The 71,695-nt window shown below is 42.2% G+C and overlaps 3 protein-coding genes across 4 annotated transcripts in view; 1 reads left to right on the top strand and 2 right to left on the bottom strand.

Moving 5' to 3' along the window:
* The window catches only part of hif1al (hypoxia inducible factor 1 subunit alpha, like), a 17,896-nt gene extending 1,633 nt beyond the window's left edge, over positions 1-16,263 (top strand). Inside the window, exons 2-15 of the mRNA XM_026317510.1 lie at positions 7,430-7,620; positions 7,989-8,146; positions 9,074-9,158; positions 9,322-9,437; positions 10,360-10,544; positions 10,658-10,764; positions 11,128-11,275; positions 11,649-11,935; positions 12,225-12,406; positions 12,499-12,606; positions 13,114-13,271; positions 13,862-13,967; positions 14,227-14,350; positions 14,519-16,263. Of these exons, the coding sequence (XP_026173295.1) occupies positions 7,430-7,620; positions 7,989-8,146; positions 9,074-9,158; positions 9,322-9,437; positions 10,360-10,544; positions 10,658-10,764; positions 11,128-11,275; positions 11,649-11,935; positions 12,225-12,406; positions 12,499-12,606; positions 13,114-13,271; positions 13,862-13,967; positions 14,227-14,350; positions 14,519-14,586 (2,023 nt within the window). The 3' untranslated portion in view covers positions 14,587-16,263. The remainder of the gene's footprint in view (positions 1-7,429; positions 7,621-7,988; positions 8,147-9,073; positions 9,159-9,321; positions 9,438-10,359; positions 10,545-10,657; positions 10,765-11,127; positions 11,276-11,648; positions 11,936-12,224; positions 12,407-12,498; positions 12,607-13,113; positions 13,272-13,861; positions 13,968-14,226; positions 14,351-14,518) is intronic.
* A 2,238-nt stretch (positions 16,264-18,501) lies between these two features.
* LOC113144006 (sushi domain-containing protein 6) lies at positions 18,502-28,242 on the bottom strand. Its single transcript, XM_026329645.1, has 5 exons — positions 28,044-28,242; positions 23,900-24,000; positions 22,135-22,338; positions 20,215-20,359; positions 18,502-20,100 (listed from the first exon to the last, which is right to left on the bottom strand). The coding sequence occupies exons 2-5, from the start codon at positions 23,985-23,987 to the stop codon at positions 19,761-19,763; spliced, it is 777 nt and encodes a 258-aa protein (XP_026185430.1). The 5' UTR covers positions 23,988-24,000; positions 28,044-28,242; the 3' UTR covers positions 18,502-19,760.
* A 2,419-nt stretch (positions 28,243-30,661) lies between these two features.
* On the bottom strand, positions 30,662-63,051 carry pak4 (p21 protein (Cdc42/Rac)-activated kinase 4). Of its 2 annotated transcripts, none has more exons than XM_026320862.1 (11): positions 62,914-63,051; positions 44,722-44,958; positions 44,229-44,428; positions 43,835-44,042; positions 41,270-41,503; positions 40,145-40,603; positions 39,464-39,597; positions 38,856-38,982; positions 36,199-36,324; positions 35,987-36,121; positions 30,662-34,954 (listed from the first exon to the last, which is right to left on the bottom strand). In XM_026320862.1, exons 2-11 carry the CDS (start codon positions 44,920-44,922, stop codon positions 34,799-34,801), a joined length of 1,980 nt encoding a protein of 659 aa, XP_026176647.1. In that variant the 5' UTR covers positions 44,923-44,958; positions 62,914-63,051; the 3' UTR covers positions 30,662-34,798. The 2 variants fall into 2 exon arrangements, with proteins under 2 accessions (XP_026176647.1, XP_026176655.1); XM_026320870.1 differs by lacking the exon at positions 62,914-63,051 and adding an exon at positions 53,011-53,318.
* Between the last annotated feature and the right edge of the window lie 8,644 nt (positions 63,052-71,695).

The raw sequence follows: 71,695 nt of genomic DNA, 5'->3' as shown, positions 1-71,695 counted from the left end.
TCACATGTAATGGGAAGCTGGATATTTGTGGGTTTGCAGTGTTGACTGACGTTTTCTAGACTAAATGATCATTGATATAATATGAGGTTTAATATAATTATAGTCCTAAGTTAAAAGGTCCAACCTTCTGCTCCTGATCTGTTTTTGATGCAAACTTTGTGCGGTTTAAATGAAGCCCTGTCTAAAGACTGAAGCTGACCAGACCCTCAGAAGGTTTTCAGGGAGTTGACTGCTGATCTGTGTCAGTCCGAGTCGGGGTCATATCCAAAGACCTTTTCAGAGCCGGAGAGAAAATGTGAAACATGTGATGGAGCGGTTGTTTGTGTTTTTAGCGTGAGCGGCCCCCCGGCCCCTTAGGAAGCCAACGATTAGGCCAGGAACAAGAAGTAATATTGTCTTGACGTAGTTCAGCCTTAATTTCAGCCTCAGTGTGACCATCGTGTTTTTCTTCTCATGCAAACTGACTGTACATTTGCTTTTATGTGTGTGTCCATGTTGTCTATTAGTGGGAACTGTACAAACATATTTAAAGCCCAGAAACTGCACAAAGTGCCAATTAACTATTGATGATATCCATTAATATGCTCATTATTTACTGGCTGTATATGAAATCCATGGTTATGTATGAGGAGGCTACAGTTCACTATAGTGGGATAATGTGAGCACCGTGATTTACTGCGACTTCAGTTTTTGTTTTGTTTGTTGTCTCCCACAAAGTTAGATTTTATCTCGTTAGTGCCTTCGTTAACGTAGAATCCAGAATGAGCTGGTTATGACTTCCTGGTTCAGCCATCAGTGGAAATGGACGCAGTTTTACACGACATGACGTCACAATACTTGAGTGTGTCTATTGTTCGCCTCTGATTCTTCAGGGGGAAGTGTGTGTCCTTGATGCCGTCAGCGCTTTCTGATAAACAGACACTGTTTTGATCCAGAGGGAAATTAGGTTTTCCAGCAGCTTCTAACAAACAAGTTGTATCAGCATTTATGCAACTTACCTATAAATAATTTAAATATAATATAAAGCCATATGATACACAGTTCGCTGGATAATGTTAAGAAACTGGACATTGAGAGGCTTTTTTTTCCCCTCAAGAACAAATGTGATTAAAAATAAAGAAAACCAGTTCGTTGTAGTATTATTAGTGTGTGTGTGTGTGTGTGTGTGTGTGTGTGTGTGTTAATATGTTAATATGTTAATATGTTAATGTGTGTCAGAGAGAGACGGGGGCGTCTTTGCTTGCCCCTCGCCCTGTTGGGAATGTTTCTGTTTGTAAATTCAGCCCAAAGTAATCTGGCATCCTTGTCATCCAGAGGCCAGTGTGAGCATGAAAGCAGCAGTGGGCAGCCTGCCGTCACAGAAACCTGTTCCTTGTTTTGGTGAACATTGTGTTCCAGCGAGAACAAGGCTGAGCTTGATTTGTGTGTCAGGGTGTAATGCGCATGTCAGCGGGGATGTGAGGCGTCTGGACTGGGGGTGGGGGCTTCTGCTCCTTAACTACGTTTTTTTGTGGTTGTATTTTCTTCTGCTGTCGTCTTCCTCCGCCTCCATCTCTCCTCTCTCTCCCCACTCTGGGGACAGCTGAGGACATTGTGTTCTCAGTGTATTTCACTTTACACACACACACACTGTACACAAAGCTGTGTGTTATTAAGAGGCTGTGGAGGTATGTCTTTGCCTGACTGTGGTTATTTGTGTGTGGGTGTGTTTCCCTCTCAAACACTTTCACAGGACAGTCCTGATAATCAACAACTGCTCATGTTCAACAGTGTAACAACTGCATAAACACACACACACACACACACACACACACACACACTAAGACACACTGACATTGAGCAATAAGGTCTGACTGCCAGCACGCAGCTCTGTTCTCTGAGAACACTGTGTTCCCTGCTGCTGGCAGGCTGCTGGCTGCTGCGTGAGACTGACTGTAGGGCAGCACGGGTTTGACACATGATGGGTAGTATTATCATTATTATTAGCAGCAGCAGCAGCAGTATTATTAACAGTGGTAGTAGTACTATAATAGGAGCAGTAGTATTGTTAGCAGTTGGAGCAGATTTTGCAGGGACAAACTCTGCATTGTCGTTGTTTGTGTCATGGCTCCTACTTGCAGTTTGGTGCATCCTTTAATTCACATTTTACACTTTGTCTAAATGACAAAAACCAGAATATTCAGATGTGACAGTTTTATTCACAGTACTGGGCGAAGCAGCAGGAGTATTTACAGTAGTAGTACTACTAACCACAGCAGCTGTATTGAACAACTCTTGTTTGTAATTCTTGTGAAATTATTCATTAACTCCAAAAACCAGCTCCAGTCCTGAGAAGTACTGGTTACAGGGTCAGGGTTTCTGCTCACTGAGGACACGGCATCAGGAAAAGGAGGAGGTCAGATCACATGACCACGACAACACAAGACGATAGCTGCACCAAAAATAATCAGGGTTAAAATCCCAAACCTCACAGCAGGCTGGGACAACCCCAACCCTATCACACTGACAGGTGGGTGCTGGTGCAGCACTCACCCCCGACTTTTCTTTGGCTCATAAAACAAAAACAAAACTACGTCACGTGTCACTGGTTCCTTGTGTCTCCAGGTTTGCTCCAACATAATGATTTTTTTTAAAGCCTGAAAATACACAAGTGTAAACCTGTTTTTCTCTTTCCTGATCTGGTTGATCTTTTCGTGACCCTTCCATGTGGTGTTTATAACCCCCCCATTGGGAGCCGCAGCCTTCCCATGTTCAGGCCTGAATCATGTGAACAAAGGCTCATGTGAAAACCTTTAATGCGAATCGACAGTTTGAGAATTGAGGTTTTTTGGGTCATGTGGACCAGTCAAACACGTGTGTTTCACTACCATACACCATGGAGCTGCAGATCATCTTAGCTTGATGTTTGATGTGTGCTTGCTTTTCAGGGACACGGGTTTGTGTTGTGTATGCCGGTGTGTGTCTTGGCATGCATATCTGTGTGTACAACTCAGTTTTTGGCCTGTCCGACAAGCTTCAGATGGAAGAACCTGCATCAGACGTTGACGTGTTGGGCCTCATTTGCACATGAGTGCTGATTAAATTGTTTGTTGTGCAGTGATGCCTACCTTTTTATTTACACATGTTGATGGCCGCTGTCTTGGCGGTGCTGCCTGGAAGGCTGTTTTGCTGCAAACAAGATGCCAGAGTTCAGTGTCGGCCACAGGCTGTTGCTCAGTGTGGAGTGTTTGTGCAGGTTGGGTGGGGGTTGGGCGTCCTGCAGCCTGTCAGGGCAGTGTGAGGGTCACACCGTTGAGCTCTTCAGCAGAACAATAGGACACATTCTTTCACTTTGGCGTGTTGGTCCTTTGATCACATAAACAGCTTCAGTCTGCATAAAAGGCTGCTGCTGTGTTCAGACCGCTAACCACCACAGCCATCAGATCCCTGTTTTATAACCAGGGATTCCTCTAGCAAACCGAGCAATGGTAGAAACCAGGTCATGGCAGAGGCAAGCTGGACCTCAGGGTGAAGGGAAGTAATTCCTTCAGCCACACCCCTGAGCCCCCAGCAGCACTGAGCATTTCCAAGACGAAAGAGCCTCCAGGTAGGAATGCATGACTGGGGATGGTGCCCAAGTGTCAGTGCAGTTGATCTCAGCACAGCTGCTGTCATCAACCTGCAGTTTCTCTTTATTTTATCAAGCATGCACGACGATCACCTTGGTACGCTCTGGTGTGTGTGTCAAGTTACACATGGAAAAACTAGTTTGTGTTTGTGCTGAAACCATGTCAGTTACAACTTAAGTCACCTGCCAATCATTTCAGGCGTTTTGCTGTAGGTTATGTACCTTCACTAGTGAATGTGAGAGGTGAGCCCGGCAGAAATAGGCCCCGCCACGTAGACGAGCGGAGAGGAGAGCGGGGGTCGTGTGTGGTTCACGCTCCCTGTGGACACACATCTGCTTCACTCATGCAGAAGCTGCAGGAATATGGACGTATGAGGGGTTGTCACACTGCACAACACAAACATGTTCGGGGCGTTTGTGTGTCCACTCGCTAATAATTGATCTGAGAAATGCAACAGCAGTGGCTGCTAGTCCACTTTTTGCATGTGTCTTTAATGACTTGTGATTTTTGTTTCCTGTTGAACTGGTGAATGTTTCACCGTCACAGTGGTTAAAACATGGCACAAAACAAAATGGTCAACTTTTGTATTTGTAGGGTTTAGTCAGACTAGAAAGGGAGAATAAAATGATCAATATATGATTAAATTAAGCACAACACATGAAATGTTTTAAGCCAAACAAACAAAAACACACATGTTTTTTTTAAAGGTCAAAATCAGCATAACATGCACAATAAATAAATCTGTTTTACTAAGTGAGAAAAGGATGTGGAAAGAGAGACAGAAAACAAGGCTCTGTCTCGAGTGAGCCAGTAAATATCAGTAAATATAAAACCATGGCTCTGTAAATGAATATGTGATGTTCAGCTCAGAAATGAATTTGTTGTGACCACCTCTGAAGAAGAACGGGCCTGTGCTGCTCTGTGCAGCCAACATAAACACCGTGCACACTTGCACCTGCATCTTCTGCACCAGCAGTTGACACGCTCCAGTAATGTTTCATATACGTGTCAGTGTGTGAGCAGGGCTGTGAGGGCAGCGTGGGGCTGAGGCCTTCGCTGCGTTTTCAGACGCGTGCTGATGTAGAGCAGAAGAAGAAGAAGAGGCTATTTCTACATGGACCGAAACACGTCCCGTTTGATTGACAGGTGATCTGCTGATGTTCAGACGCTAAAGTGGAAGAAAATGAAAACACCCTCATGTTTGGAATTTGCCTTTGTCAACTGTGAGTCCGTCCCAGGGTTAGTGGTAAACAGATATAATCCCTGTGTGCTGTGTGTCTGAGGCCTCCTTTGTGCAGTGTGACTCAGATGTTCTGTACGTTGCCAAAACACTCATCAGATCAACTCAGAAAACAAGGTTAATTCTTGTTCCTACAGGTCAGAACAGTCTTGGCTGTAATGAGGTTAGTGTAATTGTCATATACACACACACACACACACACACAGTGATCGTGTATGTGTGTGTTTCAGTGTTAACCTTTTCAATAAAAGCCACAGATGAACTTGATGGAATAGATCAGTTCCCCTCTGTGTTTATTGCATCAATAAAAAAGCTGCTGGGACCTTCTGCTGCCTCGCTGTTCTGAGGGTGAAGTCCAGTCATGGGAGATTTCTGTGTGTTCTCAAAAACGCTCTGAACGTTAACTGCAGGCACAGACGACCCACGTTCATTGCAGGTGGCCTGGATGTGAGCGGGGCCTGTCAGATTGGAGCGTGTGTGGTGAGGGTGTGTCAGTTTGCAGGAACATTACGTGCTGCTGTCAAAACACTACAAGTGGTGAGCACACACTGCTGCGCCGCTCCTGGATGTGTTTCTTGTCAATACACTGATCAACATTTCCCCCTTAACAGGTTCAACAAGTGATAGATGATGTTTCTGTGCGTCCTCAGGGCCCTCGCCTCCTTTCCTCGAAGGCTTTTCTCAGTGATTAACAGACTGTATCAGCTCAGGAAGATGCTCTCAACTTCTGTCTGTTTAAGTCATTTGACTTTTCCTGCTCTAACTTGTGGCCTGTTTCACATCTAATCGTATCAGCTCCGCATCTGCTTTGTTTTGTGCTTTGTGACTGGTTGTGTAAAGACTTCACTGCTCGGGTCAAATCAAGTCAATTCGTGACTCATTAGAAAAGAAACAAACGCCTCAAAAAACAGAAAACCAGGAGAAAGGAAGAAATCCTGTTTCCAGGACAAATAGCAGCAGCAGATTTCTTTTATTATGGAGAAAAACTTCAATGCTCAGATAAAAATGAAAATATTAATACTAAGTTGAAGAATCTCAAACAAAGCAAGAAAGTATTTGCAGTAATGACTGTATCGTCACTGCGCATGTTTACACTTCTGTACGTCCAACAGTTTCATTTCACTTATTCAGATAAAACAATAAATGTGGAACGTCAGTATATCAGGCCGAAGTACATCAAGTTTGGAGGTAAAGTTACTATTTTCACTTGGAGCCCAGCAGTTTTAAACAAATATTACTTGTCCTTGAAGCTTTGTACAGGTGTTTACTACTATTAATCATGATCATAACAATACCATCTTCATCTTCATCTTCTTCAGATTCATGTGTTTTCCCAGACCACCTTATAAAAGCTTAATTATGAGGAAGGAGGTCGGACCTGATTTTAAAACAGGACCTGCAATCGTCATTATGCTGTTCCATTTATTCTGCATTGTGTTATTGCATCATATGCTGTGATTCAGCTGCTGACTCCTGTTAAAGTCACAGCTGTGGTGTTATTTTGGATCTGGCATTTAGCTGGTATGTTGTGTTGTGTAGTTTGATCATTCATCCAGAGTCCAGTTTGATTTCCAAAGGGAATCTTTCATTTCCAGTGTGGTTGCTGCTGCCTCCACGCACTGAGGGCAGCTTTGTCGCTTGAAGGGGCAGGAATCATGTGAGGGGTTGGTTCTGAAGATTTCCATGTGTAATTTGATGTTGTTGTATATCTGCCCGCTGTGCAAACGCTCCGAATGAGAGAAATGAAACCCTGCTTTTGTCTCGTCAGCATGTTTTTCTGGTTGAGGCCAAAGCGGCGTAGGACGGGCTGAGGGGGCAGAAACCAGCAAGGGAGGGGAGGAACTGGGCTCAAATAAGTAACATTCTGTTCTCACTGGTTTCTGCACATTTTTCCCAACTTTTACTATCAGTCCTCTTCCCACTTTGGGGAAAAAAAGTATTCAGGAATGTTTGTACAGCCTGACCTCTCTGGTCATGATCATCTGTGTAGAGAGCTGAGCTGCAGGTCTTTATTTCCCCCTTTTTTAGAAAGGCCACATATGAATTCACAGCGTGGGGGGGCGAGAGGTTTGCTGTGGCTCCTACAGTGGAGCCAAGAAAATCCCAGGGGATGTTTGTCCCAAGACAAACTTCAACGCCTTTGGGCTCTGTTTAAAAACTTTAGATGATAATAAATATAACAATAAAAATAATCAGGTTTTTGTAAAACCCAGTATGAAGTGTCTGGTTCTTATGTATTTAAGGACAAACTGGTGTTGATTTCAGCCTCAAACATCGACCTCCATTAATCAGCAGGTTAATCAGACGTGGTATTTTATGAGCCTGACTTGCTGTTCTGTGTTGTGTCAGACTGAAGTATGAAAACAGTTTGTCCAAACAGAAACTCTGAGGGGAGTGTTGTTTTGTTGATCCAGAACTCCACACGCGCTTTCTCTTTTTCTCAACTTTTGTTTTTTGACCCACTTTCTCACATTCTTTCTGTTTCCTGCTCTCCTCCACATCTCTTTCCTTTTTTTTTTTTCTTATCGCTGTCCAAAATATCCTCTCATCATCGTGCTTCCTCTTGTCTTTTCTCCGGCAGCACCAGTTCGGAGCAGAGGAAGCTGCGTTCCCGCGATGCAGCCAGGTGTAGGCGGAGTCAGGAGACGGAGGTGTTCTACGAGCTCGCCCGCACCCTGCCACTTCCTCGCCGAGTCTCCACCCACCTGGACAAAGCCGCCATCATGAGAATCACCCTCAGCTTCCTGCGGATGCATTACCTCCTGCAACCTGGTGAGAAGCGCACGGGCCTGACAGAACTTGAACGTACCTGTTGGGTTCAGACGCACTTTGTCATGTCAGGATACAAATTTCAGGTTCCATCGAACATTTATATCACGTCTTACTTGAGGTTCTGTGCGTCACTGTCACCAGAAGATGAATCCTCCTCTGGTGCCACATTTAATGAATGTATGAATAAAAACCTACATCTACATTTTAATTACATTAAACCTTGTACTTGTATGTGACTGCTTAAAACTCAAATCACCAAACAAGCCTCATTTTCCATGAACATATAAGACAAAAGCCAAACAGACTGAAATCCATCCAAGTTTTAACAGCTCCTGTTCGGTTCATCATAATAATCATTTTTACAACAGATGAGAATGAAAATGAGAAAGAGGAGGAGGAGGAAGAAGAAGATCCGATGGATGCTTTCTATCCTCAGGCGCTGGCTGGTTTCATCATGGTGGTGACTGAGGAGGGAGACATGATCTACCTGACAGAAAATGTCAGCCGTCACATCGGCATCACTCAGGTACAGCGTGAACACGAGGCGCAAACACACAGCTCCCCTCATTTCAAGCATCTTGCTTCAGTCTGCCATCATGTGTCCAGCTCAGCTGCTGGTCTGTGTGATCAGTCGACATCAACGTTTCTGTTTTCACCTCTGATTCTCCACCTTATCAACCCGTGATGGTTTCCTCTTAGCTCTGTATCAGACCTGAGTGTGAGGACTGATCCTTTTAGCAACAACAGACGTTCACTTTCCCCAGTCATTAATTAAGCATTTTTCAGAATAGCTGAAAATGGGATTATTTTGTGAATGTGCACTGGAGATGTGATGTTTTTCCTTCACAAAGCACCGTTTGGCTTTAGATGTCAGTGCAGTGCTTCCATACGACAGTCTCTGTAATCAGAGTTGGTGATTTTACTGTACGTCTCTGTGTAACTCCAGCAGGACGGAGAAGCCACCTCTTAAATCTATTCTTAGCTCAGGGTGAGATTTGTCACTGAGGCGCGTTGAAGTTGTGATAACTGCATAAAGAGCAGACTGAAATGATTTAACTCAGCAGTGATTAGATTCAGAGTCTGTTCCCTCATCACGGCACCTGATGTGAGGAAGGGAACGGCTAAAACAACTGGCAGGTCCCAGTCTGGCACCCGTGTTTGGTTTGTCCTTTCTGGGCTACTGTAGAAACATGACAGTGCAACATGGCTGCCTATTAATGACAATCTGTTTGCCATTTCTGCTAATAGATCGCTCTAAATATTCCACTTCCAGGTAAACTAAAAAAGTGAAGATACAAAGTTCTTTGTATCAGTGTTTGTGTGTTAACTAAGGCACCAGTGCTGCAGAATATATGTGCAGGAAATATACAAAACATTTGACTGGGAAGAAATAACAGGACTTTATGATACAGCTGATGTTCCAGCCTTAAGCTGTGGGTTTTGTTGTCCACAGCTGGAGCTGCTGGGTCAGAGTATTTATGACTTCGTTCATCCCTGTGATCAGGAGGAACTCAGAGACCTGCTGACTCCGCGCCCAGGTCAGACACACGATACACAGTGGGAATACACAGGAAAACCTGGACATGGGAGAATATTAAACACTGACGCATCATTTTATATGAATAATGAATCTGTGTTTGGAAACCAAAGTCAGACAGAGAGCTTCACTAAACTCAAGCTTTGTCCTGTCCTGCCTTTCAGGCTTGAGTAAGAAATTGCAGGCCGAGCAGCAGAGCGAGAGGAACTTCTTCCTGCGAATGAAGAGCACACTGACCAACAGGGGGCGCACCGTCAACCTCAAGTCTGCCACCTGGAAGGTTCCGTATTGGCAAACACTGCACACACCCTCAAACAGTTATCTCAGTGCTGAAGTCAAATGCAGATAGTCCTGTCTAGCCAAGAACGACATCTAAGGACGCACACAGGGCAAGAGTCCAGAGATACGAGTGGATCAGAGTGTATCTGGCAGGCAGCCCTGTTCTCTTATTACTGCGTGCGCAGTATGCATGGTCCACTCACTGTTGTTTACTATGAGATGCATGTCCACACACACGCACGGCCTGCAGAGCAACAGATGCCCAGTGTGTGTTCATTCATGCCTGACATAATATCAGAGAGATCTGTTTTTCTTTAATTGTAATAAAAACCGTTCTGTGAGGCTGAGTGTGCTGCAGGCAGATACGTCAGCTGAGCCCCAGCGAGGATCACTGGACTCCAGTGGCAAAATTAAACACTTGACCTACTTGGTTACTTGGGTCAACACCCAAAAAACATATGATTTTTTTTTAATAAGCACCAGATCCCCGCCCAGTAAAATCCTATAAGAAGAGAAAATAAATGAGATGGTGACAGGTGTTTTCCACAGCAGCAGAGCTTTGATATTAAGCTGCTGGGCCTCTGCCTTGGGGTCAGCTCTGTAAGAAAACACCAGCAGCTCTTACAGGGAAAGGTTTGCATGCCAAGACATTTTAAGGCTCTGCATTCAACCCCGAGTCAAGTCTTCATATTCAAACTACTCTTTGATCAGATTATTCATGACTTTATTGATTGATTTCTAAATTGTAACAATATTGTATTCTGTAAATACTCAAGTATTGTACTTAATCATGAATTTAAGGTACTTGGACTTTACTGGAGTATTTTCTGTAAGTTTGACTCTAGTAAAAATATTTTGGACCTGGTCCTGAAATGTGTCTGCTGAACTCCTCGGGTTAAATGTGCCTTCCTCTGTTTCTCCAGGTTCTACACTGTACAGGCAACATGCGTCAGCTTGGCAGCGCCTCCACGTCGCCCCCTATGGCCAGAGTGATGACTCTGCTGTGTGAGCCGATCCCTCACCCGTCCAGTGTGGAGTTCCCTCTGGACACCTGCACCTTCCTGACCCGCCACAGTATGGACCTGCGCTTCACACACTGCGAGGGCAGGTAGGAGCAGTCAAGAGAAAACCATGGAACAACAGAGAAGTGATTAGACACAGCCCGAACCATGTTCTCTGTCTTTATTAATCTTTGTTTGTTCTTCTTGCATCTGGTTTCAGAGTGACAGAGCTGGTGGGATACAGACCCGATGATCTGATTGGCCGCTCAGCCTACGAGTTTCATCACGCCCTCGACTCTGATCATGTCAACAAAAGTCTGCACACATGTGAGTAAACACGAGTGTGTGTGTGTGTGTGTGTGTGCGCACACGCACGCACGCAGCAGAAAAATTGGATTTGCCTCCTGCAGCAGTTACTGTGATAACAGTTCAAATCAATACAAACATGGATTAGAAACACAAAAGGCCAAAAAGAGAAAAGAGATTCATCACTAACAGATTCAACCTTATGCCTTAAAGCTTATTTTTCCAGAGCTACGGAGGATATTTTAGTATTTGCACCATATTTGCATGTGTGAGCTTACAGTATAACATCGTATTTTAAAGTTCGTTTCCTGCTGCACACAAAGAGCAGGATGTCTACCTGTGAGCATGTGTCTCTTTGACTCAGCTCTTTTCTGTCTCTTGCAGTGCTGTCTAAAGGTCAGGTGAGCACCAGCCACTATCGTTTCCTGGCAAAGAGTGGCGGCTTTGTCTGGGCAGAGACCCAGGCGACCATCCTCTACAGCAGCAAGACGTCACAGCCCGAAGCCATCGTCTGCCTGAACTTCATACTCAGGTAGTTACAAAAAAATAAATAAATAAATAAACAGTGAGGAGGTTGATGAGGTCATGTCACATTGACCCAGGACAAGTGTTCCTGTTGTGCTGTAACAGCAGTGACGTAGACGAAGAAGAGTCAATAAAAAAACAGAACAAATTACGTTTTTTTTTTTTTTTATTGAGCAAGATACAATCGATCCTCAAAAGTCAGCAGTGCTCATTTTAATATACAAAAACAAGGACAGAACATTGAATGTGTCAACACAAAACTGTGGACAAGTAGTGTAGATTTTATTTTCTGCACAATCTAACTGAGAAGAAATTCCTGTTCACCAAAACTCACCTGCCTTCTCACACTCACACCTTCTCCATCTCGTCTTCCTCTGTAGTACCGTGGAGCAGCCAGATGTTGTGTTCTCAGTCGAGCAGATCCGCTATGACCGGGTGCCTAAAGCTGAATCCCAGTCACCAGTGTTTACACCAGAGGATTGTGGGTCATCTGACATCTGTGAGTCTGAGCCTGAAAATGAGCTTGTCATTGACTCCAGTCAGACTGAGGACACCGATTCGAATCCCAGCAGCATAGCCAGTCTCTTCTTCAAGCTGAAGGAGAAGCCAGAGGAGCTGATCCAGCTGGCTCCTTCGGCCGGGGACACCATCATACCTCTGAAAGGAGGTGAGACGGACGAACGGCATTCAGATTTATTTTAGCTAAAAACAGTCAACTAGCTGCTGATTCTGTAGCTACTTGACTGTGAGGTTTCTGGATTCTCTGTGGTGCTTAGAGCTAACATTAGCATGCTAACACCCTGATGGGATATTTTACCCTAAACTTTAATATTTCACTGATTAGACACTCATCCTGTGGATTTGCAGTCAGAAAGCTGCAGATATGTGGAGGGTTTAAGTTTGGAATTCAGTTCTTCAGCTGAGTTTTCTGACCTCTTTGTGTTTTTGTCTCTCAGGTTTTGTTGATTTGTCATTCGCCAGTCCACCCAGTCCAGACTCGGTGCCAGACCGCCCTCAGGATCTGTGCACACCACAGCTGCGTCAGCTCCTCACACCCATCTTCAGCCCCACGACACCAACATCATCATCGTCAGCAGCACCATCACCAGCCTCCTCACCTGATTCCGAGCCAGTGCTAGTAAATACGAGCCTCAAATGTTTATTTAACATTTTGAAAGTTAGTTTCTCTGTCTGATTCGACCATTTGCTCTCTTCGTGCACGTACTTCAGTGTGCCTCTGAGGAGGACGAAGAGGAGGAGGTGATGGACACTAGTGAGGTGGAGAAGTTCTTTGCTGTCTGGCCAAGGGATGGACAGCAGAAAGGAGGAGCACTGGAGGTAAGAGCGTGACCGGTGTGTTGTTATGTGTGCTGCATGACTTCAGTTTAAAAAGCTGAAAGTCAGATCAGAATATCAGCTGCACAGAAATAACTTGAGAAAAGTTTTTGTACTCACTTCAAGTGAAAACATTAAGAACTGTGAGGATTTGGAACAGAAAGCTGGGAGAAATGTGTTTATCCTGACTGGTTTCTGGTGGAAAACCCGAGTACTTGGTGAGAAAATTGGTCCAAAGCAAAAGCTGAAGAGCACTAAGCAGATGACGTGTGTTTTCAAAGTGCACAAATGGGAAATCCTTATAAATATCCTCAAACCTTAAACTATGACCACTCCATCAGACAGGCGCCAACCAAAGTTTGATCCTCGAAGTGCAAGTTTGGGTCATTACATTAAACTTAAACAAGCTTCCCTTTGTCTGATACGTTTCTCAGTCTATGTACAGATTTGGATGTTTGGACAGCGTTTGTGCAAAGAAACAATGAATGGTACCTGTTTGTCTTTGCTCAGGGCATAGAGGGGATGGATCTGGACATGTTGGCTCCTTACATCTCCATGGATGATGACTTCCAGCTGACCTTCCTCAGCGGTTTGCCGGAAGAAGCAGACAAACATTCATCCTCTGACCCTTTAATCGTACGACCTGCAGCCGCAGCGAGCAGGAAACGGTAAGATAAGCCTGTTGTCTCTGCTGCAGCAACTAGTTATCAGAAAAAGAACAAGATAATAAAGTATTTACTTAAGAATTAACAGATACTTAAAACAAACAAGGCAGTTAGAGCAACACATCAAATGAGCTGTAGAAATCAGCACTAATTGAATCTCAGCGTTGTGCAGCCTTTGTGATATTTTAGACTAAAGTTTGATCAATTATTTGTTGTCACAAAAAGACGATTAGCTTTTAATGAAACATGTATCTAATACCAAAGTGGTCCTTTCTGAAATGTTGGCTGAATATACAGTTATCTGTTAGATAATTGCCCTTACACATCAAAACAGAAACACTTTGAGATAATTGTATGAAACGTTTCAACATTGTTGTTCTTAGAGCTTTACATGACATGTAACCATTGACCAGGGGGTGGTGCCAGAGGAAAGGCTGCTGTTAGAGAAATGTATCGTCCTCCTCTGAGCTGTGGCCAAAACAAGGTCATATCAGGCTCAGGTCTTCACTGGAGGCTGATGGGTGTCAGCCCCACATTAACTAAGATACAAGAGGAAAACAGGTTGAACATCTGTGTGTCCTTCTCTCCTTTAGTGCCTTTACCTCAGAGATGTCGTCCCAGATGACCATTCCAGACAAGAGACAGAAACATCATCCCTCGTCAATAGAAGAAGAACTCCTGCTCAGCCACAAGTTACTGGTGAGTGACAGATCCAGCACCTTTTAAAGGATCATGCAGTTTGTTTGCCTAAACCAAAACCTATTCACAGTCTGTCAGTCTCCAGCCTGGATTAGCCTGTTTCATCTGTTTCATAGACAGAAACAATTAAAAAGTTCACAGGATGATTTCAAACCTGAACATCTTCATTTGGTGAAAACTGATTTAAAAAAAAAAAAAAAAAAACATTATTCGTGTTACTTACAACCACCAGGGTATTTAACCTCCACACTCTGTCCAGGACTGTCTAGAAGAAGCAGACCAATCCGATCTGATCTTGGACCCGGTCCCGGGTAGACGAAGTCAGCTGCTCACAGACAGAGACCCTATTTTAGGAGGCGTACAGGGACTCTGTGATACTGCAGGTAGGATGAACATATTTTATGTTGAGTACACACATTGATTGTTGCTGTCAGTGTCTGGATGAGTAAACAGGATAAGGAAGAATGTCGTCAAAATCCAGACTGTATGTTGACCGAGATCAGAACAGGTAGTTCAGAGCCTGAACAACAGTCTTTCTCTGTCTCTCCCAGCTCTGATGAGGGACATATTCACACCTCGCCCATCCGACCTGTCGCCACCTCTCTCGCCAATGACCTGAAGCTCTTCCTGTCCACCAAGAGTTGGCGTGACTTCTGCATTCGAAGCATGAAAGTCGACGCTTGAACTGTCTGCAAACACAGCAACCTGAGTGCATACATGTAAACGCATCACACCACAAACGTCACCTACACGAATATAGACTCACACGCTCTGTAACCATGCTGTAAGGTTGAACAAGATGTCCTTCCCTGTAGCTGAACCAGGACAGACTCTTAGGATGTGTTCTCTCATCAATCTCACTGTGAGCCGACGACACGTTGGAGATCAGGCGGTTAAAATTCTGGCTGATGGCGCTGAAATCCACTTTCCTTAACCTGCTCAGTCACATGTTTTCCTTCTCTATTTACATTATATCACTGATTTAATGTAAGAAATCATTGTGATGGGTCTGTTGTATTGTAACAGCAGGTGGTGCTAAAAATCTTTCATGCTAAGGATGTGAGACAAATACGGAAACATTTTTGTGCAGCTAAATTAAATTCATCGCATCTCTCAACTTCACCACAATTAATTCATCCGAACGCTTCAACACGCTTAAACATGTAAAGCCTGTGCAGGAACTCCCATAATGCTCGGCTTTGACTTTGAGCCAACAACTATCATGTAAGAACAGTTTTTCCTTTAATCTGTTTTAAACAAATCAATCTCACTGCCGAATTACAATTACACCGACAACTTTGCGAGTATCAGTGGCATCGTTTATTTCAGTGGCATATTTTTGTGTATTTTTATATATTTGTGCTTTTTTTTTTTTTTTTTTTTTTTTTTTTTTTAAACTGGGACTTTTATTGTTGTTACCTCCTGATTCAACAGTGATCTGAAAATTAGTTGACATGTTTTAGTCTTCCTGAGGTGCCAGGCAGGTGGGGTTTACCTGATCTAACACTCCCTAAACTAATGTGAGGTAATCAGCAGCAAAAACAAACATTCAGTCAGTTGACTTTCAGACACCTCGCCATGACTGAAATGTCTGTTTCCTCTGGTGAACCCACTGACGGTGCCAACAGGGTGGACTAAAACAAACTAGAAAACATGATCCATTCAGATCTGATGCAATTCGATTTGTCCTTTTATTATCATTTTAATGTGTAATCTGAAGTAGTTACCCTTAAAGACAAGTAGTAGAGTCAGCTTGATTATATACTTGCTAGAAATGTAATTCAACACTAGTATCCATGTCCGTGTCATGTTTAAGTTTGAATTTTGACTTGTAACAAAAATTATGCCTCGACATATGCAAGTTGACTGTAGAGGATAACAGCATTTTTCATTTGCAGTGTTTGTTGAAATACTGTGATGTTTCTACACTGAGATATGTAGGCTTGTTTTATTTGGCCATGGGTTTGTCTTATTTTCTCTATAATCCCTCAAACCAGCAGATCTGTTTGAAAAGTTCACATTGTCCCAAATCAATGTAAAACTGCACTTTTTGTTTCAGAAATTTAAAAAAAAAAAATGTTACATAGGTCTTCCAAAGCTGTCTGTGCCTTTTATCGTCCAGGAAAAGATGTTTCACTGAAGGGTTTTCTTTGTCCTGTTTGACATATTACCTCCACACAGAATCTGCTCCAAATGTCCCCGTCGATTTAAAATGAGGGAGGAGATTAAATACTGTTTTATTTTTACTGTTTATCCTGTAAGCATTCTTAAGCTGAATAAAGCTGTCAAAGCAAAAGCGAAGCTGCTGTGTGATCTGTGTGCAGAGCTGAGTCATACCTCATTCAGGAAGGAGCGGCCACATCTGTATTTGATCATCAGCAAATATTCATCTTCCCATTGACTTCGAGCCTCAGTCCACGTGAAGCAGGTCTGATCACCTCTGCTGGTCCAACAGGAAAAAACACAAATAAAACACAAAACACAGCATTGGTTTAGTTTCTGGTACTGGAACTTACACTCCACTGCATTTCAGAAGCAGAAAGTACACATTTTACTGCAGTGTATTTATCTGAAATGTGTCGTTGATATATAATAATACACTGTAGTTTAATATTAAACCAGCTGGGGTCAAGGTAGGTGAGTGAGTTAAACTAAACATTTCATTCTGTGCTTTTCTTCTTTCTTTCCCTTTTCCATTGTTGATCTCAGGACCACTCAGGTTTTATTTCTGATCCCTTAGAGGAGCCTGTACCTTAGGTTGGGAACCACAGCATCCCCACCTCAAGCAGCAAGCACAGTATAACACTGTTGGACTATCCCTAATAAAATGTCAAAAAGCACTAAGTACTCTGCTACAAGTAGAAGTCCTGCACTTAAATTCTACTTAAGTAAAAAATGTATTACCAGCAAAATAAAGTCAAAAAGGTCCCTGTCAGTGTTTTATGATGTTTCAGCATGAATGCAGTAAAAAGTATAATATCTGCCTCTGGGATGTAGTGGAGTAGAAGTATAAAGCTGCAGAAAATACAAATACCTAAGTATGAGTACCTCAAAAGTGTACTTAAGTATAGTACTTAAATGTAAATGTACTACACCCTATGTTTCCTCAGAGGCAGAGCTGGGAACAACTCAGTGATTTATTAGCATCATCAAACTAAATAAGTTTGGTTCAGACGACCCTGAGTGTTTGCATAATCGCCCTCTGGTGTCAAACTGGTCTCAAAAATGTAAATATTTCTGTGTGGTCTCTGAGCTGTAGAGGGACGTCCTCCATCCCTCCTTTCTGGCAATGATTCTGAAAGACTGATTTTTAAAAGGGACATTTCTTTCTTTCTGGTAACAATTTCACAGCCTTTCTGGTTTAGACTTGAGTAATTCAGTACATAATGTGGACTGACGTGACTTCCTGACTGCGAGGCGTTGTCCCCGAACACTGGGGAGAAAGATGGCTGCTGATTACAAAATGCTGGGTCATCTGTAGAGTTCATCAATTTCTCAACTGGAACCTGCAAAAGAAGAAGAGCATAACATTTCATTAGCCAGAGAGACGTTTGACTGACAAGCAGTACGGCTCCAACGGAGCTGGAAAACATCTACCCACAATGTAAATGATTTCTGTTTAGTGTTCAGTATTTTTACTCTACTCATGACAGTTTGTACTGTTTACAGTATGTTACTCAACTTTTCCAGTGCATTCTGGGAAAATATTAACTTCAATGTAAATCTAAATAATGTGATATTTATTTAGCGTGAAAATAAAACCAAATCCTCCATCTTTAAATAACAGTGTATTATTAGGTATTTTTCTGGACCTGAGTCTAACCTATGTCATGTCTATCAGACCTAATGGTCTAAAAGTTCTGGGTTTGACTCCATTTATACATCAAATTAAATACATGTATATATATATATATATATAGTTAGTAGTTAGTATTTATTTAGTAAAATAAATGTTGGATGATTTGTAACCATGGAGCCACTGGAATCTATAAACCTTTAGATTATAAAATGAAATACATTACTTCAATAAATGACTTAAATAAATTACTGGCATGTTTCATATGAACATGTGAAAACAGTTATTTCTTGCTAAGGACAGTTGCAGCAGGTGGAAGGAAACAGGACGGACTTTATCTCATCAGGGAGAAAAACCAAAGAACTAGTTTATACAGTTTGTGTTCAACTTTACATGATGCTTAAATTGTCATTTTACCATTTGACTAAACATAAAGCAGGGTATTTACCTTCAGGAGACTATTGCTGCTGGGCTGAACACAGGTGTTTCCTGCAACACAGCTGATCTAAATTAACTGCTACTTTCAATTCCCGCAGGATATCAGAAATTTCCAACTTCGTAACTAAAAAGTATAAAGAGCTCCTGAAGTCAGAACTTAACTTATATTAATAAACTACATTAGAAAATACTTTCATGTGTAAATTCTGATTAAATTGATGTAAACCAAACAGTGTTTATCCTGCTGTGTGTGTGCAATTGGACGTGCACTGAACACAACATAAGTCACCAACAAGGACATGATGTCAAACAATCATCTCAATATTTATTTATTATATAATTCTGTGCAATAATATAATGTACAAATAGGCATTCGTAAATATTACAATCCATATAATAGCTAAGATTTCTTCTCCCATAAAATGAAACATAAAATACATTCAAGGTCTTTGAAGGCGTCAGTTGCTCTGCAGAAGTCAGAAGAGTGAACCAGCGAGGAGAAGCAGACAGAAAATCACTTTCCCAAATCATCCCATGTGTCATCAACAGTGCCATCAGGGCAAACACATGTTTCTCAGTCAGCAACCAGAAACATTTTACTGTAGATTCAGATTAATCCAAATATTATTCTTTTTTGCTTCACACTGAAGGAGCACACGAGAAACAAAGACTGTTTGGTTACCACGCATTTTCAGGTCTCTGAATAGATGTACACAAATTCATCACAACATGCTGCTGTTCCAAGCTGAGTTTCACAAATGCACCATCAATCACCTGAGTGTCTGCGCACCATGCTGGGGCCAAAGCGACAATATGGGCACGACAGTCCAACGGGTCGAGGCAAAATGCTGCACAGAGTAAAAATGCACTGTGAAAACACATATTGTTTGTGTAACAGCACAACACTGACTTCACAAAGGAAGCCTGGATCAGCCCCATCACTGACGGGAAGAATAAACAACGTCTCCAGAACAACACTGAAAACACACACAAACACACACATACAGGCACTTCCACTTTCATGTTACTGCTGCACTGTGAAAACCTCCCACCTCCAGTTTGGCTGATGTTTTTTTTTGTAAGATTATTTCAATTCAGTGACTACAAACATTAAATTCATTGGCATCACACTGAAAACCAGTTTTTTGCTGAAGAGATCAGAATCTGGTTCCAAGGTTTTCACTGGACAACAGAGACACAGAAACTTCAATGTGTTCCTGTACATTCATACAGTGCAATATACAATCAACATCTCTAATTAAAAGTACTTTAGTCGTCTTCAGTCCGGTCTTTGTGACCTGTCAAATCAGAGCTTATCAGCTTTGTCTAAAATAGCGTGTGACAGGACAGAGTGTCCTGATGCTGGTGAGCTGCAGCCGACCAGGAAAAGTGCAGGCAGCACAGGAATCTGCTGTCAGTCTGTGTTTTTCCTATTTTCAGCCATCATCTGCAGAGCAAACACCGCAGCCGTTGGCTGTCAATCAAAATCGTGCTGTCATTGATAAACAACTGCAGCCCGTGTGCTAGAAAGTTGTCACAAGAACCCAACAGTCTGTCAATCAAGTGTCTTTGTCATCTGAAAGTGCAACGTGCAGCTGCCGGACGGCGCCGTCACTCATCCTGTCTCTGGGATGTGCTGACTGAACCTCTTCATATGGGGGCGGCGGGTTTTCAGGACTTTCGCTAGACAGCAGGGGTTGGTGGCTTCTGTCCGATTGGCTGCTGAGGGCCGGCTGCTGACAGCCGGGGGACTCCTGAGCCAACAGGAGCTGGGTGGGTCCAGGTGCTGAGCAGGCAGGGAGGCGCTGCCCCCAGCTGCCGTACACTGCCTCCTCGTAGGAGGGAAGAGAGACAGGAAGTCCGTCCACCATCAGGTCCAGCTGGTCTGAGGAGCGGCGGCTGTCAGGATAAAGAGCCATAAAAAGTTACTCCATGTAGAACCCCTGACCTCTGACCTCATTTCATATATGACACCTGTTTAATGTCTCGTTATGAAAATGTTTCTCTTCCTACCTGTGAGATTGACAGGGGTAGAGGCGGGACTTGAGCACCAGGCAGGCAGTGGTGGTCAGCAGGAAGATGGACACGCCCACAGCGGTTGTGGCCATGCCGGGCATCGAGTCATTGGTTCTGTCATCAGCGTTCATGTTAGGGCCCTCTGAGGAGGAGGAGGAGGACAAGTGTTTAAGCAGAAGCACTAATACACACACGACCTGCAGATACACGCCAACGTTTCTTCAACACAATCAAAAGGTGAACGGTTCAGGATGAGCTGATTAATGTGTTTACATGCTGATTATTGACCAGGGGGTCCCTCTGGTCAGTAATTTGCCCCTCTCATTCCCAGACACACATGATGCAGTTTTATTAGTGCAACATTAGGGTCCATGCTGGTTCCATCGTCATAAATGCTGTAATGAAATGCTGCTGTTTCTAAAATGATAGATTACATATATAAGTGTAGACTGAAAAGTATTTGAAGCTGTACAAGGTTGTTTGACATTGAAAAAAATGAAACTGTGGTTTGTGGCCATGTAGCTGCCAAAGGTTGGATATAATGCCGACACAGCAGATGAATCCACCAAGTAGGATTTTTGTCGAAGCAGGAAAATATGACTCCTATATACTGCAGCAGTCATGATTATACACATACAATACGCAAGAATGTGTGAAAATCTACTGTAAGTAACACGCGACGTGTAAACTGGAGGTTGCAGGGGACGTCCACTAAGCCACGTCTTGTTTTGGACGACTGGTTCTTAATAAAGTTAATGATATAAAACTGCTGTAAGTCAGAAAGAAGCATCTATGAAATAAAACCTTTTATCGTGTTATGTGGTTTCTCTGTGCCCATGACGGTACGACAGTAGCGTTCCATGAGGCTGTGACAGCGTCAGCAGAGGAAATGTTTAATGGTTAGCATGGTGGCTGTGCCCACTTCCTCCTTATGCACTCTGACTTCCTGCCGCTGCACGTTAGCATGAATGATGGAAGAGGAAGTCGTGACTGGTCTGAGGAAAGTAAATGTAGTTCCCCTTAGGGTGTCTGTGTGAGTCTGGTAATTAGGTCAAAAGACAGAACTGGGCTGCTGTTCCTGTCTTGGTGGTTCACGGCTCAGTGGGGGCGTCATGATTTTTAGTGTTGGTGTGACAGTGAGACGACGCCTGGCACCACCTGATCCAACACCCTGAAAGCTTCAGCCACTCTTAGTTCTGATCGTACTGATCATTTTTATCAGTGCTGATATTTGAGAGAGATTTGGGAGATGAGACAAAACTCCCAGACTTTGAAATGACAGTCAAATATTTATCTAGAGTCACACAGCCGAGATAGAACCGGCCATGGAGTCCGACACATTTTCTAAGCCCTAAAAACTCCAGGAGGAATCAAACCCCGAAGCCGACACCAAGAATGGCACACTCTGCTTCCTGCACATTCAAAGCAAGAAGGAACTGTCATAACATGACTAATCAGCCTTTAAACCATCTGGGCCAACGCTGTGATGATTCATGAGTAGATATAAATGGAGGTAATCACTGAGGAACACAGTGCTGCTGGGAAATATCGAGACATGGTTAAAGTCATCCACCAACAGCTGCTGTCTAATAAAGACGAGCACCACATGAGCTGTGTTTTTATCCAGTGACAGATCAGCCAGTTGGACAATGGGAGGGAATCAGACCTGGATCTTTGTGCTTCACAGGACCAAAGACTCTTTCCGCTACAAATAGCCCAGAGGATTTTGTATAGGCAGCTTTTGTAAGAAAGCCTCACAGCATCTGACTCCCTCCAGTAGGAAGTGACGAGTGCTGCAGTAAATAGACACTGGGACTGAATCACACGGGATTTGATTGTGTCCATTACCCAATAAAATGACCAGCACTGATTCTGAAGATTTCTTAGTTTCTTTACTGATGGCCACTTTTCTCTTACCTTTGACAGGGACGCAGGCGGGTATGGGAGGCTGCCACCTCCCGTGGTGACACCTGGAGACGTGGATCTTGCTGCTGATGTGGTAGCCGCGCTCACAGAAGATATGGATGGAGCTCTTCTGAGGGAAACCTCGGCACGGAGACGGCTCACAGCGGAAACCTCCATGTTCTGGCACCAGCGGGTGAGTGCAGTTGTTCAGTCTGCCTGTGGGAGCACAGAACGTCATGATGACGGCATTAGATATTAGATACTTTATGGTGGCTCTGTGCTGCACATCATCGTTGTCAGATGACATCTCTGCATGTGTCAGAATCAAAACAACATTTCCCATAAACCCTCTTCTTTCTTACTCTCCCTCCCTCTCTGCAGCACCATTCCACATGCATTTGTTTTCCTTTGGTTTTAAAAGAAGAGGATAAACGTTTATCATCCCAGACTCTGTGGGAGCTTTAGTTCACTTTGGATCAGGTAAACAACATTTTCTTCACTTTCTGTTCTTTCTCAGAAAGATCAAGGGCTGTGGGGGCTGCCTGTCACTGGTTTGATTATAATTCATTACCTTAAAATGTCTTGATAATAACTAATGACTAATCTTTCAGGACAATAAAAACAGCTAGTGTCCACCAGCAGGAGATGGTGGATCTGTACTCGGCAGCTTCTGACTGTGGATCCTGAAACCAGGACAACCTGAACGTCCGCGTGTGGGATCAGCAACACACTGACACAGTGTCACGGTGAAAGGTCAGGACTCAGTTCAGTTGATTTTGTTTATTTTGCATTAACTTTGTATCCTGTGCAATGGGCAGCCCCGTCTACAATTCCAACCATAGCCTCTTGTTCTTCACCTTCCACCTTAAAAGTCTACCTTTGTAGAACTATGGCTGGTTTCCACTGCCCCCACACGCTCCCTAACCCCAAACACAGAGATTTGCACAGCAGGTGAAGAGTGAGGCTGAGTGGAAAATCATGAGAGATTCTGCAAATGCAGCCAGAATTAAAAAAAAAAAACAAACTTTTCTGTTCTTCTTCCATTCAAAATGAAGAATTCATCACGTTAAGGATTTCACATTAAACTGTGATCAGCCTGACTGTGAGTGATGACAATATAACCTCCAGTAGAAAAAGCTGTTCTGATAAAAAAAGGAAGAAGCGCAGTGAGCGTGGATCCTCTGAAACACCAAGAACATGCTGAGCTGAACAGAAACTGGCTGCATCCTGTGACTCTCTGTCTAAAGTTCATTTAGTGTTTCGCAATCACTCGTGCTAAAAGTGGATACAAAAACCACTGGTGAACATTTATCTGGGTCCTCTTTACAATTCTGGGTGATTCTCACTGTGGTATCTGTATCTGTGGTATCTCCTGTGTGTGTATCCTAAATGAAATCATTAACAGAATTAATTGGGTCAAAGGAATCCCTACAAAGTGTTTTTCAGTTTCACACTGTTTTGTTTTTAAATAACACACAGCAGGTGCACTCAGAAAAAACAGGTGTCACCTAAACGTCCCATTACACTATCAGCTGTATTTTACACACTAACAAACGATACCACATGAAAAGTTGGTCTCTACAGCAGTAAGAATCACTTTTTAGGCTTGTGATGGGAATTTTCAGCAGTGCTTTGAATTCTGGGTGTAGTTCTTTTACAGCTGGGTCCACTTGTTGCAGCCCTGGTTAAATATTCACCTGCTTGTTGAAATGAAACCACAGAGACTTAATGCATGAATGAACCTACTGAGAGGGAGGCCAGAGGTGAGAGGTCATACCTGCTGCAAGGAGCGGTGTGAAGGCCAGGAGGAGGAGTCCACAGACCAGACGGACAGGTCCACATGGATGCAGGACTGACGCAGACATCAAACCAGGCGTCCTGAGGACACAGCAGAGACAAAGAGTCAGAGGCAGAGAAAACATCCAGCAGACAAACACCTCTCTCCCTGTAAGGAGCCGTGCTGTCATAGAGAGAGGTTCTGTCAGTCCAAATGTGTGTTTGCATCAGAGGAGCCTGCAGCAGCGTTCACTCACACCTGTCAGCTGCTGAGCGCCACCACACCTGTGCTGAGCAGCTGCACCGATGGAGCCTTCAGTCTGATGAGATTTGAACCAGTGGCCTCCCATCTGTGTCTCCACACCCCCCAAACTCAAAGATGCAAAAATCCATTTAACAAGACATTTCTAAAATACGAGCACAGTGTTATTCATGACTGTGTGCTTTGACGTTTCCTGCAGCCTCTGTTCTGATGCAAAGAGGATCACTATTCAAATGTTTCTATTTGACTTCACAACAAACACACTGGAACATGCTTGGAAATACCTGACTTTCTCTGTATATTATTCACTATACAGAAGACCAGAAAACACTTTTGTCCCATCAACAGTCCAAACACAACATTTCCACTCCTGAGAATCTGAAACCAAGAAATATTTAATATTTAACAAAAGAAGGGAAGCCTCTTTCTGCCATAAGACACCTTTAGCAGCACTTTAAACACAGCCTGTGTCAGTCTTGTTTTCTGCCACTAACCCTCCAGCTCAACTCATCCCTGAAGCTCTGGCTACTTTACTGTAAAGTTATTATGATAATGAAGCATAACTTCCCTTCATGGTCCATTTAAGTTCCACACCCTAATCATCAGACGTTCAGACAATGCAGTCAACAACAACCAAAGCAGTCAAAGCAGCCTGACACATATAGGTTGTAAGAATATAATACCTCACCCTCTGCTCACAGCATGACAGTGAACCGGACGACCAATAGTGAAACCGTCACCACACACTGTTTACTGTTTCGGTACAGGCTGTGCTGACCAACACTGACACCTGACAGCTGAGCAGCAGAACTTTCTTCACACCGAAACTGTAAACCTACAACCCAAACTGTCTCTCCAGATGACTCACGGCTCCTAATCCCAAACACACACTTTCAGTGTCAAACCAGTGGCATCAGAACCAGACCTCAGCCAGAGTGCCAGCCTAAATGCCACAGGGTTTTCAGTAGGGTGAAGATGTGTGTGTGTGTGTGTGTGTGTTGTACCACGACAAAAGAGATGCCAGTCATCTCAGGAGCAGCGAGGGAAGGTCCCCTGCCTCAGGTTGCCAGCCAGGCACACACACACACACACACACACATATTACAGAGTGTATGCACACACACGCAGTAAAACACACACACTTTCACGGCACCATCTTATGAGACCACAACCTGTGTGGGAGGTCTGCTTCTTAGTCATCATGGCCCTCTGTGATATTCTAAGTTCTGCAGTAATGTTTGTCAAGCTGGAAACAGAGACACAACAGAACCATTGTGACAACACAGAACAAAAACGTCTCCGTCTCTAAAGTCATTGCAGTTTCCAGATTCCTCCAGCTCCTTTGATGTCATCGCTGTGCTCGTGTGATGCTGATAGACCAAAATGTTTTCTTGTCAAACTGCTTTGATTGAAATAACTGCTCGGCTTCACTCGTGCCCCATTACGGAATAAAAGTTGCGTTAAAAGATGTGAAGCAAACAGCACCACCATCAGAGTCTCCACAAACATCACTGTCACAGCCTCTGGTGGCCGTTTTCCCACTGCTGCCAGGGTCAGCTGCTGACCTGGCAGCCTTTCGATGCAGGGCGGTGAAGACTGGAGGCTGCAGCGATGTGTGTTCTCCAGATAACAGTCAAACATGTTGTCTATGCAGTGAAAGTGTTTGTATGTAACGGAAGCCCTACAGTGTTAATTCAGACCAAAACACCAGAGTACGAGACGTTAAAGCAGGTAAAGAAACTCTGTCTGACTGATGGCACTTTCTGGGATATGATGCATTTTATGATTTATGAGATTGGTTGGGCGAAAAAAGGGAGAAAACCCTCAGACATGTCAGCAAGGTGAGGATGACTATGGTCTTCACCCACTGACCTTTATCTGACAGTGTGGTTGATCAGTATCTGTAGAGGTGATGCCTGTTTGGATCGAGGTCGGCGTCAGGGTGCTCATTCTCTCTTTTAGTAAGAGGAGACTTCGCATTTGAATCACTACTGAGGAGAACGAGCTGCACTGTTTTCACATCTCGCTCTGACACACTAACACTGTACTACAGTATGAACCCTGGAACATAAACCACGAGACAATAATTATGTTCGGGTTCTTGATTCTCGTCTGACCCTTCCTGAGCTTTTGGAGAGTGGATTCTTTGTTCTGTTAATTGATCATCCAATGTTCGGGCCCAGTTTGAGGCAAAGGCAGTGGATTTTCTGAGTGTTGCATGCACACGATTTCAGAAGAAAAGTTGTGTTTTAAGGCTTCAACGTTTGCAAGTATTTTTAAGCATTGCATCAAAGAGGAAGTAAACTAAACTTCAACAAAACACAACCCTGTTTCACACAGACACACCTTCCAAAGTTCCTCTTTACTAAACTGCGTGTGAATTAAGCTGCAGAGCACATGAAGTCGCATGCCGTTACCTCCACCTGCTCAGGCTGTTCCTGGGGACGGGGGTCTGCTGTTTGTCACCGTGTGTACACAGCACACAATGAACCTGCAGCACACGCAGTGGAAACGCTGATGCTGCGCTACTGGACAGGTCACCGGGATGTTTCTGTGTCAGCGTGGTGCAACACACGAGTGTGCAGACACAACTCAGGCTCAAAGCTGCTTAAACTACAAACTAATGAAGTGATGCTGTGTCATAAACAGAGTGAATGAAGAAACTATAAACATGTTTATTATTTGTGGACTGATGGTGATATTTCACTGTGACACCAGGTAAAACACAGCTCATACATCAGGTTCCTGCTTTTCCAGGTAAATCAGATGCTCATTTTCATATGAACTCATCCACTAAAGGCCCCCGGGGTCCTTTATCCTGCTCTGCTGCTAAATTCTCAGAGCACGTATCACCACGTCCACAGATAGTGCCTGCGTTAATGTTGCAACTCCTCTTACAGTGATTAATAAAATTGTATTGAATAGAAATTCACTTGAAAGTCAGTCAGGTGTTCACAGCCGAACACGTCACCCACCTCAAAACCCTCCAGGAACAGATGGTCTGGTGGTTTCAGCTGTTTGGTTCAGCACATTATTGAAAAATTCTGTTTCCCTTCAATTAAAAAACCATGAGGCAAAAAAATAATATAAGAAGTGATTAAAGGAATTTAATTGTTTGTTATTATTACTGCAAATAAAAAATACAGATGTTTTTCCATTGCTTTTTTTTTTAATGGGGATGTTAAAGGGTTGAATTATCGATGCCAGTTCAATAATAGAACCAATTATTTGGTTTATAATATTATAATAATATAATTATAATATTATAATTATTTATTTATATAAACTGCTCATGTTTTCTCGGAGCCCAAAATGGCATTTTATTGAAATAATCGACAGTGTGGTAGAGAAAAGCAGCAGGTTCTCTCATGTGAGAAGCTGGATCCAAAATGAAGGGAACATCCAAAGTCGAGTACTTCGACTAATTATTTCAGTTTAAGATGTGAAGTGACAATAAACTTTAAAATGACTTTAAACCCTACGAGGAGCCGCTGAAACGGGCAGATCAGCCTGCAATCCCCATGAAAACCCGAATCCCGTCACAGGATCCCTTAAGCCCCTGAAACACGCTCAGAAATAAAACCGAGATCCATCTGAGCCGAATTTATGTTTTTACACACACTCTGAATTTTGTTGAGGACGAATCGCTTTTACAAACATCAGAAATGGTTAGAGCTAAAATAATATTTAAAAAAACATTCAGGGTGTAGCAGCAGTGAACATTAGCTCAGTGTGAATAATAAACCAACCTACTTTCTGACACGGGCCTGGACATACAGACGGAGGACGCGCCGGTGTCGGTTATTATTTCACTGGCACCGTTAAAACCCGGAGCCTCCTCTGTGTGAGCGGACCAGATGTGAGAACGCTGGAAACGACTCACCTGAGAGCTGGGACAGGCGGCACGACGCGGTCCTGCGCTGAAGCGGCGGGTCCGGGTGGATTTGCGCGCAGATCGCGGCTGGGAGCGGAGGAGGGAGCGGAGGAGGGAGCGGGTCTCGGCAGCTGTCAGCTGACGGTCGGAGCTCCTGCGTAGCAACAAGTGGCACCTTTCGGGCTGCAGCCTCCCTGACTCATCGATCAGCTGTGTTTGATAGCGACACCCAGGTTTCCTATTGGCTGCTGCGAGACACAAACCCCGCCCACCTGCGCGGCTCTGTCATATTCTGGAAACGCACACACCGGTAGTAGTTACAGGCGAGTTTAACCACTTGTTTCCTCTGTTTCCACACATCTGCACTGCCATCATGACGCAAAGCCAAACTCCAGTCTGCTTGTTATGAACCTCAGTGATTCCACTTTGTGCCACTTCACCCTGGGACTTCACTACATTTCAAAAGACAAATCTTGTACTTTTTACTCTGGTTACTGCAGTCAAGTATCTGAGTACTACTTCCACAGCAGGTGTCAACCCTCAAACCCTCTTTAAAGTTGTGAGCAACCAAAATGTTTTTAACCTGAAATTTACCCACACTATAGATAGTCATAGTGTCATACGAAGTGCAGCACAAAAACTGTACACTGATACCATTTCTAGTGTCAGATTTGGCAGAAGTGAGGTTTGTTTCCTGTATCTGTGTTTCTCCTCTAACTACATCTGGACCTCCAGCCTAATTTCAACTAACCTGACCCAACGTTACCCTCACTAGTGGCTCTGGGTCTGTGCCGTGAGCGACGTGCTGACATGCCGGCAATGATTTCCTAATGTTCTCTTTGGTAGGTATAGAATAAAGTCTACTCTGTTCCCATTTTTGTTGAGTTTGTTAGTGTGCTTGGAAAAACTCACCAGAACTGGAGCTTTAGTTTAGTCAGAACTGATGAAAAATCAACAGTTCATTGATGGATTATTGGGCACAAACAGGCAAAGGGCCCCTCTCCCTCATTCTGTGACTTTTTGCAGTAGTTTTTCAGTCATTTTATTGATTTTCCAATGGAAAGGTTAAATCCCCCTTCAGGTTCCCTGGCCTATTTGGACCCATGACCCACTGGGCCCCTGTGCCAGGTAGACCCTTTCAGTAACCTACCCATGGTTATTAAGAATTCACCCCTAATCCATATAACAGCCGCTGACTTATTTCACAAAAATCAACAAATGTCAGTCTGCTCACGGTGCTGGAGGAACAGTCAGTAATGGCCATGTCATATACTGCAGTATTTTTAGTGTACTATTTCCATCTATGGACACAGTGCAAGACTGAATTCATCTGATATCTCAGATGTTTTTTTAAAAAAAATAGTTTCACATCTCAGCTCAAAAGTAGAAGTAGTCTGTTCTGTAAGTACTGCTTGGTATACTGCTTTAACCAGTCTCTGTATTGCAACATTGGTGGTGGCCCAGTTTCATGCAGTGTCTACACAATAATAATAATATATTAACTAATATACCAACAATTTACTCCAAATACTATATTCTTCTTTGCATGCATGCAAATCATTTAATATTTAATTAATCATTTAACACAAGCCACTGAACTGAAGAACCTACGACTCTTTTGCTTTGTGTCCCTGTGACAGAAACCCTCACAGAGACCACGAAACAGCTGTGGTGTTACACCAGTGAGAGTTGGAAGGAACCCACCCTGTAGGGTATTTACAGTAAAAGCTCTGCAGCGGCTGCAGCTACTTCAACTGACTTGACGGAAGTGCTAAAAATACAGTCAGTCTGCTTCTCTGTGCTGGTCCTGGTTTATCAGCATCAGCTCATCAGAACCAGAATCAGCTTCATTGGCCCAGTTTGTGCACATGAACAAGGAATTTGACTGTGGTTTAATCAACTGTATGTACAAAAATGAAAAACGTTTTGGCACCATGTGCCGTGTCAGTCTGGTTATTATGAAGAATAGTGTTCAGCTTGATTATGACGACGTCTGACCCATGTAGTCTCGTCATTGCCTGGTCCTGTAATGACTCCTGATGGAAAGAACGCGGCTGCATTATTCGGCAGTAAAGCACCAACTAATCATGTGTTGTGCATTTCTGGGCCAGTGTTTTTTTTTTGTTGCCAACGGTCACAAAACACCAACAACAGGATGAGTCACTTCAAAGTATGTCATTCTCTGAAGTGATGCAAAACACAACAGGTTTAGAAATTGAACAGAAACCACCACAAAGAGTATCACAGGCAGGATGGTACAGAGTCCTTTAAAGCTGCAGCTGCTGCTAATCTATGTTTCTAAACAGATTCGTAGACCTGAATTTAACAGTTTTATGTACAATAAAGCATCTCATGCAGATTTGTTAGGGTTATTAAAGCTGTGGAAGAATACAAAGCAGGGAGAACAGTGTTGTCTCAGACTAATGATTTCTGATCTCAAAGACAAACAGGTTTTGTGGATTTTTGTAAAACGCAATGAGAACCAGCTTCTTGTATTTTGAACACTCGGTGATCAGGTTAGAGCTGCACAGATACTTTCAGTCGCCAACCAAGCTCAGTTTCTACTCCTATAAAAAAAAAAAAAAAAGTTCACACACAAGTAGCACAGAAACACAGACACCATAGAATGAGTTTTACAAAAATGTATTTGCAAAAAGTAAAGTTTGCAAAGTGAAGTCTGTTTTTACAATACCAGTGAAATTTACAAAAACAAGATGGTGCATGTGCAGTTGTTGGAATCAGATATCTGACAAAACCAGTTGATACCAAACAAACAAAATCTGCTTTTACACAAGAGGTGAGTCAGTGAGAATATTACCTGTTCATCAGACAAAGAACTCATTACTTATGCCACATATTTTATAGTCAGCTGGTGTGGAAACCAGAGTAAGTCACCAGGGGTTTTTCAAGAAGCAAGACTCCTGGACTAACAGGACAATCTCCAAAAATGTCTGTCAAGATGCTGCTAAGGCACTAAACCCTCCACAGCGGCACCACAGCTGCTAATCACTGCTACTGAAGAAATCAACAGGAAACATCTGGGGTGTGAAGTGCAGAAACACTGAAGAGGAGGATGAATCCTAGCGGTCCTGCTTCCAGAAAAATCCATCTGTGTCTGAAAACCAAGGTAAGAAAAGCACCAACTCCGAGGGTTTTTAAAAAAAACAAAAACAAAAAAACCTGTCGTAATCAGAAAACTGAGGAATGTAAATGAGAAATGTTACTTTAAACACATTGGCCAAAAGATGAAAATATCACTTTGCAGATAAATGACCCTTAAAATTACTGATATGAGATGAGAGTGAAGCATCATGGAGTCTCCTTTAGTGTCAAGTGAGAGTCATAATCCATTAAGTAGTGACTGTAAATGTTAAGGCATGGACTCATGAGTGTGCACAGACACACAAAACTCACATATACACTCACATATACACACACACACACACACACAGCAGTAAAATATGGTCCATAAAAATGTAGTTACAGTTGACATCATCAGTGAAGCAGCAGATTGAACAGATCTTGGGTTTTCACATTGATAATCAAAGGACAACTAATCCAAATTTGGCATGAGGCAAAAGAGGAACAGCGTCTGTAATAAAATTAAGTGTTTACCCCTGGACAAACAGCAGGTAGGACAAGAAACAAAGGAAGACTTATATACCATGGCCTTTAGAGGCACAAAAACAATTTGAGACCTAAAAACTGTAATATTTGGAAAATAAACATGAACAAGACAGAGTCCTAATATTTTGTTTTCTCAAAATTGTTGGACTTTGACTTTTCTTTGTAATATTATAATCTAATTCTTAAAATCTCAGATTAGTTTTCCCAACAGTGCTTCCTAATCACATGCAAGCTATAAGCATCTGGCTAGAGGCTAAATGAAGTTCTTACCCTCATTCTAACGACTAAGTCAATATTCAGATGTGGGCTCCTGATTGCGAGGAAACACAATCAAACCAGAAAACAGAAACAGTTGAAGTCTTTTTTTTTTTTTTTCAAATATCACAGCCCAAACACAATTTCATTAACTACCTGATTGTCATTCAGTTTATGGATTCATTCAGCTCAGCTACTTTGACTCGAAACATCACACATTTTACAATCTGACTATCTGCTTCTTCCACTTTTGACCACAAAGCAGATCCAGAAACCGATACAGAAAAGTTCCTGTCGGTTGCTGCCAACAACGGGCAGACACCTACCAGATTCAATGTTTTGAAGTTCCTGATTAACTTCAGTTCAGCTGCAGGGGCTCAAAACAAACTCGCTCTGACACAGATTCATCCTGGGCACAGAAAAAAAAATCATGCAGGAGTTCATGATTCAATATTTAGTCTGAATATTGATAGCCAATATGATCTAATGATCATTAGAATGATTTAAACCTATTTCCACTTCATCCTACTCTGAGCTGCTACTCTTTGTACACGGCCTCACAGTCAGTTTCCCTATTTGCAAATAAAGAACCAACAGTGATTTTTGCTGTCGAGCGGGAGCACAGTGCACCTACAACTGCAGGATGCACATGTATTAAAATGCTGGTCAGCTGAGGTCTGGTGTGGTGACTTTACTGTCACAGTGACTCAGTCAGTGACTGACCTGATGTGAATAAGTCCTCACACACTTGTACTCCAGACAAGCTACAACAGACTAAGTTAACTTCACCATAAAACTGTTTGCATCCCCTTTAACAAAACTCAAGAGTGATAGATTCACACAGTACACAGGATTTGTATGATTTAGTGGTGAAGAGTTGGTACTGTTACAATCATGAAATTAACTGAGGACCACTTCCAAATCTTTGTAGTGTGCTTGCAGGGATATTTCCTGAGCTCCAGAGATAAATGGAAGTGACAGAGTGACATCTGATCGGCACTGACGGAGGCCTGTGCTTTCTGTGTCACCGGCCCTGATGATTCCTGCAGCTCGTGCGTATGTGTGTGTTTTAGCAGCTGTTAATGGCGTTCAGTGTAGGCTTTTATGAACGTGTTTCCTGTCTTGTAAATATTTATATCATCTGACTAACAGTTCATCTTCACAGAACCCACATGCATGCCAACTAAAATGCAAACACTAAAATAATTTAAGATCCTGTGTCTTCACACACAGATTAGGAGCATGAGCAACACTTTGACAAACATGAATCCCAACAAAGTCACTTCTCTTCCTGAACACTTGTTTCTGTGTCTCGTCCTTTACGGTTTAGAACTCGCCGGCTGACAAAGACCTACTGTTTGCTCCTGTCAAGCACTCGCACTCTGAGGTGGATTCAGGAGCTACTGCCACATGCACCGAGTAGGCAATCAAACATTAATCGATTCCACTGGACACTCAGTGCAGCAGAGGAAGACGACGAGCACTCCTCCACGTAAGCAGCTGCTGTGTTTACTTAGGGACAGTGATTACAGTGTAAGGAAGCTGAATGAAAGCAGCTCGCTAAAGGCAGCTTGTATTAATTTTGGATCCCAGAAGAAACACTTATTTGTGAATCATTAGTTATCTCTGTCATGAAATACTGAGTTAAGTTTTAAACAGTTTGGAAATACCTACTCTCCACAAAACATCTAGCTATTTAACAGAAATGGGAGAATTGCTAAAACCAGAGTATGATGTGTTTTGTCGGGATTTTAGACACATCTAATTTTAATCTGGTCTGTAATCATTCTGTTATTTTTCTGTAAAACTGTTCCTGCTTGCCTGAGTAACACCAGACCACTGAGGTCAGAGGTCTGCTGTGGGCCGGTGTAAATAATAAAATAAAATGTCTAGTGTTTGGAAATCAACTGGGAGTGCAGCTTCTATCTCTTGTCGACAGTGCTTCAATTTCATCACATCTCACTCTAAAATAAACCTGGAAACAAATAATAATAATAAAACAATCACAAAATAGAGACAGTAAAACGTCAAAACTGATATATCTCTCTATGTTCATTGTACTTACACAGGAAAGTAAGAAGGAAGTAAGAGAAAAATTCACGTGTTAAAAACACAAACACAACTCCAGTGTTTACCATTCGACGTAGTGTATGTTTGCTTGTTTACAACAGGAAGCTAGTATTTATATGGCTACAAAACAAAGTTTGTCTGACCCATTAGTGAGTCAACAGGGTTCCTCCCTCAGTAGTTAAGTTCTGGCTGTGACGGAGATAGTGTCAGAGTCTGGGATCTGTCCGTGAGAGAAGTCCTCGTAGTGAAAAATTCAGCATCCAGACTGTCCAATAGTGTTGTGAAAATATTGTCTGGCCTGTTTCTAAAAGTAGCCAATAGGTTTTCAGCTCCTTCAGAACATCTGATTGGTGTGCAAAACCCAATCTTCACGCTTAAAACCCAGGTAAGGTCCAAATGGAAACATGAAAACAGCCTTTAGTCTTTCCAGGTCAGGCCTTCAAATAAACAACGTCTACAGGAAATCAGTTAAAATCACTCGACAGGCAAGTTGTGGCTACTCTACTGTTTTTACTCCAACCTCACGACTCCAAGTTGCTGCACACACATGCATGCACGCACGCACACACACAGACACACACACGCCAGCGTTATTGCCTTGTAATTAGGGGACACACTCCCCACAGTTCAGTGATTCACATAAAAAAAAGAGAATACTCCGGCACACTCGCTAGGTTTGAAGCTCACAGCACATTTCTGAGAGTTCTGCCCTCTCATCCATGACCTCTGACCTCTGGGTGCCCTCCTCTGTGTGCAGGAGTATTCTCTTCCATCTGAACCAGCTCACGCTGCCCTCCAGAGCCCAGCATGTCTCATCTCATCCTGTTCTGCCTCATCAGAGGGACAATGCAGGACGGAGGACCCGCCTTTGTCAGGAAGGGGTGTTTGAGAAGCTCGCTGGCTGTGGCCCTCTGAGCCGGGTCTCGCACCAACATCCTGTCCAGGAAACCCTTGAGCAGAGGGGAGACCTGGGAAATGGAGAAACCATCCAGTGTGAGGAGACTTGGTCAGGTTTTAATGTCCTGTAGGTTTGCAAAGGGTTAATCAGTGAAACTTTTGTCACTCAGTGTAGAAACAGGGAAATGACGTGATTTGCAACAAACACGCGAATACAATCAACCGGGTAGTTGTGAACAAGCCTGTTGTGAAATCAGGAAACAGTTTTACAAGAGCAGCAAAAGTGATAGTTTTTTGTTTCGGTAAATACAAATCCCCCCTGCAGTCTACAGTTTGAACACTCATATATCAGGCCTCTTTGCATGACCTGGTGTTTTCCAGCTGTGGAAACCAACTTAAACATGTTTGTTGACTTTGGATTTAATCATTTCAGATTCAGGGACACAGGATATCGGCACACGAGACCACCAAGAAAATCATATTTCTCCATCAGAAAACTAACAGTGAGTCCTTTTATTCCTAAAGGGAATCCGTTTTTTTGTTGATGTAACATTTAGCTCGAGCTGCTACTGGAGGCCAGAAATAACCACATTTCTAAAGTACATTTCATAACATTAACCTGGACGTGTGTGTACTTACACAAGCAACTGCTGCACTCTATTACAAAGCACTGTTCTTGTCTCTGTTAGTACTATCTGTGCCACACGTCTTCTTTACTTAGCCAACTCACTCTTTTAAAGATCAGCTGACTGCCTTTGTGAATTAGATGCTACCATTAGCCAGGGTGGTGGCATCATGAATGGGAACTGTGCATTGGTGGCGATGACAATGACCCAATAAAGAACAAGTTAAACGTCACAAACACTCAACTCTCCTTTGGGGGTCACTGAAACCCAAGGCACTTAGATAACTGTTATGATAAAAAAACAAAACATCAGTCAGCGTGTACAAATCTGACAAAATGTGGGTTGTGTTGTGGGTTGGTAGAAGCAAAGGATTTCTGTTACAATAAACAGAATCTGAATGTGTTGTTTTAACTAACACAGGTAAAAACATCGTGTGTGATGACACTGTTCTGCTAACAGTGTTTTCTGTTGTTGTACCTTGTGAAGGTTCTTCATTTTGGGAGGCAGGTTGTCTCGAATCATTTTCATGGCTTTGAGCGGCGGCTCGTTGAAGTACGGCGGCTCCCCATCCACCATCTCTATGACCATGATACCCAGAGACCAGATGTCCACCTGGACACAGCGAGAAGAGAAAGTCAACAAGTGGAAGAGAGGTGCCTGTTTAGATGTTCAAATAACAGAAGTGTTACCTCTGGTCCATAAGGCAGCCTGGATATGAGCTCTGGTGCCATCCAGTATGGCGTTCCAACCAGAGATTTCCTTCTCTGCACCTCCTTTGACACCTGAGCACAGAACCCAAAGTCTGACAGCTTCACCTGAGGACAACAAGGGTAACACAGTAACTCTCTGTACACTTAAGAATAGGGTGGAAAAAATAATAGTTAATACCTGACAGTATAACTCAGTACAATTCAATCAACAGCTCAACAAAAACAGATCATTTATTGTTGACAGATTATACTGCACTAGGTTCAGATCAGTGTTCCTAATAAACTCACAAAGCTGCATAAAAATAAATATTCAGTTTGAACATTAAGGCACATCTGTTTATGCTTCACCAGCTGAGCAGTGCAGCCTGTAAAATCAGCCTCTCTTCTTTCTGAGAAAGTCTCCGCATGGCTGAGTCCACAGACAGAACCAGCCCTGATGGTGCTCAAGTCTGACAGCTGAACTTCAGATGGCTCGGGAAGAGAAACAAACCCAGTTCCCATGTGTATGAGCACTCCCACACTCACAGGCACTGTATACCATGTTGACAATGGCTGATTGACCTTCATAGCAACATCAGCATTTTTAGCTACAGATGTTTATTATAAATAAAAGCTTCACATTAATCTGAGTTGATCCAAATCTCACTCTTTCTTTTGACTCTCACATTTATCACCCAGAACGCAGGTGTGTTCAGGCACATCAAACACACCCCTTCTACTGATGAGAAACACTTCAGGCTTGACTGATCAAAATAACAAGCCACAAATGAAACCCAGCCCAGCACCAAACACCACAGCAGCCAGCAGCAAGCTTTGTGTGACCACCCAGAGCGCTTTCCAAAATCAAACTGCTACTGTTTGAAAAGACTTTCATTTTTTAAACTTATTTTCAATGTTTTTAAATACATGCACAACAAAATGCATAGCCACATAGCAATGAAAACAAAGTGAGATGCAAAACAGAAATAACCAATAGCAGTTGCACTAAATCATGTCAAAGGTTGCCGTTTTTGTGAGATCACTATCATGAAGCCTGCAGAGCTTTTTGCCTCAAATAGCGCACCATGCAGAAGAAGCACTTCTGTGCCACAGTACATGCCTGCCTGGCCAAGCATGCTGCTGGAGGCCAAACGAAACCACAGCAGTACCTATCAGCTGTCATGAAGGATGCTGAGGTTTACACTTTAGCTCTTCTTAACACATTCAGTGTTTGTTGTTGTAGGCCTAAGAAGACTCAGCAAAAATACACCAGGCAGACATTTCAACATCCATGAAAAATAATGTAAGAAACAAATATGAATTAATGCTATAAGAGACCATTTACAATATCAATAATGTGAAAAACAGCTAGGAAGCAAAATCCTACTTGATTATTGATTGATAATTAGTTCAGAAAGTGCTGGAAACAGCTGGTACCTACAACCTTATTAATAATAATAATAATAATAAATGTTTAGTCCAGACTTGAATAAATGTCACATCTGTGACCTCAATCTGCACTAAACTCAAGGAGAGTGAATCAGTAGCAGGACGGGACATGCTCGACTGACTCTTACTTATTCTGTCCCCTCGAATTCATCAAATTTTGAAATATGTGATTTCTTTGACGAAGCCAAACATTTCAACACACACATTTCAACAAGAGGCCTTGTTGAAATGCAAGGTCAAGGTGAAACCCCATCTCAGCAGAACCACACATCTTCGCATATTGCACAGGGAATAAGTGAACAGCCACAGCTGACCCACAGTGTAATAACCCTTTGTCATTTTGTTCTCTCCCATTTGGGACTGAAACAGCATAGTCAGACCGTAATTGGTTTGGAATCAGACCATGAATGCATTTGCTGACTATGACACACCAGAAGCTGAAGTCTCCTTTTCCATGGTGTTGCTGTGCAACCAGGCTGGTTTCATTTTCTGCAGAAAGCAGAAACTTGTCAACAGGCAGGAAGTAATTTGGCAGCTGCCTCAGCTCTACAGCTGTGGTTAACACAGAGGCACATACTTCCTTTTTACAGCCTTTTTTTAAATCCCCTCTCTATACCTCTTTTTTTTTTTAACTTCTCGCAAAAGTGGGTCAAGTTGAGCCACTGGCAAAGCTGCACTGAATTTGTGTATCCCATGAGACAAACTCTGAACAGGAGTTAGCAAGCAACACCTCTCTGTTCTTCATTTGCACACTGTGAACCACAGGTCAAGCACCGGTGCAGCTCATGGTGCAGCTCAATCTTAGCATTAATGATCATTGCATTGGTTTTTTTGTGTCAACTCTGGTTCCCCATTTCTTCATGATTTTCATGCTGTAGCAAAAATACTGAAACTGAGCCATAAATAATGCTGTTAACCTGTTATGACTAGTCAAGCTGTGAAAAGGCTTGTTTTGTTTTTATGCTGATGCAATGTATCTTAGCCACAGTGTTGTGGTTTGACTTATAAAAGCAACACTTTGCTTCTGTGAAACCACACACCATACTTTTCTTTGTTGCAACTGGACAGCTCACAAGGATTTGTTTTTTCATTCCTCTGTAGTTTTATCTCACTATATAACTTTCATAAAGTGCTCTCTACCTACAATAAACATAGATTCAGCTGGTGGTATGTAGAAAAAAGCAGTTTGGATGGGAGCGTGTGCATACCCGGCCATCATGGGTAAGGAGGATGGAGTCACTTTTTATGTCTCTGTGGATCACACCCTGTGTGTGCAGGACAGACAACGCCTTCAGGACAGACAGGCACACTGTGGCAATCTGCTCCTCATTCATCCTGAAGAGGGAAGGAGACAGAGGGATCTGTGAGTCCCTGCTTCGGTTTTTGCAATGTTGGCTTTATTTTTTCAGATCATTTCTGATGCTATGCTGATTATGTATAGCATCCACAAACACGGACCAAGACTGTGTCTATGTTGTACAAATGACAGTGATATAACATGCAAAAATCTATCATATAAATCAATAAATGATTGGCTTCGCTGATAAAATAGAAAATAACAGGCTGTGGGAGTATAGCTCTCAGTGAGAATCACAGTAGGTAACACTGCCCCCTCATGGAAGAAAAGACTGGTGAAAGTTTTCATGAGGAAGGTCAGAATACACTATAATGGGGAGACAGGAACAAGGACTAAATCACATGAAATATGCTGATCACACGGAATACAAGGTCATATCCCAACTCCACAGGCCTGAAAACCAGTGACAAATGAATCCTTAACATGGTTTAATGCACATCAGCAGTTTGTCTGTCTCACCTGGTGTGTGTCACAATGTCGGTGAGAGCTCCTCCCTCCAGGAACTCCATGACGACCCAGAGCTCGTCCCCCACCAGGTAACTGTTGTACATCTCCACCACGTTCTCATGGTGATAGTCCCGCATGATCACCACCTGCAGTTACCATGGAAACAGATGGACACAGACAGGATAAAATTATGATAATCTCTTTATCCTAACACTGATTCAAATGCCTGAAATGTAAAGAGACAATCAGCAGCTAATGTGAGTGTGAAATGGAGGCATGGACTCTGTTTTATTTTGTTGATTTTACATCATAAGGTTGCAGGGTGCTCTGTTGTCGGTGAAATCTACATTTACAAGCTTTTGGCAGGAAAACATGAGAGGAATGTTAACACAGTCCACAGAAAACAGAATTTAAAGAACCAAAAATATTCAGAATCATTAAACCTGTCACATTCAGTAACAGTAAAAACTGTCAGTGACATACCTTTAATGTAACATTTATTAGTAATAACTAGTCACAGGGCATATACGCAGTAAACGCCAACAACATTGTTTGCTAATATAAGTACAACAAAGTATCTAATCTGCTGTTTGTGGTACAATCCTCAATGATGTGATGCATTTTATTGGCACATTCGGTGTGACATTGAGTTGTGTTGAATCACTGTATATACCAAATGACATTCACTCGTACCTCGTTGAAGAGGAGTTCTCTGCGCTGTTGTTTCCTCAGGTCCATCTTCTTCACAGCAACCAGTTTTCCTGTAGTCTTCACTGTAGCAATACACACAATCCCTGTCGACCCCTCCCCTATTTTAATGTAGTGGTCCAGGTAGGTCCGTGGATCGCCTGGGTCCACTACCATCTGTAGTGCCGCTCTGAACTGCTCATGGGAAACCCTCTGGGGCTCCCTCTGTGGTGAGCGGCCCTGGGGCTGAGCACCTGATGGCGGCGGCCCAGAGGACACTGGTGGCCACGGGGCCGGAACATTGGGATGTGGGGTATGTGGATGCTGGGTGGCCTCGGGGGTCAGGCTGGGGTGGGAAGTGTGATGAGGGTGTGGGTGGCCTGCAGGGGGCTTGGTGCTAGAGGACCCTCGAGTAGCACCACTAGAGGGGCCATTTTTTGGGGAGGATTCATGGTGTCGAGCCGGCTGAAGGAGGAGGAGACAGGAGAACGTTACCACACACACAACATACAGCAACTATCAGAAACCTGAAGGAAGCTGTTTTTGGGTTGGACCTGAAATACGTTGACTAGCCAGAAATATTAACTACATTTACATACTAGGAGGGGTGATACAGATTTAATCATCTATCAATGAATGTGTATATTTATTATTCAGAGTATCAGAGTGAAATTGTATTTTATGCCAGAAAAATTAAATGGGAGAACAAATTACCAGGGAGAAATTTCTAATTTAGCCTATTAAGGTAAATTATCTTGAAAATCAAAGTTTGTCATCACAGTGATGCAAATGATGTTAGAAAGCAGTCCTGCCCATTGAATTGTAAAATTGCTTGGAACACAGAAAACTATTAAAGGGATGAAAAACCAACAAAAACAGACAGCTAATGCTACATCTGTGAAGCTGAATAGTCTGAACAACTTCAAATTTACAGAAATCAACATTATAATGCAAACAGCTTCAGAGGAGAGAACCAGGACAGAAGTGGTTAAATGTGACTGGAGAACAAGGAACAAGGTGATAACAGTTATCATCCATCAGCCAGCGATAGCTTCCCTCAGGGCTGCTCCCCCTTTGCCTGTTCTGGTTGTGAACAAATGCCTGTCTTTCTGTCCATGTTGCTGTCCCTACCTGTCCTGTGGGGCTGCGTCCACCTTCGCTGTCTGTCCGTGGGTAAGTATTGAACGGTCGTGTGTTCTGTTGGGCAGTCTTTATCACACCCTCTGTAACAGGCAGGTTTGGAGTGCGGATGTTGGGGCCAGAGAGAGGCCTTTTGTCTCTGGGAGACTGAGGGCTTCCATCCCGCACCACATAGCTGGACTTTGGCCTGTGATCACTGGTTTGATCCCTGTGAACCACGTGGTCCTGAAGAGAGGCAGGGTTGGGTGAGGGGTTATTGGGAAGGGTGCAAGAACAAAGGACAGAGCAAAGTTGGATAAACATGAAGTTCAGAGGACACCACCTATGGTCATGAGCTTTGGGTCATCACCAAAAGGACAAGAATTCGGATACAAGCGGCTGAAATGAGCTTCCTTTGCAGGGTGGCCGGGAGCATATTATATATATTGTACACACACACACACACACACACACACACACACACACACACACACACACACACACACACACACCCTCACACACCCTCACACACCCTCACACACACACACACACACACACACACACACACACACACACACACACACACACACACACAGTGAAGCCCGAAATTATTCATACCCCTGGAAAATTCTGACTTAAAGTTACTTTTATTCAACCCGCAAGTTTTTTTTTTGCCCGGAAATGACACAGGCTTCTTCCAAAAGATAATAAGACGATGTATCATTGTGGAAAAAACTATTTCTCAGGTTTTATTTACATTTGAACAAAAAGTGGCATGTCCAAAATTATTCATACCCTTTGCAAACTGTCACAGTCTATGGGAAAATACAAAGTTCTACACCATTCCAAATAGTCCAAGCTGTTCTAAAGCCTCCTAATTACCCTGATTCATTGGGAACAGCTGTTTCAATAAACTCAACAGGTGAAAAACAGAAGCTCTCTGCTGTTGGTTTGTGGACAGTCATGGTTAAGACAAAGGAGCTCACTGAGGACCTGCGGCTGCGCATTGTGGCTGCTAAACAAGTCAAGAAAGGGCTATAGGACCATAACTAAATGTTTTGAAGTTCCAGTGGCTACAGTGCAAAGTATTATTAAAAAATACAAGACGCTCCACACTTTGAAAAATCTCTGAGGACGTGGTCAGAAGCCAAAAGTGTGCTGGCCAGGAGGATAGTGAGAGAGGTAAAAAAAAGAACCCAAGGATCACCACCAAGGCCATCCTGATGAATCTGGGCTCTGCTGGTGGCCACATCTCAAGGCTGACAGTCCAACAAACACTGCACACCACTGGGTTCCACAGACGCAGACCAAGGAGGACACCACTTCTCCAGATAAGGCACACAAAAGCCCGCTTGGGCTTTGCAAATGCTCATCTGGACAAAGAAGAAGACTTCTGGTCTTCTGTTTTATGGTCAGATGAAACAAAAATTGAATTGTTTGGCCACAATGATGTAGCCTTCATTTGGTGTAATAAAGGAAAAGCCTTCAACCATAAGAACACCATCCCCACTGTCAAACATGGTGGTGGGAACCTAATGTTTTGGGGGTGTTTTTCAGCCGGTGGACCAGGGAACCTAATCACAGTAAACGGCACCATGAAAAAAGAGCAATACATCAAAATTCTCAACAACAACATCAGGCAGTCTGCAGAGAAACTTGGCCTTGGGCACCAGTGGACATTCAGCACGACACAAAACACACAGCAAAGTGGTGAAGAAGTTGTTAGCAGACAAAAACATTAACGTTTTGCGGTGGCCCAGCCAGAGTCCTGACTTAAATCCAATTGAGAATCTGTGGAGGGAGCTAAAGATCAGGGTGACGGCAAGGAGACCCTCCAACCTGAAAGAGTTGGAGCTCATCGTTAAAGATGAATGGGCAAAAATACCAGTGGAGACATGCAATAAGCTGGTCAGCAATTATAGGAAGCGTTTGATTGCTGTAATAGCCAATAAAGGCTTTTCTATTGATTAATGAGAAGGGTATGAATAATTTTGGACATGCCACTTTTTGTTCAAATGTAAATAAAAGATGAGTAATAATTTTTTCCACAATGATGCCCTCTTGTACGTCGTCTTATTATCTTCTGGGAGACACCTGTGTCATTTCTAATCAAGAAAAAACTTGCTGGTTGAATAAAAGTAATTTAAGTCAGAATTTGCCAGGGGTATGAATAATTTCAGGCTTGACGAGGATGGATAGGATCAGGAATGAGGACATCAGAGGGACAGCTCATGTTAGATGTTTTGGAGAAAAAGCCAGGGAAGCCAGATTGAGATGGTTTGGACATGTTCAGAGGAGGGACAGTGAATACATTGGTAAAAGGATGCTGAGGTTAGAGCTGCCAGGAAGGAGGCCTAGAGGAAGACCAAAGAGGAGGTTCTTGGATGTAGTGAAGGAGGACATGAGGATAGTTGGTGTGGGTGAGGAGGATACAGAGGATAGGGTTAAATGGAGGCAGATGATTCGCTGTGGCGACCCCTGAAGGGAGCAGCCCAAAGGAGAAGAAAAGAAGACGAATAAATATAAGAAAGTGGGGCTGGTTTCTTCTTTGAACCTTGCTTCATCTTCAGTCCATACCTGATCTCGATCTCGAGGCTGTCTGTCTCTGTGAGGGGGTGGAGGAGGGACGGGGCCTAGTCGATCCCTGTGGGTCCTGCTGGGCTCTTGACCTCTGGGTTGCTGCTGGGGCCGACCCTGGACTTCTTCATCCCTCTGAGGAGAATGGACTCCACGCTGACTCTGACGGGCATCACCTGCACTCTGGTGGTCTGGTCTGGGTCTGTCTCTGAGAATAATATGCACAGATCAATAACAGCTTATGGGCTGATATTCACAAAATCTCTGCTTTGTTTCCAATGTCCATCATGATGCATGATGTCATAACATTTGAGCAACAGTAGATGCAAGAAATGTCAAAATGTTATATTTGTTCACAATATGTGTCGCCATTTCACCTGGATCTGCAGTTTACCTGTCTGGGTATAAATAGTGTCTGTGGTGGGGATCTCCATTCTCCTGGCCTCCTCCTGAAGAGCTGGAGTCCCTACGAGGCTGGACAGGAGGGCTACCTCGCCGCAAGGAGTTGGAGCGCGTCACAGACATGGTGTCAAACTCATCCAACAGCCATGTCAGAGAGCCATCCACTGTCATCTTGTTGCCACGCACAATGGTCTGAAGAAAGCAACAAAAACTGTCAGTATTTGAATCATTCTGTATGACTGCAACAATTAGTGACACCACGTTAAGGCAAGAAAGACTTGAGTTTTTACCTAAATATAGCTTTTGAAGAGTAAGGCACAAAGCCTTGCCTAGTAATACATCAATATCTTAAACTGAGTCAAAGTGTAGCTTCATCTAGCAGCCAGAGTTTACAGACTGACAAACGCAACATGTGACATACCACCGAAGTTTTAAATGTACATAATTTTTTATTTGTTTTTTGAGTTCATTTCCAGTCATCCCACCTTGCGAGGCTCTACAGTTGTGATGACAGTGGCGTCGATGAAGGGTTTGGGCCTTTTGGCAGTGTCTTCGATGAGCGACTGCCATTGCCGCGGCAAACCAACAAACTTCTGCTCCTGCTCATCAAAGTCTGTATGTACACGGTGCTCGAAGTTAGACGGAGCAGAGATCTGGATACGAGACTTCTTCTTCTTAGTGAACATGATGTCGGCTGAGGCAGCTGCACCGTAACATCAGACCTGTAAGGAGAGGAGGGTCAGCAAGAAAGACTGCAGCTATTCAAACATGCATTCACACAAACCTGCACAGTCATAGACAGCAAAAACAATAAGATAAAAATGAGCCTTTTCACTAGCGTACTACACCATCACATACATGAAATGAAATGATAAAAACCGCTTGCATTCTTTGTGTGTGGGTTCAGCATATAAACTGCCACCCATTTGGTTTTTTTCAGTTCACTGAGCCTTTAGCCGCTTCACGGCATTATAACAGCTGTGACCTTTAACTGAAGTTCAACAGGCTCAACAAAAGGCTCAGTGCTGGCCATCACGTAGTACTAACAGGACAACCCAGTTTTTAATGATGGGGATGATATCACAACCAGCCTGGAGGGGGACAACATAAGAGCAGCGTCGTTAGAGACGTTTCCTTGTGGTCACTCGTCTTGCTTTTCTCAATGTCTCAACCACAATCTGGCTGTCACAGCTCAGATGTCCTTTAGTGCTGTGTCATGTATATTCATCTACATGTATGTACACAAAAGATTCATGATGACAGCTCTCTTTCTGCCACATACAACACATGCAAAACCTTTTCTGGAAAATAATTATTTTTCATTAAGTTATTAGAGAGTGAAAGCGGGAGGATTCCTCTAAGAACTTTTCCCAGGCCTGGTATCTTCCCACACTGCTGGGTGACATTTTCCTTTGAGGACAACTTGATATTTGACAGCTGCAAAAGGACTCGGGTTCCTGGGTGTGGTGCTGTTGGCCCCGACTTGACAAGCAGCATTATTAAAGTTTCTGCATATACTAGAAGACAACAAGGGAAACAGAATACTAATCACACAACATATTATAGTCCAATTCAGTGCTAGCACAAAATGTACCATCCAAGTGAACACCTTATTAGGAAAAGCACAGGTTTAAATCATAAAATAAATGGTGCTGCTTTGGTTTCAGGATACTAGTTTTGTGTGTGCTGGCCTTATTGTGCCATTAGTAACACCTTTACTTCTCTGGGTACAGTGTGTCTAAATGTCTGCTGTGAAAACGACAGCAAAAATGCAAAATTTAGCTTAACTAACATTTAAAGATTTCTATTGTTCTGGTCACTCAGTATACACGAATCAATGATCCTGAAAACGAATCAACCTTTTTTGCTTCAGTTTTTCAGTTTTACTGTTTTAGGTATGGCTCTCTCAAATGCAGCTGCCTCTCTGTCCTACTGTCAATCAATCACAGGAACATGACACACATCTCCTCTGATTAGATCGGTGAAATCTGCTTTTCTGGATGGATGAATCAGAAACCTGCAGATGCTGGGAAAACTGATTAGGATTTAAAACTCTCCTCTGAAGTATTTCTTATTGTTTTGGCTTGGGTCTGAACACTCCCCCTCTCTACCTTGCTGCTTGCCAGCGTGCATCAAAAGAGACACTCCCAGTAGTCAAACAGAGGTTTGCTACTGATCAGCTGCCCAGCAGGGCCTGGTTCTGCTTATAACACACTGAACATTGGGGCCAGTTGGCCTGTTAAATTAAAAACAGTCTTCTCTTCTTGTTTTTCGTCAAAACACAGCTCATATAGTTCTGAGAAGAAAAGAACAAAAAACAAGGGAAGTTGAAAACAAGGCAATGAAAAGGATACAAGGATATGAGGATCAGAAAAGGTCAGGAGATGAAGGGCGCGTGAGCTGAGTGGGAGGGCGATCTGGGCAGGTCATAAGTTAGAGGGCATGAATCATGCTGCTGAGCTCACAGTCTGCAGTCTTAATAAAGTCTTTCACAGCAGGAGTGTTTGAAGTCTAGCAGGAGCCGCCCAGGAGCATGCAGCGAAAAGCGAGGTTCACAGCCAACCACACAGCAGAATGTCAACACAACAGTACAGCTTAAAAAGCACAAAGATATCCGGATTAATAAAAAAAAATTACTGTGGACATTTATGATATGTGCACTAGTGCAGGGAAGTACCTCCATTGTTATTAACAGGACAGTGCACAGCGTAACACAGTAAACAATATCGTACATATCAATCCACTTCCAGAATTGTGGGGGATTTATACGTTCATGCACAGTTGTAATGTTGTACAAAGAATATCAATATCATTTCACCAGAAGTTGCCATTACTGTTATTCTTAAATGTTTGATGAATGAAGCAAATTTTCAGCACTTCTTATTTTTCCAATATCAATTGAATATTTCAGTATATTTCAGTCATCAACAATGTTTAGCTGTTTATATAATACCAGCAATACTGGGTCATGCAGTTATCCCAGCTGCAACTTTAAAATATATCTTTAGCTATTTCCCTGGAAAACCAGGGTTGCCCAACTCCCAGCTCTGGAGTTTGTTACCATTAGCAAAAGCTATCTCATAATAGTGAAATTACAACACCAGTGACAAATGCCTCTTCCCAGTCATAATGACTCTGGTGACAACAGGGAAGAGGCGTATAAATCACTCTAGAGCCCTATAATTAGTGTTCGACTGAGACAGCAACACAGATGATCAATGCATCTGAACCGTGAGACACAGATAGTAAATTCTGCCTTAAGGAAGGATGAAATTACTGAAGACTGGAGAAGGTGGCTGGAGAAATTATCATTGGGCCTACAGAGTACAATATCATAAGCAAATATGCAACTCTACCCTATATAATTAGATTTAGTATAGCCAAGATGGGAACAGTTAGGGCTGGTAACAGCTTGAGCTGTACATTTTTATTGAAAACATGAGGCCATAGCTGTAAATCTGTACAAAAAATGTCATGTGAGGATTGAAAATAACATTGATCGTCATATTCGCAGACAGTGGTCTGGCTGTGAATCACGGAGGAAAGCTGAGTTGAAAGACTGTGGGTGAAAAACAGGATTTTACTGCTGCTGCTGAGAGCCAAAAGTTTAAATGTCATAAAGGCCAAGTGACAAACAGACACAACACATTACAGAGCTCTGACCTTAAAGACCCCTGTTTGATTTGAAATTGTTGATCTGTGAATGAATAATGTGAGAGTGGGGGGGGGGGGGGGGGGGGGGGGGGGGGGGCATGAAATTATTCCAGCACGCTACACGTTTGTGATCCCACCCATTCAATTCATCCTAGCACTGTATTAAAATATGTGAATGTGAGTCAGTCGGAATTGGAACACATGTCAAATATGAGAAAAGTACTAATTCTACTACACTTTCCCATATCGCTCCAACCTTGTGGAAAGATTCAAAGTCAGACAGGTGTTAGCTTTAAGCATATGTCTGAAGGAAATATATATAGTGAAGGAAAGAGATTAACAGCTGCAGCAGGTGTACAGTCCTCTTCTCAACCTAGACAGCCTCGGGCTCAGTCACCCACACTCTCCCCATCACCATAAAACAGACACCGCTGTGAGCGAAACAGTGTCAAACAAGTTCATGAGAGCAACAGGTGTGTGTTCTTATCACTATATCCCTATAAACTCTGATTGAATAAATCAAATGCAAACATTCAGACAATCAGCGGTCTAGGAACGCCGGCACCAGTCAGGTGACTAATCTCTCCACCTCTCTAAGGGACGATTCCAGGTCTCTACATGTTCAGTTTAAGACTTTTAAGACATGTTAATTTCAACATGCTGTTGAAATTAACTGTCAGATATGACATGCAAGCTGATAGATTTCTCACAGGAAAACTAGTGTATCAATGACAACCCACTTTCTGAAGGATCAGCATCAGTCCTCTGAATATTGTTTTTCCTCTCCCTTGTGTAAATCATGTTTTTGTTTATTTTTGTTTTATCAGCGCAGCAGCATCAGTGCATAATTCATCATTTTTATACCTTTTATAAACACAGAACTTTATGTAGTAATACAACAAGAATGTAAAAATAAAACTTAAATGCTATTAAAAAAAATATCCCTTAAGGAGTATTCTGCTGAATTTGTGATTACCGATTAATACCGTTAGATCTGACGTTTAAAGTTCACACAGAAAGACCAATATGTGCTCACTCATCTTGGGTCAAGGCATGAACTCTGGTCTGTAAATATCGTATGTCAGAACAGATAGTGGGCTGCTGACCTGAAGAGCTGTACTGTTGTACCCTGCCACCCACTCAAACAGTGTGAATGCTCTCGCTCTCTCTCACAGTAAACTAGAAGCTATAAAAGGGCCCATCCTCTCACAGAATAGAACAAGCAGGCCCCTCTTAGAATACAACAGTTCCTGCAGTCCTAGCGTCCCTGTGTTTTCCCCTCCCTCCCACTCAAAATCTGTCACCCTCGCACAAGCATCCCCCACCCCATCTTCAATCTAGCTCTGTCTCCTCCCTTCATTACCCTGGATCTCTCTGCTCTCTCCTTTAACAGTCTCCCACCCTCAGCCTACTTTTTCCTTCTCTTTCTTAAACTCAGCCTCGCTTCCCCTGCTCCACTGTCACTCATGAATGCCTGGCTGAGCAGTGAGAAAGCCTGTCCGGTCAGCAGGCCAGGTCCAGGCTGATGAGATATGGATGAAGCTGCTGTCCTCTGGCCTGATTCAACTACTGCACATGGGTGGTCAACACTTGGAAAGACACCATCCGTCACAACAATACTATCTACCTGCACTAAAAATGATTTAATGGGGGAAAAAAAAAAAAACAGAGAGGAAGAAGAATCCAAAAAGGATGACAAACTACCCATCATTTATGATAACTTACTGCAAGTGCTAATATAAAAAAAGATTTTCTTCTTTGCATATTTGGCTTATTTTCTTACTCTAGTATGCCCAGAATTTGAAATTTGAATCCGGTAATAATGACAAGATAATCTATAGATATCATGGTCAATAACAAGAGCATACAACATACTGAACACCATTTTTATAAAGAAATACACTAATGCACATAATACATAAAACAAGAGTGATATAGTTGAAAGCACATTCTCTAAGACTGACACATGCCCAGAGGCACCTGTGCAATCTAATGTCATAATGCAACAGCCCTGCCACAGGATCTATGTTTACAAAATGTCTAAATGCAGTTATAGCTTTTTAACTATGTGATAGTAAAATGTAAATGCCATCCACTACAACATCACTAACCACGACCTCAGGGCTAGAATATATTATTTAACACATTCCTGTAAATATGACCAAAACCTGAATATTGTGGAAGGGCTGTTGCACTGGATTACATAAGATTAAGATTACAGGTGGTCCTAATATCTATTTATCAGTATGGAAACCAGCACAGTGACATGTTACTAAATGATCTTTACAAACACATATTCAACACAACAGTGACATTGAATCAAGAGACCAGAGACATGTATTTTTGTTGTTTCTAAGTAATAACTGTCTCATTATATTAGCTCTAACTGCAGCATTACTTGGAAAACACCTCATCAGCATAAACCATGACAAATAGAGCATGCATCACTCATCTCCTCCCTCCTCTCTAATGATTTTCAGTCAGTGGCTCCATTGAGACATACTTTACATAACTGTCTTCCTAAAAGACTGAAGTCAGGCACTCTGCAAAATCTAAATAACCCTTCATGGTACCAGATGATTCATTTCAGAGGTGGTTTGTTGGATTTTGTCTTATTACACCAACTCGTAACAAGACAAATAAACATAGTAAAATGTTAGCTTCTTTATTAATAACAAAATATAAATAAGCAAAAAGTAAATCTGTCCAGAATATTCAATCTAGCTCTTTCTGTGCAAATCTTCCTTCAATATAAAAATACAACCACCATATTACAAGAACTGAACATTTCTATTTAGTTATTTAAGGATGGAGGCCATTTTAAGAGTTGCAGATTAGGATCTTTGTCTAATGAAAAAACATTGTGCTTCTGAACTTTAGGAATAAATTACATTAATAGACAACACCTCACATGTCTACATAAAAGACAATTGGTGTAAAATCCCAAAATCCTGCTGGCCACATCAGTAGCTGAGGCAATATCCTCTAAATGAGGACTGTTAAGCTGCCAAAGTGACTGGAAGAGCAAAGGCAAAAATGACCTGTGTTTGTCAGGCACTATTTTCCCACACCTGATTTAAAGTAGTATACATATATATTTTTTTAACATAGAAGGTCCATTAAGATGGCATTCACTGAAACTAAAAAATAATAAATTAAATATAAGCTCTTTAATAAGTCGTAACACAGACAACCAGATTTAAACAATGAGATGCAGAAAAGCAGACGGGAGTTACCATTGTTGTTGTGGTGAACTTACATTAGTTTGCCTGTGCTGAAACAGCAGTGATAATTAATAGGTTGTTCTTTCACTACTGCAAATACACATACACACACACAAATGCAAATATACGCATACACACACACGCAAATGCAAATACACACATACATACATACACACGCACACGCGCGCGCGCGCGCACACACACACACACACACACACACACACACACACACACACACACACACACACACACACACACACACGACAGCAACTTGCTCCCAGCATTTCCCAGATTTATAAAGTGCTGTGCAAACACACACTGTACACCATGTGACCTTGGAGTGCTCTGACGACCATCAGCTTGTGTGTCAGTCTCAGCTTCAGCATTATACTGGAACTGTTCACATCTGTCTGCTATTACAGTAAACAAGGTAGTTAAGATACAGACCTGGTTGTTACACTTACTTAGGTTCACATGACCTGAAAACTACACAGCTGATATCTAGCTGATGTTGACATAAGGTCTCACATTTAACAACAGGTAACAACAGATTTCAATCTTTTCAATAGAGCACATCCACACCTGGACTGAAATATCTGAAAATCATGCACGTATGGCTGATGTTCCTGATAACCCAGAGTCCTGCCTCTCACAGCCTATCTCCACAGAAGATATTTATGCTGCATTTCATGGAGTTAGAAGCTGAGCTTTCACTGGCTACCACTCATTCATTTTCATGTTTTGTGTGTTTGGTTAATCTCTGCAGACATTAGACTCCATTATAACCTGAAAAGATCATATTAAGGACTAGCCATACAAAGACAGCACCTTAAGTAAACAACTCTGCCTTAATATTAACAATAATTCATCTATTATGTAATACATATAATTACACTGAGATTTCAGTAATATTTTACTGAATCCCACCCACACATGAAAAACAATTCTAAGTAACTTAAACTTGTTAATAAATTAATTTTAGTAACTCAAAACAGAGGGAGATTAAAATTTAAAATAAAAATGTTTGTTTTTCAAGAATATATATATATGTACATATTGGCTTTGCAGTAAAATAACCATGAGCGTTTTGTTAACTACATGATAGGAAAAATAGTGTGTGTAAAGGACCTGCAGACATTACAGGATCTATGCGTTTAGCTATCAATGTTGGATCCACGATCAGCTCTCAGAACCCAGCTCTACATTGTACAATACCAAACATACTGTAGAAATAGTTATCGATGGTTGAAGTATTCTTCCTTGTTTAAATGGACACAAAACAAACAAGCAGTCAAAATATCAAGCACTGGCATTGTCTCTATGCTTATCTCAGACTAGAAAGTGCACACTACTCCTGTTTGTCAGTAACTAAAATAATAAAATGCATAAAACAAACTTCCTGCAGATAAGTACCTAACTTCCAAGTCAGTTTAAACACAAAGACACAGGGTGAACTGTCACTCCCTTCTAAAAATCTGCTCTCCCCCTCATCCCCATGTGTCACCAACACTTGTGCAAAGAGAGACAGATGACCAGGAGTGCAGCAGCTGTCTGACAGTCAGGATGAGGTTTGAATGTCAGTAGTGAGGGAGAGGAGGGAGGAGAGTGAAGACATACAGCCAGGCCCCAGCATGGAGCAGGGCTCAGACACAAATCATCCCTCACTGTCTGGCTGCTTGGCTGCTCGCTATTCGCCCCACACAAGGCAAACAATAAAGTTATTATGCTGTTTTCCTACCCACAGCTAATCCAACAGTTTGGTTTCTGAGGCCCAGATTAACTTTCGCTTGGTCCCAACAACACAGCACAACCCTACACCACAAGTTACAACTTATTCCCGTAACTCCTAATCTGCTTTGCACACGACAAAACATTTAAACTGTCGGACATACTCACTCTGAGCCTCGGGTCCTTTCCTAGCCTGCAGCAAAACCCACTATCCACCTGATCTCATGTCGGAAACGCAGCTGAGGACGAGGAGTGAAAAAAAAGCACAGACTCCCTGCAGCAACAAAGTTATTTCCGCGAAATTAAACTCAGCTCCACCCTCGAAAGCGTCGTTACGTTTCATTTAAATGAAAGAGAAAAAGTCAAAACTCAAAATGAACAGTTTCCGACATCGAACTTCGGACGTGAAAACACGAGTGTTGTAGCTTTAGGCTGCAAATACAAAGTGTGTCGCATTCCTATGGTTTCAGCACAACGCGGCCCAGTTTCATGACGTCAGAGAGAGAGGGAGGGAGAGGGAGAGAGGGAGAGGGAGAGAGAGAGAGAGAGAGAGAGAGAGGAGAGAGAGGGGGAGGGAGGGAGAGGGAGAGAGGGAGAGAGGGAGAGGGAGAGGAGAGAGAGAGAGAGAGAGAGAGGGAGGGAGGGAGGGAGAGAGAGAGAGGAGAGGGAGGGAGGGAGGGAGAGGGAGAGAGGGAGAGAGAGAGAGGGAGAGGGAGAGGAAGAGAGAGAGAGAGAGACAGAGACTATTAGCTGACATTAGGCCTGTCAAAATAAAGTGCTAAATGAAACAAAAGCCTTGCCTCTACTCCTTGGGTCTAACCCAGTTGCTCTTTCCTGTCACACATAATGAATCTGCCCTCACAGGTGATGATTGTTATCTGTCAGGTGATGTGACTCCGACTTACAGCTGTTTTCCCTCTGCTGCTTTTAGAAAAACAATTTGTGGATGATTGTTTTTTCTACAAGCCATTCAGGCAATAAAATGTCAATGCACAGTGAAAATGAAAATCAACTTTTTAAAGCCCATAATCTTCAGGTGTGTGTTTTGTTTTGGCTGGAGTGTTTCTGGAGTGTTCATTAAATCAGATTTCAGATTTTTATGACTTTTTAAATAACACAATCAAAAAATTATAAAAATATATTAATTAACAAGCATGTAACTCTTTTGACATGTATACCACATGTGGCCAGTAATAATTCTCCATAAAATGTAAATTAATATAAATTGGACCAAGACAAATTGATAGATTAATTTACTTGCTACAGGGTCTGCTGGCACAGAAACTCCAGAAACGGAATTATAAACACACAAGGCTCTGCATTAATAAACCTGTAGTTTATTAACGTCTCAGAACAACTGCAACCACAAAAAAAAACTACAAGTAATGTTAGAGCTTTGGCAAGCAAGAGAAAATATTCAAGATCTTCCCAGATTTGTTTTAGGGACTAAATCCACTGCTATTTAAGATGTTTCATAACCTGCAGAAATCCACAGTGACAAACAAGCTAACAGAAACGCAGAAAACAACCAGTTAGTTTTCTGTATAAATGTATTTTTTTTGTAGATTAATTATCTAAATCTGTTTTTCACATCATAGTATGACTCAATATGGCTCAAATTACTGCTATTCATAGCAGTCTGATAAAGGCAGGCTGTCGTGAAATACCAAGTCTGCCTACTAATTCAAGTATAACTATTGAGGCTAAATGACAAACCACATCATCATGAATGCATCAAAAGTTTAGGTGACGCTGGCCAAGGAAGCGTTGCTGTTCCAAATCACATGATTAAATACCGTTTTCAGAGGATAGGAAATTGTTTTTTGACTCTATGTTCTCCTTTGCTGCTCATGGCGCTGGGAATGCTGCCAGTATATACAGCACAAACACTCTCATGGCTTTAACACGTCAAATAAGTAAATAAACATACGTCGACTAAAACTGCTTATGATTACACCAATATAAGTAGACCTGATAAGTTTTTACTATTTGCTCTTTATCAAAACTAGTCTAGGTATTTGTTTAAGTATTGGTTATCTAAAAAAGGTAACAGCTTCAATATGGGAAAAGCTTGGTGACATTCCTCTTAGAGTAAAAATAAAGCAGGAACAGGTCCACTTAACTCATCAAAGCCAGAAACATACAAACCCGCCAATACCAAGGCCGAGTTCAAACAAAGCATGCAGTGTTGCAGCCAATGAGCACTGACTTCCAGAGGCAGGTTGTGGAATGTGGAAAGTTCAATGATAAAGACGGCAGAGAGAGCACTACGTAGAAAACACACAAGCTGGGTTATTTTAGTACAAACACACACAGGGAACACCAGCATGTACAACTGCGCACATGACCTTCAGACCTTTGCTGGCCCTGTACCTACTAAGTGATACAGAGAAATACAAAAAAAAAAAAAAAAAACATAAGACAGAGATCAGGGGGATAAAACAATGCTAAAATGTTGAGTTTGAGCACAGCTTAAAGGTTCTGAATCTACAGCCAAGACAATGCATCCAAAAAAAAAAAAAAGAGTCTAATCTGATTGCATTTGTCATTCCTCAGTCCTGCTACATGTAAAATATATCCAGCAATAAAAAAAGCACCAAGATGTCTGTATCACTAACCAGCTGACAAGGCTGAATTTCCTGCATCACAGCCACAATGAGAGTTCATCAGAAAAGTGTGAGGCTGTTATTATTTTTACCTGACGCTGACAGATAAAAGCACAGGAACAGGGGCGTGGAAAAAGACAGCTACTGACTGTTTATGGTGATTAATGGAGGGGGGTGAGATCAGTGGGCCAACCCTGCACTAATTTTAATGGTAGGGGCACACAGGTGTTTAATAGATACAGTGGATACAATTATGTTCTGCCTTTTCTATTCATGTTGAGACAAGTACTACCCCAAAGTTTCACATGAATGTACTCGTGAAGTACATACATATTGAAATGTTAAATTAACAGATAAGTGGATCTCCACAGTTTTACCATAAACTCAGACTCTAGTTGCATGCAGGTGACACTATCCTTAAGTGTTGCTTAACTGTACTGTACAAAATGTATGTCTGTTCTGAGCCCTTGGATTTTAAATAAAACCTTCAGGTCTGAGGTTTGGTAAAGAATAACCATGTCAGTGGTGTGTGTCAGTGTGTTTTTATTCATTTTTGAACAACAATGGAGGTCTATAAAACAGACTAATAAAGCTCATTTAAGTTGGAGGCTATCGGCACTGTTGGTTTTAGTCTGTATGGAGAGTGGTTAAATACTCTTCATACAGAAAACGACTGACATCATTTCATGTGGATATTTCACACTGGAAAAAACATGAGTTGGGGCTACATTCACTGTTGCACCAGCGATCAGCTGTAACACCTCCATTACATGGTGACAATTGAGGCCATGAGGTGACGTTGTAAAGTCAAACATCACATCAATCTCCACTGTCAATAGTGCGGCCAGTCATCGCTCCATCACCTGGTCAGACATTCACTGTCTGCTGGGAGTTCTGCTAAATGCAGCAGATTAGTGAAGCTTACTCAGGCTAGACGCTCAGTGGAGGTACAACATTGTGATCGCATGGTAAATATCCTGGCTGGAGAAATATGAGCAAGGAAAATGGTCAGTAAACACTCTTCTCCCACAATGACTGTGCTGTCCATGAGCTAATGACAACAAGTATTCACTGTCTGGACATGGTCATGACAAAAATATTCCAGTTGGATTCAGTGTTTCCCACAAAAATTGCATCTTGGACTAAAACTAAAAAAAACTAAACTAAAACTTTCTAAGAAAAGTTAATAAAACATTTCTTAAAGTTTTAATAGCTATCATAAAAGGCTAATGATCAGAGGACCACGCCTCAATAACAACAAAACAACAAACTATGTATTTACAGAGCACTGTGACTAAAGTCCTGCATGTGTTGTCCAGACTATTCCAGTGTCAAGGGAGGGCAAAAAACAAACAAAAAAACTGCTTTTTTTATCTCTTGTTCCACCTCCCACTCTAACATACTGCCATTCTCTAGCCTTGCAATACCAGTACAACTGAGATGAAACACATCCAGAACTCTCTTTGTATTGTGTGTGTCTTTTTGAAACCACCATATCACCTGGGACATGCAGGCCCAAGCTTGACTTTGTCTGCAGAAATTAAAAGAAGTGCAAGCAAACACAAGAACAAATCCCTTCACTCTCCTCTTGTGTTCAAAAAAACAGAGAGACAGGGAGGAACCACGCAGGTTAGCCTGAGGAAACAGAGCATTATTACACCAGGTTAAAACAATTAGCAGCAGAGGAAGCAGTAAGGGTATGCAATAACTATTGTCACATTCAAATAATCTGACAACTGCTCTCCTGACTAATCAATACATTGTTTGGTCTACAAAATGTCACAAAATAATTCTAGGTGCTATCTAAGTTCATATGAAGAGTCCAAAATTAAAACATTATTTTTACAGTAATATCAACTAGAGAAAGGAAATAAATCCTTACATTTAAGAAGGAAGAACCGGTGAACATTAAAACTTAAATAACCAATTATCAAAAATTACCAATTAATTGTCCTGGTTGAAGAAATGACAGTGAACAGAAGTGTCAAAAATAGACCTGTTATTGATATGACACTGGATATTTTTTGTTCTAGCCTCTGTTTCTGAGCACCTAAAGGGCTGTGTTGGCGTTGGCTGCTGCAGTCATTCCATAGAGGATTTTTTCCTCTCAGGCACTAAGTCTGGTCTTTTCTCCCCATTTTGGGGGGAGAATCACACTGTAGAGTCTGATATGACCTCCAGCATGTTTTTTTTCTTTTTGTTCTATCCCTTGTCATCCCCACCCAGGGCTTATTCAATCTGTTTCCAGTCAGCCTGGGTTCTCTGATCCTCTGTCTCCAGAAGCTTTCATGTTTTTTTGTGGCTTTGAAGGGTTAAGTGCTGCAGGAAATGAAACAAGTCATATTTAATAAGCCAATAAGTAACTGTGACTGTTCTCTATTATGTAAAACTGTTAAAAAAGAAAGACATCATGGAATAACCAAAATATCAAAAAACAAAGCACATTGAGAAACAGCAAATGAAAAGTGCATTTTCTCTCTTCACTGTCACTGACATGAGGTAGAGTCATGGGGGACTGCGTTCTGAGCTCTGTTGCTGTTTTCTCCCCACAGATCTGGCTGTTTGGCTGTTGGCCTTTAGCTGGTTCTGCACCCCACCTCCCCCCTTTCGCTCCCTGGACTGTCCACAAACACTCAGTCCTACCTGGATGCACAGAACAAATATCTACTTTCATCTTAGCTCCCTGTCCCTCTTTCCCTTCACTCCCTCACATCACTCGACTCTTTTCCTTCTCACACGGTCCATCCCCCGTTCTGTTTTGAAACCAATGCCATCTTTTTCTGTTAAACCAGATACCAGAAGAAACTTGGATACTATTAATGTTTCTGTGCTTGCTCATCCCCTATAGCAGAAACTCAGTCAGCAAGGACATGGAGAGGACAAAACTGAAGACATGCTGGGAGGAGAAGGTAACTCTTACTGCAAATTTGGATATAAAGAAAACTAGAATGATAATTTTTATTATGCTGATGATTGCTGAATAAACTAATTTACCACCAGAAGACTTGACTGTTGCAATAACAGCAATTCAGTGTGCAGAGTGAGGTAGATTTAGCCTCTAACAGCCACCTCATATGTCAGTGTAACAGCTTTTCGGAGTTCATGGAAGATGCCCAAACAGCAGCTGTGTTTGTTTCTCCCTCAGATGGACCCTCAGGTCAACTCTCATCAAACTAATGACAACATCCCTCCTGCCATCAACCTCACCTCCTGCTAGCACATGTCTGTCAACAGTAATAGACAGTCCCCGATTGTCTATTACACCTTCATGACTTGACCTCCCTACTGTGATCCACCATAAACATCCCTCCTCCAAACATAGGTTTTAAAAATGGACGGACAATTGGGAATGGAAACACTAAATCTGATGTGACAGTCACCTTTAACCTGACTGGATTCAAGATGTGGCTGTTGTTGACTTGCTTTTGCTTGCTTCCTGAATCTGACTCATTTTAAAATTCCCCTTTTTTGTCCAATGTATGTAGGGAGGTGTCTTTAACAAAGATCAATTACACCAACAGGTTTTAGTTATGAAACTAGTAACTATTGCTAGTCATATATAGCTTGTGAGTGAATTTAACACACTCGAGATTTATTCTGTAGTGAATGTAATTCCGTTATCAACAGAGTACTGTTGATTAGCCACAGCTGAAAAACCTGCAAGAAACAGGTGATGGTCTATCTGAAATTGGCAGTGCTTAAGTTTTTTTCCAAGAAAATGATCTAACTCTGATTTCCATCTTGGGAACATGAATTTTGTCATGTGTTTTACAGGGAATTGTTTGCCTTTATCACATGACAGCTAGTAAAGAAGTGACAGAAAATAACGAAGCGAGAGAGAGAAAGATTCAACAGGAATTTTTTAAAATGTGTTTATCAGTTGAGTCGCACCTAAACCTGTGGGACCTGAACCATCTTGTTCTTTGCTTTAGCAGCAAGCTCTGTCTTTGAGCAGCGGCTCCCTTCATAATCAAGCTCCTTCATACCTTAAAGACCTCATAGTACCATATTATCCCAATAGACCACTTCGCTCTCAGAGTGCAGGCCTACTTGTGGTTCCCAGAGTTCTCAAAAGCAGAATGGGAGGCAGAGCCTTTAGCTATCAAGCTCCTCTCCTGTGGAACCAGCTCTCAGCCTGGGTTCAGGAGGCAGACACTCTCTGTACTTTTAAGGCTAGACTTAAAACCTTCCTCTTTGACAAAGCATATAGTTAGGGCTGGCTTCAGGCAACCCTGAACCATCCCTTAGTTAGTTATGCTGCTATAGGCCTAGACTGCCCGAGGACCATCGGTGCACTGAGCTCCCCTACCCTAACCCCCTTCTCTCCCACCTCATGTATATTCCACCATTGAATGTTACTAACCTTGTGCTCTCTCTCTCCCCTAGTTTGTGCTCTCTCTCTCCCTCCCTCTCTCTCTCTCTCTCTCTGTACCTTCTGCAGGTGTCCCTGGTCCTGGAGCTGTTTATCGCTGATGTGCAGTTACTGGCCCCACCAACTTGCAGTGTCTATTTGTTGTTTATTGTTGCTGTTCTTTTCTCTCTGCTCTATCCACTCACCCCAACCGGTCGAGGCAGATGGCCGCCCAAACTGAGCCCGGTTCTGCTGGAGGTTTTTTTTCTTCCGTTAAAGGGAGTTTTTTCCTCTCCACTGTCGCCAAGTGCTTGCTCATAAGGGATTTGTTGGGTTTTTAGTTTTAGTTTTTGTAAAGTGCCTTGAGATGATTTGTATTGTGATTTGGCGCTATACAAATAAAATTGAATTGAATTGAATTGAATTAAACTGTTAAACCCTTTTTCATTCAGGTCCATTTGGCAGCCTTCAGGGTACCACAGATCCCCTCACTCTTACTACTGTTACTAGACACCTGGGGGGGGGGGACGAGAGTTAATTGTAGCCTCCTGTCTCCCCATCATATTGTCCTATTATTAGCAATGTAAAGTTAGTCCTATTGCCACCTGCTTGGCAATAGGAGGTGAGGAAGGATTGGTTAATGCATATGTGACAATGAGAGATGTGGTTCATCAAAGTTTGGTTTGAATATGATGAGTGACAGCCTGTTTTTCCTGTCTAATTTGTTTAGGCCTTACGTTCGTTGTCTCCTCTCAGACAATCTGAATTCTTTGACAGCTACCACAGAGCTTTACAGGTCAGTGATGCCATTTATTTTAGTGGCGTAATGCTAGATTAGGAAATACAAATTTAAACAACCTGAAATAACATGCACTACCCCTTCCACCTGTAAGCGGCCTTCTTGCCAAAAGTCTATCCCTGCCTTACAAAACAACTTTTCAGAGCTTAAATCAGTGAACACCAACAGCATGCTAATTGACCAGGGTAACTTTAGTCATCTGACCTGTTTTCCCAGGTTTTTTTTTTTTACCTGACGCTCAGCTGCTTCCTGATACAGTTATCCTTCCTGAATAACTTGCAGAGCATGATGCATAGTTGGGGGTTGGATATGATAAGAGCACTCACTGCTGGGATATCATGTATATGTGAGAAAGAAGAGCAACCCCTCCATACTGCTGTGGCATGCGAGGAATGTCTGTTGTGCCCAGCACTAATCGCACAACCTTGCTGACTAACTGCATGCAAAATTGCTTTTCTTCTTGCTCACTGAACACATACGAAAGCCTTGGGTGTAGCACACATACACATCTGCCAGCTGAGAGAGATCAAAAGAGACCAGAAAATTAGGGAAAATTACTTGTGCTAAAAAGGAGGGTCAAGGAGGGGACTTTTCAGCTCTGGCCCAATACCCACACTTGGGCTTAAGCACTTAACAGCACATTCATGCCAGTACCAACACACACTACACTTAACCTGCATAAAATGTGCACTTCCAATACTGATTCAAAGTGGTACTCAGAGCTAAATGTCTCACTATTTACCAAAGTATATCAATATACATGAACGTAGTAACACATTGAATTCAGCATGAATATTAAACACTGAAAAGTTGTAACAGAAGTGACTTTTTAAGAAGATCAATATTTTACATCTTATTTTATATCTACTGTCAAGTCACTGTAACTGTAAAACTGTATTTTCTATCCTACCTATTATTCCTACAAATCATCTGAATGTGATTGTGTAATGTACAGCACTGGTATTTATGGGAGTAACAACAGGCTTGTATTTATAACTAATGTCTCTGGATTTATCTGCCAGTCTAAGCTAATTGCAAATACTGGCAACAACTGACAAGTAACAAGAAGTTAAAGTAATGGAAAGCCAAAGATAGTGCTTGAATTATTTTATTGCCAGTGTTCCCGTAGTATAGTTTGTACACTACAGAGAACTACGACGCCGCTGTCAGCATCACACTAATCACACTGCTCTGTAGAAAACAAATCGGTTACATATAAATTCCTGTATCAATCGGACTCGAGCCTTTAATGCAAGTTTGGGTATTGGGACTGACCCAATGACTTAAGTAACTCTCTGACAATATCGTCTTTCCTCCTCCTACCTGCACAGGCAGGGCACAGCCTGGGGTGATTTTAGACCCTTTTCAGGGGTGCTCAACAAATGAAAGAAATTTGAGTTTTATGTTTACATAAAACATTACAAAGTCCAATATCCTTTTTATGATTAAATTACACATATTTGCTATGTGACTACACAAGAACGAATATTTATTTATATATCTTTACTTTTATAGATGCATATATGTTTTTTTCTTCTTCTCAAAGGTAACAACCCGGTTCAGCTGAGAGGGTGAGGTCAAAACAACATCAGCTGACTGCATTGTCTGAAGAAACCTAATACTCAATTAGAATAACATTATAAATCAATATGGATGAAATTATAGCTCTTATTAGATCACAGAATCCGTGACTGGATGTTAAACTTGCTATTTGCTTGACAGCACAAAGATGGAGAGAAGTGGAGAGAGCTGGTTAGAGTCAGCAGAAAGAGTCAGCAGAAAGAGCACAGGACTTGAGCCCCCCTAAGCGTCTGATCCCAGAGTCGCCCCTGGGCACACATCATGATACTGCTTTACAAAAAACGGGTTGACTTATCGGTGTAAACGTGTTTAATATAGAGAAACGGCAATAAAGACAAACTGGCTGCGGTTTCATGATGGTTGGCAGGCAGCTCAAAAAAGTCCAGTGTTTTCCATTGATCCGTCTCAGCTAAGAAACTCATCCCTGGTTTGAAACGAGCTCGGTCCTGGATCGGGAGCTGCAGGTTTTAACTGTTCAACAACTTTTCCAAGTGACTCGCCACGACCCCGTGACCTTGGCCACACCTTAAAGACTACAAACTTCACACATCACTGTAACGAAGTCTCCACAGAACCCACACAGAGACCAGACCCGTGGAGGTTTCTCCGGTCCCTCAACCCCAGACTAGAAAGCAGCTAACGTTAGCCACAGTTAGCAACTAAACAGGACGCGCCACAAGCTAGTCCATAACGCGTTTAAATTACGATATTGAGAACCAAATATGCTTACTCACCCTGAACCCCAAAGCAAAACCTTAGTCGCTGCCCCAACGGTTTGAAAATAAACTTTCCGCTGTTTAGAAGAGCAGACTCGGACTAACTTTGGGCAGACTGAGTGACATTAGCCGAAGTCTCACTTTGCCGACGCCATGTTGAACGGCGGAAAATGCTACATCCGGGAAACTACAGCCTGGCACCATGGCAACCGAGTCAACGACGGTGGTGCATTAGCTTTAGCATTAGCTTTATATTTACAACAAATAGGTGCAGATTTTCATACAAAAATCTACAAACAAAGCGTTAGATTCACTACGTAAAACTTCTGTGTTCTTCATTTGTTTAAGATGGGGATTCAGGCTAATTCAGCAGTAAAACGACGAAAACTTTATTACAGACTCATGGTCCAAGACAAAAACAGAAAACAAAACAAACAAAAAACAGGACAACACACAACAATAAACAAACAAACATTAGAGGATCATGCACTGAAAAAAAGATAATAATAAAATAATAATAACTTAGTGTTTTACAAGAAAGCAGTCATATCAATGTTTCCACAGCTGTGATTGGTAACTTGTAGTAATAATAAATTAAATTTTTGATAAAGCCATGATTATTTTATTGTCAGGCTCATTAAGAAAACATAAATTTGTACATCAGGGTTGATGAGACACAATGGAAGGTCCTTACTCCTGCAGCAACAAACATTTCATGTGCACTGCTCCATTGGGTTTCCTAAGTAAAATTGTCATTGCATCATTATAAGCTACTTGCAGTCCTCGTAAACTTGTTTGTAATTTGATGTGCGGTCTACAGAGGTGTACAATACGCTCTAAATGAGGCCATTTTCACCTCAATGTACACATCCCAAATTTGTGTAAAAGACTGCTAGTCTCTTGTTTAGTTTAGGGTCTAAATGTGTTTAAACCACTCAAAAATCAAACTTACAAAACAAAAATCATACAGACTTTAAATCTCAGTCTGATCAGTGAACACCAACAAATAGTTTGTAAATCTGGACTGAATCATCCTCATCTTTTGTGATAATAAGTACCTGCAACAGGCTTATTTTATGTCTGTGTTTTGTCCAAAATCTTCAAAGATAAAAAATAAATACAAGATTTGTCATGAACTTCAGGATGATGTTTTTCTTTGTGTTAATTAAAAACAAACAAACAGGAGAACCACACCGGGATGTGTAGGGACCAACAGCACACTGAGCCCCAAAAACAACCTCTGACTGTCCATTACAAGACAGAGCATGAACCCAGAAACCATTTTGGCAGTGCCTGAAGGGGCTGGAACCCTGAACATCTGCTGCTTCAGGACATCCTCACCTTTTTTGTATGTATAGTTCATCATTGAATGTCACTAACCTTATGCTCTCTCTCTCTCTCTCTCTCTCTCTCTCTCTCTCTCTCTCTCTCTCTCTCTCTCTCTCTCTCTCTCTCTCTCTCTCTCTCTCTCTCTCTCTCTCTCTGTACCTTCTGCAGGTGTCCCTGGTCCTGGAGCTGTATATTGCTGATGTGCAGTTACTGGTCCCACCAACCTGCAGTGTCTATTTGTTGTTTATTGTTGCTGTTCTTTTCTCTCTCCTCTATCCACTCACCCCAACTGGTTGAGGCAGATGGCCGCCCAAACTGAGCCTGGTTCTGCTGGAGGTTTTTTCTTCCGTTAAAGGGAGTTTTTCCTCTCCACTGTCGCCAAGTGTTTTCTCGTAAGGGAATTGTTGGGTTTTTAGTTTTTTGTAAAGAGCCTTGAGGTGATTTGTATTGTGATTTGGTGCTATACAAATAAAATTGAATTGAATTGAATTGTGTCCATGTTTTCCAGTCAGAAGATGGTGATGATGATGAGGCTGACTACAAGAGGAGTAAACCAACTGGAGTGGCTGTTTCATGTTGAGTTTTATTTGGCAGATTTAAACATTTTAAAATGAAACAGAATGTAAAAATCTCTGAAACTCTTATTAGGTGTGTATTTTAATTTCAAAAGCCTCATGTTGGTGAGTTAAAAACAACCTAGTAGCACCTCGCTTCTCTGCTTTTTGTCTGCCTTTGGAGGTCAGACGAACAGCTACAGTTTTATTGATTGTCTGCCTGTTCACTCATCATTAAATCATTAAAGTCCTGTTTGTGTCACAGACTGAGACACCAAAATAATGTCTGTGGTGCTGTTTCACAGATCATTCACTGTAGTACTGTTCTAAAGCTTCTACGTCATGCTCCTTTATACCTGTACTCTGCGACAATATTGTACATTTAAATCCACTACATTTGTTGGCCAGTTAAAGTGACTTTACATACAAAACACATTATGAGGTTATGGGAGTATGACTAGCTCCAACCGTCAGTAATAATCCAATAAACCACTAAGGACCACTTGAGTTCTTCTACTTTTAAGTACAATAAATGTTTTATATAAGTGAAACTTTCAATTTTGTATTTTTCTTTTATTTTGCAGTATTACCACATTTACTAAGGTATCTGATTCCTTTTCCCACCACTGATTAAAGAAGTTTTGAAACGACACAAGACGCAACTGATGTTTTGATTAATTCATCATTAAAAATGTACATTATCATCACATACATCTAATGAAAAGTGATAACAATTAAAGGTAACACTTGATCATTATTATCAGTTACACACACACACACACACAGATATATATATATATATATATATATATATATATATAAAACTAGAATCTATTTACTGGAGATATTACAGTGACTTGATTTACAAATGGAAAGCTACAAAAATCTTTAAATTATAAAACAACTTCATGATTTTAAAACAGTGTGAATGTATGTGTGAGCTGTAAAATCCTGCAGCAATAAATCTCAGTGACTTTTTCTTGCCACTGTGTATATATATATATATATATATATATATGTGTGTGTGTGTGTGTGTGTGTGTGTGTGTATAGGCCACATTTAATCTGGTGATACTGATGATTTGTCATTTCCAGTGGCAAAGCACTAACTCTGTACTGCACTGCACTAACTACAACATCTGTACAACACTGGCCTCTACTGATCAAATACACACACTGCTCTGTAAAGCCATGTCCCAGTGAGAGAATGAATTAATGAATAATGAGTAAATATTAAACATTGGTTTTGCTTTAGAAATCCATTCAAAAACATAAATGCAGTCTAAATTCAGTTACAGCACCCTTCTTAGATGTGATCAATTCAAACTGAAACTTGAACCTGGTGTGATTTTTCTCCTGTACCTGATTTCTTTCAGCACACATTAATCCCTGACATGGTATTTAAAACCCCCCACTTTGCCCATTTGTGTTTTTGAGGAAACACACAAAATCTATTTATCAATGGGACAATGGTAAATATGTAAAAAGATTGAATTGTAGTCTTAGTGACATGATTCAATGGAAATGTTTGGAAGATATTGCCCCAAAAAACAACAATCTGAAGACAAACAGCTCCTATTAATTTTAAAAGGTTTGTAATTTTTCAAATAAACTCAGACATGAAGATGAGTCTATTTACTGGAGATATTACAGTGACCTGATTTACAAATGGAAAGCTACAAAAATCTTTAAATTATAAAACAACTTCATGATTTTAAAACAGTGTGTGAATGTATGTGTGAGCTGTAAAATCCTGCAGCAATAAATCTGTGACTTTTTCTTGCCACTGTGTAAATTCAGATCAATATTGTCTGAATGTGTTGAAACTGCTGATCCGTTGTCAAGCTTTATTTCCAGTCTGCATTTGTCCAGGGAGATTTTTTTGCTGAACATGCTCGTTCTCCTCCAGCTTTGCTTCCCTGTCATGTTTACTTTGCTGCATCCATTATGTTTCCTGTTTATATTTATATTTTACCGACTGATGCTGTTGTTGTTGCTCGTGTTTGTGCTTTATTGTCCGTGCTGCGTGTCTTACTGTTTTTTGTCAGTTTCCTGTTTGTTCTTTTCTCGATATAGAAAGTTTATTGTGTGGGTTTTCTCTCTGTTTACAGCTGTTATAGTAAATAAGAAAGTCTTAGTTTCTGGACTCTCTGTTTGAATGTCATGCTAAAGGTCATAATTGGAGAGGTTTTGGCCTCAACATGGCCAAGGTTGTATGTCCTGAGTCCACATGTGCTGAAAATGTGAAACACTTTGGAGAAAACAACTGAAAGAGGAAGGTCAGACCACCTCCACAGCTCAGCAGCTTGGCGAGCAGCCTCGTTTGTTTCCATCTTCCTAATGGCAGTCCTGATTGCATCGCACAGAGCAGAGCTTCATCACCAATCCTGACAGTGATCACTAGCCGGATAATTACTTTAACACAGGGGTCAAGTGCATCAGACAAATGTGGTGAAAAAGAGGGAGAGAATTCACTGTAAAATACAGTCCGGTCTGTTTCATCACACCTCACATTTCCACTTCTATTGCTGAAAGCTTGAAATGTAAATCCATGAAATCAGGCTTTTATCGTTAATATTTATACTAAATCCTTGTGATGTAGACCAAACAAAACAGGCCTCACAACTATTTGGTGTAGTATTGTCCTACATAAGGTTTTTCTAAGGAAACCAGGCAAAAAGTCCCAAACCATTTATCACATGAGTGGATTCATCCGTCATGTTCAGCTGCTGTGCTGCAGGTGAATTTCGGCAAACATGGGCAATCTGCAGCATCTGATCTGCAGCTGATAAAATGCTCTATGCCGACCTATGCCGATAAAATGTGTGTTTACATAAAAATCAGCAGCTTTATGTCTGAAGGTGACCGAGCTGCTGGCTCTGCACCAACCTGCCTGAGGCGAAGCAGCAGCAGCATCCTTCATTTCACTTCTTAACCTACAGAAAATGCCCGTCCTAACTCCTAACTCCCTGACTCCAGTGTGAATCTAATGTGTAGTGGAAAATTACTGAAACAGCAGAACTTGATGAAACTGTAAAAATTAAAACTGACTGTTAGAATTAGTTTCTGTTTTAGGAAGATTCAGTCTAAAAGTCTAAATTGAGGTGAAATTCCTCATTGTTAAGAATGTTTTTTCACCTTTTGATTTTAGTCTTAATATAGAACATTCCCTCTTAACTAAGCTACATTTATTTTGAAAATATCTGCAAGTGTACAGGTCCTATTCTGAGTGACAGTGGATTGAAATGAAAGGATCTTATCCCTGGACGCAGTGACTGACAGAGGTGTGAACAGCTGCATCAGCGTGTGTGTTGCCTGGACAGGATGGCGCGCTCTGCTGAGTCACATGAGGCTGGACCTCAGGTGGCGGCTGCTGCAGCCTGTGAGGAAGAGCAAGCGCTGACAACTTCAGCTGCTAATTTAATTATTGATTGAAGGACGGCCACACACACTGTGGTATTACAAGTAAAGCCTGCTGAGGAGGTTTACTTGAATTATGAGGTGTCACTAATGCAACAACACGCCCAGTTGTGCTTCCTTAAAACCTTTTTAAAGCAGACTTGGAAAATGTCTTTTCTGTTTCTACTTTTCTATTAATATAATTGAACATTTTGAGGATTGCCAGAGGTGTGTACTCTGTGAGGGGCAAGTCAAATTGTATTTATAAAGCTCATATTACAAATTCCCCCCGAGGGGCTTTACAGTTGGTGCAGAGCATGTGACAGCTTCTTTCTGTGACCCTGGGACTGGATAAGCAAAAACCCTTTAATGGGAAAACATGGAGAGCAGCAGAGGAAGGATCCTCTCTGCAGAACTGACCAATATGTTTTTAAAATTTCCGAGATAAGCTCTTTGGTGCAATCTATTTAATTTTTGTATTTGTTCTCTCCAATGGCTGCTTTCAGAGCATCTTATGCGTGCATGCTGCCCAGTGCGATCATCATCTTTCTCCCCTGCCCACTGGACTTCGCTCCAGATCTCTGCTCAAAGGCCCCTCAACAGGGAGAAAGAGACAAGTTCAGCCATTTTCACCAGATTGATCCTGCTGCCCCACAAACACACTTCACCCCTTTGGTCTGTGAAGTGTCCTGAAGGATTTCATTCCAACATGTTGTGTTTCTAAACAGTAAAATCACACTTAGTGCCTGCATATTAGACGCCAGCTACCAAAGCATGACAATGCGTTAAACACAAGAAAGGTCAGTGGACTGCAATGGGGGAGAAGGCCAAGCTGCCGTCTTGCTGGAGAGGCTGAATGCTGTTGCACGAGAATTATTCCATGGTGTAATTTACAGAGACTAACAGCAGTGATTTGTACAGAAAGTGGAGGATGGAAAATGTCAGAGTCAAAGCAGAAATGTTTTGGATCAGCTGGCGTCAGCTTGGCCTTTCCAGTGAAATGTGCTTGTTTCTCCTCATCTGTCCGCAGAATAATGACAACACCCACATTGGAATAAATGCATAGTTTATCATATCATAACAATAAATCCTCAAGGCTACATCGTAAACAAAACAGTCTAGTAGATTCAGGGACTGTAGCCTAAATTATGAACAGGGAGTGAGGTGAACAAGAAGAGGTACAAACGCGACATTGCATTGAATATTTTCACTCATTCTGTGAGGCAATGCAGGACAAAAGTTGCTCTAAAAAGGTAAAATTGCTGCAACTACTGAGAGTATACTGAGCGATCGTCTCACATTTCATACAGCTACGAGCTACTGGAGATCACAATTTAGGCTACTTCTGCTACAGTACAGTATCGCTTTAAGTTCCACTAGATACCTGAATAAAAACAGCATCCTGCTGTGGAAAGAAAGAAACAGAGAAAAGTCAATCGCTCCTCTATAGGCTTGTGTTTAAAAAGAAGTCTCCGTTAGTGCAGAGCAGTGGGTCCTTCAGGGGTTTCAGTGCTTGCTGGGAGGTGGGGAGTAGGGTTAGGGTTTTAAAGGGGGCACAGTAGCATCTTTGGGGTTGTTCATGGTTTTTGGCCTCCTTGAGTTGTTCTAGAGGGAACCTTTCTTCAGGGTCACTTAGAGATTGTTGACAGCGTATCTGGGAATTGAAGGCTTTGTTTGTCGTATTTGGGGCATGCAATGGTCTCCAAGGGGCCACAGACCTACAAGGGGGAGTTCATTTTTTAAAGTAATTGAGAAGGGTCTGCGGGACCTCCCAGGGAGGCTTCAAGGTGGATTTTAAGTCCTTGATGGAGGTCTTGAGTGTATAAATCATTATGCAGGTCCCAGGAAACGCTGACAGGGCATTAAAGGTTCTTGAAGTGGCAGAAATGATGCATATCAAATCACTTTAAAGCCTGGATGGACCACTGAACAGGCCCACTGGGCACAGAGTCTATGGTCGTGGCTGAAATGTCACAGAGCTAAAAATAAAAATGCACAAAATACAAATTTTTGTCCTAGTCCTGATCAAAGTGTTTTTTCAACTATCTGCCAAAAAATCATGTTCAGGGTTTTTGTCTGCTAATATCACAGCTGCTGCAGCATGCTGGGGCTTAGGGACAACAGCTAATAGTTTCTTTGCCAATTAATCGATTAAAACATGCCAGAAATGAGTAAATATGTACATCACGAGCTCTGTAAGCCCAAGGTGATGCATTCAAATGACTTGTTTTTATCGGAGCAAAAGTCCAAAAGCAAACAATATTCAAAGCAGTGAAAAGAAGCCTGAAGAGAAAATGTTCAGCACTTATTCTTGTTAAATGACTCAGGCAATTAAACAATTCAATAAAAATGATTATTCTGACAGTGGGCGCCTCCATTAACGGGCTACAGTAACATTAGTACAGCGATTAAAATCTGTTCAGCGGCAGGAGAGCTCAGGCTTTTATTTGATGGTTTCCTGTAAAATATCTGTGCTGAGGAGAGTTGGGGTGGACCTGCTGGGACTTTGGACACAGGTCAGACTCTTCATCTCTAGTGTGAAGTCAACACTGAAGTTCAGCTGCAGCTTTTCAACCAACAGCACCACTTCCAAATGTCAGTCAAATGTCACTGAGGGTCTTGGAAGAGCAAGGGGCCTTCAGCATATCTGTGCCTAGGGGCCATTTTACACTCCCACAGTGAAGCATCTTAACACTGGCCCTCGAAGAAACCGGGAACTCTCATGTGGGAGTCTAAGACTTCTAGGGAAGCAAAAATGTGAGTCTTAGTGCTGTGACACAAAAAAAATGCTAAAAAGACAGGAAAACCCCTCAGGACAGAGTGTTTGGGCAAAGCTGGCGAAAAAACAAGTCACCCCCCTCCCCACCTGCATTCTGCATGCGGAACACTGATGCATCCCGGCAGCCCTTGCCCCAGTGTCCTCCCTCAGGTCCTCAGTCAGCATCCCAAACTCTGGATGCGGTCGTTTCTCCGTGTGCACCGTCCTCTCCCATCAACCCCCGCTGCAGCCTCGTGTCAGGTGTGTGCAGTCACCTACATCATGTCTGTAGATGTGTGCGTGCGTGCGTGCGTGCGTGCGGGCTGTATAGTCAGACAAACCTCTGCGCGCACTCGGTGCGGTTCGGTGCCTCGGTGCTGGTGCTGTTGTTCTGCGGGTCCGGTGTCCAGAAAAACACATAGTAAATCACCAGGATGAACGCGGCCACGGACACGCAGAGGAAATAGGCAATGGCCATCGCCACTTTCACCCAAATCTTAGTTGACATGCTGGCGTGTTTGGCCCGCAGCTCGCCGGGATAGCTCGGCCTCCGCTTCATGTCCCCGTTCAGCTTCTCCGCGGTCACCGTGACGTGCCTGCCGTCCGCGTTCATCTTGGTGTCAGCGTGAAGATCTCATTCAACGGCGCGTCCTCCGTGTTCATTTGAGTCCGGACAGCTGAGCCACCGACCCCTGCGTCTCCTCGCGGCTCTCCTCTCCTGGCCCCGGGTTACGGGACGCAGTCTAAACCGCAGGGCAGCC

The sequence above is a fragment of the Mastacembelus armatus genome, chromosome 13, assembly GCF_900324485.2.
Source record: "Mastacembelus armatus chromosome 13, fMasArm1.2, whole genome shotgun sequence".
Lineage (NCBI taxonomy): Eukaryota > Metazoa > Chordata > Actinopteri > Synbranchiformes > Mastacembelidae > Mastacembelus > Mastacembelus armatus.
Note: the sequence above shows the minus strand (reverse complement) of the source record. Positions and strands in the feature narration are given on the sequence as shown.

Coding starts and splice junctions, on each gene's coding strand:
- LOC113144006 (XM_026329645.1), bottom strand. CDS start 23,987: ATGTCTGCGTCAGTCCTGCATCCATGTGGACCTGTCCGTCTGGTCTGT. Junction 20,360..22,134: donor CGCCTGCGTCCCTGTCAAAG/GTAAGAGAAAAG, acceptor CCTCCTCCTCAG/AGGGCCCTAACATGAACGCT. Junction 20,101..20,214: donor TACCCCTGTCAATCTCACAG/GTAGGAAGAGAA, acceptor TTATCCTGACAG/CCGCCGCTCCTCAGACCAGC.
- pak4 (XM_026320862.1), bottom strand. CDS start 44,922: ATGTTCACTAAGAAGAAGAAGTCTCGTATCCAGATCTCTGCTCCGTCT. Junction 40,604..41,269: donor GACGCAGCCCCACAGGACAG/GTAGGGACAGCA, acceptor CTCCTCCTTCAG/CCGGCTCGACACCATGAATC. Junction 34,955..35,986: donor AAATGAAGAACCTTCACAAG/GTACAACAACAG, acceptor TCCATTTCCCAG/GTCTCCCCTCTGCTCAAGGG.